Source organism: Arvicola amphibius, chromosome 5 (assembly GCF_903992535.2).
Source record: "Arvicola amphibius chromosome 5, mArvAmp1.2, whole genome shotgun sequence".
NCBI classification, from domain to species: domain Eukaryota; kingdom Metazoa; phylum Chordata; class Mammalia; order Rodentia; family Cricetidae; genus Arvicola; species Arvicola amphibius.
Genome location: NC_052051.1, coordinates 63022689 through 63094517, shown reverse-complemented (window position 1 = coordinate 63094517; position 71829 = coordinate 63022689). Strand labels below are relative to the sequence as shown.

At 42.2% G+C, this 71829-nt stretch overlaps 3 protein-coding genes and 2 non-coding genes across 5 annotated transcripts in view; 4 read left to right on the top strand and 1 right to left on the bottom strand.

The window, feature by feature from the left end:
* The first annotated feature begins 13856 nt into the window (after positions 1 to 13856).
* On the top strand, positions 13857 to 26081 carry Emc7 (ER membrane protein complex subunit 7). Its single transcript, XM_038332165.2, has 5 exons — positions 13857 to 14159; positions 19736 to 19855; positions 22652 to 22790; positions 24841 to 24921; positions 25655 to 26081. Exons 1-5 carry the CDS (start codon positions 13927 to 13929, stop codon positions 25805 to 25807), a joined length of 726 nt encoding a protein of 241 aa, XP_038188093.1. The 5' UTR covers positions 13857 to 13926; the 3' UTR covers positions 25808 to 26081.
* LOC119815971 lies at positions 16095 to 16232 on the top strand. The gene has a single exon (XR_005285641.1).
* Positions 26082 to 39049: 12968 nt separating the features above from the next.
* On the bottom strand, positions 39050 to 40644 carry Chrm5 (cholinergic receptor muscarinic 5). The gene is given in 2 exon segments (XM_038331770.1): positions 39050 to 40161; positions 40164 to 40644. Coding segments are annotated over 2 exon segments (1593 nt in total).
* Positions 40645 to 54427: 13783 nt separating this feature from the next.
* Positions 54428 to 71829, top strand: part of Aven (apoptosis and caspase activation inhibitor) — a 146052-nt gene continuing 128650 nt past the window's right edge. The window contains exon 1 of the mRNA XM_038331391.2: positions 54428 to 54670. Coding sequence (XP_038187319.2) covers positions 54428 to 54670 — 243 coding nt within the window. The remainder of the gene's footprint in view (positions 54671 to 71829) is intronic.
* Positions 62191 to 62318, top strand: LOC119815974. Its single transcript, XR_005285644.1, has one exon. It is a non-coding gene; the product is annotated as a small nucleolar RNA SNORA11 (small nucleolar RNA).

The following is a 71829-nucleotide window of genomic DNA, read 5'->3' as shown; positions in this document are numbered from 1 at the left end:
GTGCCTGTTCTTACCAGACATCCATAATTCTTAGCTGCTGCCGCCAATTAAAATCCCATTTTTCTATCAAAAGAAGAGCTCCTTTATCAAGACGTTGCCACACCATCAATGAGGTTCTTTTACTGCCACTAGGGTTCACTACCATATATACACAGGTCATTAACTGTAAGACTTCATAATTTGTTACACAATCCATATTAGATAAATTGGGTACTCTCAGTACCCAGCATACCTTTTATAGTCCATCATTTGATAGATGTGTGTTGATAATTACAATAGCATCCATGGTACCTGCAACAGCTCATCAGGAACCCCCCCCCCATTCGAGTGATCAGAGTGCAGAGGAACAGGAGTAAGGATCTGGGCAACTCTACCCGCTGCACTGTTAACCTCTTTCAGAGACTTCACTCTTCATCACTTTTTCTGTCCTCAGATCGCCCTACTCTTATCTACTAGGAATCATGAAGTATGAAATAGAAAATTGTTTTTTTTTTTGAGACAGTTGAGTCTAGGATAGAAACATTGGGTTTCGCTATTGGAAATAGTTTCTAAAGACTGCCTGCAATTTTTTTTTTACTTAAATTGTAGGGTTCTAGTCATAAAGAACCGACTGAAGCTGGTTACTGAGTATTACTATTGCTTTTTCTGTCTGATATTAAGACATGCTTTCACCACCATGAAATTGCTTATTTAAAGTATGTGTATGTGCACATTGTGTGTGTGTGTGTACATGCACCACAGTGGATGGATGGAGGTCAGAAGACAAGTTTTGGGGAGTTGGCTCTCCTTCCCTTTTGTTTTGAGGCAGGATCTCTATTGTCTTTGTTGCTTTGCTAGCTGAGTTATAAGCTTCTGCCCAATTCTCCTGTCTCTACTTCCCATTTCTCAGTAGGTGAGTGGGGGTTACTGCTGGGTGCCACTGCATCCATCCAGTTTTTAGGTGAATTCCAGTGGTTGGGCTCAGGTTGTCAGGCTGTGCAGTTCTTATTGTTGAGCCATCCCTGGGGCTCCAAAGTATTTTAGAAAATATCTCTCTCTCCCTCTCCCTCCCTCCCTCCCTCTCCCTCCTTCCCTCCCTCCCTCCCTCCCCCCCCCCTCTCTCTCTCTCTCTCTCTCTCTCTCTCTCTCTCTGTGTGTGTGTGTGTGTGTGTGTGTGTGTAGGAGGGCTCTCCTGTGTGCTCACATAGAGACCAAAGGTGGGTTATGTCTATCACTCTCTGCCTACTTTTATAGATTTTTTTTTTCTGGTGTGGAGGATAGGCATTCTCTTACCTCTGACATCAACAGTGCTGGGTTACAGGCCCTGATGAGACCTCACCCAGTTTATTATGTGACTTCTAGGATCTAAGCTTAGGCTACCATGGCTGTGTGGCATGTACTTTTGACTACTGGGCAATCCTCAAGCCCCAACAATCTGGTCTTGAGGGAGAAATTTGGTCAGGGTTATAAGATTTGGTCTTTTAAACCTTAGACTCTCTTATGACTATTATGTTTTCTCAATTATGAGAGTTATGAGAGAGATATCTAACCACTGAAGAAATTTTTTAAAATGTGAGACAGGGACTTATGTAGCCTAGTGATGCTTTTCCTCACTATATAATAGAGAAAGATGGCCTTGTAACTAGTTTTTCTGTAAAATAAACTTATGATTATGAGAGTTCATTTCTGAATGGCATCAACTAATGAACAGATTAATTCCTAGGTGAAATAGATGAAAAAATTGGTGGTACTTTGCATAATAGAGAACTTGGATGTTTCACCCATCCCTGGATAAATATATGGTCACATTAAGGCTTATTAAATCGATCCTGTTTGCAATTTTGTGTCACACTGAAACCATTACTTGCGACTAGTCACGACAATGGTAACCGTATTTCCATTATTATTTTCTGCCTGCTGTGTCCTTTACATCATCTTATTTGATGCTCACAATGACCCCCCTATGGCATAAATGATCAGTCTCGTTCCTGTTCCAGACGAGGAAACTGCTGGTAAGCCAAGGGAAGCCCTTTAGCCAAGATTTCATCAACTCAGTTGCAATTTCACACTCATTTGACCTGTGTGTACTCTAAACCAGTATATTGTTTTAAATTAAGTCACAGCTGGACATAAATTAGTTATTACCTTTATAATGGACACTATTTCTACTTCTGGAACTTTGCTACTGTCTGATAACCACAAAGGCAGCATTACGTTTAAAAATAAAGCTTGAGGCCGGGCGGCGGTGGCGCACGCCTTTAATCCCAGCACTCGGGAGGCAGAGGCAGGCGGATCTCTGTGAGTTCGAGACCAGCCTGGTCTACAAGAGCTAGTTCCAGGACAGGCTCCAAAGCTACAGAGAAACCCTGTCTCAAAAAACCAAAAAAAAAATAAAAAATAAATGAATAAAAAATAAAGCTTGGGGCTTAGATAAATGTCTCAGTGGTTAAGAGCCCTGGCTGCTCTTCCCAAGGATCCACATTCAATTCCCAGCACTCATGTGGAGGCTTAAAATGATCTGTAACTCTATTTCCAGGGGATTTTTGTTCTCTGTGGGCACTCAACACAAAGGTGGTGCACAGATATGCAAAGAGGCAAAAAACACCTCCATACATAAATGTCCAAAAGTAATATAAAACTAAAGCTCAACATTTATGTGTAGTTCTCTAGGAATAATTTTGCTAGATTTCTTATTATGCAATGCAAATATTATTCTTCAGAGATAGATCACCAGCTCGCAAACTTGAAGCAGATCAGAATCACTGGTGGGAGCATCTTATAAATAGGGAAGTGTACAGGGCAGGTGTCAGCCAAACTGAGTCAGTCCCGGGCGTGGAGGAGGCAGCTGATGCTGAATAACCTCCCAGAGTGGCTCTGATGCTCACACAAGTCTGAAAGCCACAGCCATCTCTCTGCAGGGGAAGGTTTCCTTTTAGGAATGATAATTCTCAGGGCTGTATATTTACTTGGAGCTTCACAGGAAGCTTGGGAATGGCTTCATTGTAATTCATAATTCTGAATCATTCTGTCTGTACTACAACTGTAAGTCAGCAAATCTGTGGCATGACTTATTGTAATGGAATGAACTGTCACCTAATTTTCATTTTTATGTTGGAAAATTGTGTATTAATAATAATAGCTCACACTTGTTTTTAGTCATGTTCACTTGGCATGTGAAAAAATGATGGTGGCTTTTCCAGTAACCACTATTAATAAATCTGGAGCAGGTGAACAACAGCTGTTAATATTCCAAATAAAGAATCACAAAATCCCAAGATTAAAGTCAGAATGTCCAGCCATATGCTACTTGAATTTTTTACAGCCTCTTTACCAAGCAGCTAAATATTCTATTCCTGTTAAATAGCCATTCATCCCTTGGGTACAATTTCTTATTTAACTTAGAAAATTCCTCGTTGGTCAATGAGATGGCTCAGTGGGTAATAGCACTTGTCACCAAACCTGACAATCCCAGAACCCATGATAGAAGTAGAGAAGCAACTCCTGCAAGTTGCACCACGTGCATACATACATACACACTAACAAGCACACAAACAATAAATACATGTAATTTTTTAAAAAGAAAGTTCATCCTTGTAGAAAGGCAAAGGGAATTTCTCTGGTCTCCCATGTATTAGTCCTTTTCCCAACCTTATCTGAACTTCTCAAATCAACCAATACCTTTCCGTTGCTGTTTCTGCTAGTTGTCAGGAAGCCTCACTATCTGATGCAGGGAAAGAAAGCTTCTGTGCCATTAAATTAAGGAATCTTATATTTTATTCATGAGCTTTTGTAATCCCAAATAAAGATATTATGAAACGTTTAAATATTGTAGGGGCAGAATGGCAGAAAAAGGAAGGTGATCATGAATTTGAACTATAAATATTGAACTATATAATTTTGTTAAGTGCTTAACTGTACTAAGATCAGTGGCTTGATATGTTGAGTTTAGTAACCATATTAAAATTAAAGAGGTTGTTTTGCCTTCTTTGTGAGTTTTTCAGAATCTTCTCACCCCTCTGGAGTGGTTAATAGTTCTTTCTAAATGAAAACATACCATATGACAGGTTCCACTTGAATATATGTGTCCCCACTACCTAAGAGTTTCCCTGTGAACATCCATCTCACAGACTGAAACTTAACTGGTGGCCCAGGATGATGGCTAAGCCATCAGGAGCTAGTGTTGAAACATCTTCTACCGATGTGAACTTTCAAACCTCTGGATCCAGTAAGATTAAAATGTAGGCAACAACTTCACAAACAAATTGGGTTAATATCAGATAGAGACATTTTCTCAATAAGTTTTTCTTGACATAGATACTTTTGCATTTAACATCTAACATCAGGAAATAGGAAAACCTATTTCAACATTTGTTATTAATGTGATCATTCAGGTAGACCAGCCAGGGTGATATATAATATTCTAATCACAGAAAGAAACAGTATTATATCCTGGCATAAAAGATAATTAGCATTTCCATTATAAGTTATTGTTAAGTTTGGTTATAAATGTAGGAGACAGTCCCTTTGATGCGTACTTTTTCCTGGGGTATAATGAAGGTTCAGCATTCAACTCTATTATGAAGCTTCCAAAATTTTGCTTAGTCATGGGTATTCTTTTCCAAATGTATGCATAATCTCTCAGTCTTCTCTCTCTCTCTTCTCATAAACAGTCTATGAAGGTATTTTGCCACACCTCCTTCATCCCTGGTTCTAATTAGTCTACTGCAGTAATGACATCTTCAGCAGTCAAATTAACTCTTCAGAGTTCAAAAAAGTGCAAAAAAAGAAATATGTGAGTCATTTGAGTATGCTTTATAAAAGAAGACTGAATTATTATATTCATTCTCTGACAACCAACATGGAGGAATATCTATCTATCTATTGAATCTACCTATTAATATGCTTTAAATGCATACACTTTATTAATAAGGGGCTGGATAGTTGATGTTTGAACTGCAGTAGTGTCTGTCTTAAAATATGATAATTGTAATATGGAGAAATACATATCTAGTATCATTATGCTTTCTAGGGTTAATCCCATTGTAACTGCAGATAAACTATACCAAAAGTATTTTGTAATTCAAAGGCAGGAAAACAATTATTAAAAATGAGCAACTCACCACAAACTGTGGGTGCTGTGTTTAGAGAGAATCCTGTCCGAGCACTGGAGGAATTCTAACTATTTGCTTCTGCTCATTAATTGTGGGAGCTCAACAACCTGCCAGGCATTGTATGTCTGCCAGTCTACTTGTGGAATTCTAAATTAGTCCTCAATAAGCCACAGCCAACTTATTGTTAAGCATTATAAGTACATGCCTAGGCTTATGACACATTTAAGAGGTCACAAAATGTCATTCTTAGCAAGTAAGAAGGAAATAAAATAAATGAATATAAAATAACGAATCTACCTATATTATGTGCAACTTTGTGCTAACACAGTCATGAAATATAATGGTTTGGGGGTTTTGGTTTAAGGAAGAGGGGCCTCCAAGGAAGGGTAGCCTGTGATAAACTCTAGGTAGTAGAACTCATGGAGAGCCTTTGTGGTGGTTTGACTAGCGATGGTTCTCAAAGGCTTATATACTTCAGTGCTTAGTCCCTAGCTGGTGGTACTGTTTTGGGAAGGATTAGGAGGTGTGGCCTTGTTGGAGGATTGTGTACTTGCCTACCTGCTTTTATGCTTCCTGCCATGATGGTCAGCCTTGAAATCATATACTCACAAACAACAAACACAGGCTTATTAGCATTCATGTATTTGTGTATGTATTTCAGGCACACACACATGTGAGCACACACACATAGCAATAATCATCAAAGAAAAAGAAGCTACCAATTTGAGAATGAGGTAAGGGACAAGGTAGGAGTTGAAGGAAGGGAACATAGAAGAGTCTGGAAAGAAGAAAGGGAAACTGATGTAACTGTATTTAAATATAAAATACCAGTTCATAGCAGCATTGTTTGTCATAGCCAGAACCTGGAAACAACCTAAATGCCCCTTGAAAGAGGAATGGATAAGGAAAATGTGGTACATTTACACAATGGAGTACTACACAGCAGAAAAAATAATGACATCTTGAAATCTGCAGGCAAATGGATAGAGCTAGAAAACATCATATTGAGTGAAGTTACCCAGACCCAGAAATATCATATGTACTCACTCATACATGGTTTTTAAACATAAAGTTTTAAAAAGCTTACAAATTACAATCCCAGAGAACCTAGACAACAATGAGGACCCTAATACATGGATCTAATCTACATGGGAAGTAGAAAAAGACAAGATCTCCTGAGTAAATTTGGAACATGGAGACCATGGGAGAGGGTTGAAGGGCAGGGGAGAGGTAGGGAGTGGAGCAGAGAATGTATAGCTCAACAAAATCAATTTAAAAAAAGAAAAGAAGAAATAATAAAATACTAGCATTTAAAAAAATGGGTAGTAGCTCTACATAGGCACTTTTCAAAAGACATACAAGTAACCAACATATACATGAAAAAATATGGAACATCATTAATTATCAGAGAAATGCAAATCAAAACCATAGGGAGTATTACCTCATTCTAATCAGTATTATCAAACAGATCAAAGAAGGCCTGACAAAATGACTTAGTGGGTAAAGAAGCTTGGTGCTAAACTTGACGACCTGAGTTCAATCCCTGGGCCCCAGATGTTAGAAGGGGAGAACCAACTCTGTGACCATCACACATGTACTGTGGCTGTGGGTGCACACACAATGCAAATAAATAAATGCAAATTTTTTCCAAAAAGATCAAAGAAGGCCTCAGAGTGATGGTGGATGTCTATGTTACCACTAAGGATGCCGAGGCAGGGGATTTTACAGTGCTGTCAATCAAGAATATAGCGAAAAGAGAACCGCTATCCACTGTTGGTGAAAAAATAGTAAAGTCAGTATGGAAAACAGTATGGGGGTCTATTTAAAAAATTAAAAATGGAACTATGATACAACAGAGCAATACCACTACTGGGTATTTGTCCAAAGGAAATTAAGTCAGTATGTCAAAGAGAAATTATTCACAGTAACCAAGAACTAGAGACAGCTGAAGTATTCATCAATCAATGAATGGACAATGTGTGGTATATGCACACAACGCATAGCTATAAAGAGAATGACACTAATAAAAAGAATGACACTATGCCATTTGTAGTTCCATGAACAGACTAGAAATCATTATGTTACATGAAATAAGTCAGATGAGAATCACAGGATCTTACTTGTGTGAAATCTGAAACGCCTGAGCTCACAGAAGTTGAGAGTAGAATGATGATCATGAGAGGCCGGTAAGAGTGGAGAGGAAAACCACTTATGGAGCCTTACAAAGGCTGGCATGTGAAAGAACCCAAGCTCAAGTTTCCTGTGTGAAGCTCAAGTTCAACTAGTGTGCTGCTGTACTTGGCGTGTTCTGTGGCTGCTCTTTGAGTTCATCCTTTAAACAAGGCTCCTAGGGTATCATGAGCATTCCTATACTGCAGTGCTAGCCAATGAAAGCTTGTGTCCACTAAAGCAGTAAGGGCTTAGAGTACAAGCTAGTTAGTGTACCGTGACTCCTTCCACCTTCTCAGCCACTCTTACAGTATTTACATCCTAATATTTACAAAGCACTTGGTCTAGAATATGCCAGGAGACTTAGACTATCATTTAATTCCCCAATGTGATGGTTTCCTCTTCACGTTTGTAAGTTATTTACTGTACTTCATATGTCTTCAATTTGTTTTGCTTTTATTTTTCATAGAATTTGATGGAAGGGAAAAGAACTTCAAGTGAAATGAATAAAGTGAAGTGTTCCCATTACAGTTTATTTCTGCAAGACACAGAGCTGTGTTGCCTTCTCTACCTGAAAGACAGATGACTGGTTTCATTGGAGAGGACTTTAGAGATAGCTTTGAGAGTTAAACCTGGAGTGCTAGTGGGCAATAGACATTAAAAAATACCAAGAGAATTGACTACAATTCATTTGAATGAAAGAGAGTAGCTTAACTATTTGAAGTAAATGAGATTTGAAAACTCAGGGCAAAAACCATGCCCAAATAAATAACAGTGTTTAGGGGATTAGCTTAGCTGAAGTTTCCTAGAATTCTAGTGGTTGCTCTATTAAAAAAGAAAGCACTGACTTCCTTTATAACCTAACATCTCTCCTATTTAGAGAGCCAGTGTGTGGCTTGAGAATCACCATGACACCACAGAAATACTAACAAGAAGAACACTGAAACAGAGGGGGGTGGCCATCCCCATCCCCAAAGATGTCTCTAAATGATTAGGAAATCTGGAGGATAACTGGTTTTGGAGAGGAGGCTGATTCAGACTTTAAGGGTTTCAAGTAAATTCTGCCATATATAAATGCCTAAATATATAAGGGATTTCCGCTTCTTCAATTAAAAAAAAACTTTAAGTACAACATATGCAAAAGTATGAGAAACACAAAGAATGCTTCTGATGGTGTAATCCAACATTTCTAAAAATGTGTCAATCCTGGATGTCGTTTTGTTTTTTCCTGTTCCTGTTCTCCCCCTGGTGGTTATGACAAGAAAAGACTGAGGGCCCTGGTAGAAAAAGGAGGAGGGAAAGAGAGAAGGGAGGATGGGAAGGGAGGAGGCCTGGGTGGTGAACTGATCACCAAGGTAAGTAGGCTTGTCTGGTCTCCATGGTTCGGGATCTTGGCAGGAAATACATGGGAAGTTGGGAAGGAGTAATTGTAAATTATCCCATCATTAAATTTTCTGTGGCATTGGTAAAGGAAATTGAAAGGGCAGTTACATGCATGTCTTTGGCTAAACCAAGTGGAAGACAGAAGAAAAGACAACAGAATTTTTGCAATCCTTGAAGGGTCAACCTTCTGGGATGTGATGCAGGAAGGTTAGTCTGTTTAGGCAAGCAAAGTACATCTAGCATATAGGGTCTTCCTAAAGGAGCTCACTGTACTCATTTCCTGTAGCAGACACAAGTCCAAGGTGGATGGTATATTGTGCCTCTCCTATAATTTGGAGTTGGATTATCTATGCAAGCCATGTCCTACTTAGAAAACAGCAGAGATAACAGACTTCTGCCATGCCTCACATGAGCATCCGTACTTGTCTCCTTCAGTGAATGTGTGAATTCTGTGCTTGACGGCTGAGGGGTTCAAAACACTAGATGGTGACAGTAGACAGGGAATAAGGCAGAACTGGGGAGGCAGAGATCCCGTGGGTGTTTGCAGCTGTCCTCTCCCACTCTTACTCCTATAGAAAAAGTAACTTCCAGGTTCCTATCTGCATTATCAGAACCGTTACTGATCATTTATTAGACACCTGCTCTAAGATATCAGCAGAGAAGTGTTCCAAACATACACTTGAAGAAAATTAAAACTTAGTTTGTAGTTACTTTTATTTTGTATATTTGTAATTTTTCTTCATTTTATAAGTGTAATAGTTTTTTATGTTTCAGAGAGTGGTTACTAGTGAGGCAACTTCTGCATATTCTCTCTCTCTCTCTCTCTCTCTCTCTCTCTCTCTCTCTTTCTCTTTTTTCTTTTTTTTTCGAGACAGGGTTTCTCTGTAGCTTTTTTAGAGCCTGTCCTGGAACTAGCTCTTGTAGACCAGGCTGGCCTCGAACTCACAGAGATCTGCCTGCCTCTGCCTCCCGAGTGCTGGGATTAAAGGCGTGCGCCACCACCGCCCGGCTCTCTCTCTCTCTCTTTTAACGATGGTTTAATAATACTTATGCCGTCCCTGGTTGGATCTGAAACAGTCTGAGGGCCCAGCTCCTCCTGTCCTGAAAGATGAACACCATGAGCAGAACATTGCAGGTTAAAACTGCCATTTTGGGGCTTTTACCTTTGATGAAATGTTTCCTTGGACATGGATTTTCCCCTAAGTCTGCAACACAACTTGGATCCCATTCATGATGTGGCAAAGGATGGAGACCCTGGTTGCTGCACACAGCAGAATGTCAGGGAAGAGAGGTCACAGACACCATTGTTATTAATCTGCTAGCCGTTCGCTAGCTTGACCTGTTAACACCAACAATTTATTACTTCACAGTTCTAGCAGGTGGAAATCCCAGGTGAAGATGCTGACAGGGTTGTTTTCTCCTGCGCTCTCTTCTCCACGTGGCCTTTGCTCATCTCCATGTTTCTCTCTCCTTATTAGAAACCAGGCCTGTTATAGAAGGATTTGCCCTTCTAAGATTTATCTTTAATTATTTCACTAGAAGCCCAATATGCAAATGCATTCTTACAGGGATTTAGAGCTTCAGCATATGACTTTGCTGAGACATTATCTCAAGGGACAAGATTATTTTTAAAGATTAAAAAATGTCTTCAACTACTACTTTTCATTCTCTATGTACTCATAGAGATAGCTCCTCCTTCTCCAGCTTCGGTTAGTTTTTATTCCTATACTATTACTATAATAACTTTTAGCCAAGTAAATTGCTGGAATTGTTTTATTAATCATTGTTACTCTCTTACTGTGCTTAATTTATAAATTAAACTTTTTGTAGGTAGTGTATACAGGAGATGGAGTTCATATAGGGCTATCCAGTGTTTAATGTTCCCTTTGAGAATACATTCCCATTGATAAAAAAGGAATTCGGCACCAATCTTTTATAATTTTTAGTCTTTTTTGTTTGTTTTTTGAGACAGGGTTTCTCTGCATAGTTTGGAGCCTGTCCTGGAGCTCACTTTGTACACCATGTTGGCCTCGAACTTACAGAGATCTGCCTGCCTCTGCCTGCTGAGTACTGGGATTAAAGCCCTGCTTAAAAAAAAGGAATTCTGGATATACATATGAAAATCACATGATGACGGAAATTCACCTCAGCAAATCAGTAAGATTAGAACAATTTTAAAGTCTCTCAGCAGGGAATCAGTAGATACATACACTGGAATGCTTGGTAGTCATAAGAAGACAAGGAAGCTCATTTATATAGAGTCAGGATGAGTTACAGTGGAGAGCTGTGGTTCATATCTGTACTTCTAGAAGTAGGGAGGCTGAGGCACGGAAACTGCCACAAATTTGAGGTTGGCCTGGGTTGCAGAGTGAGTCCAGGACAATCTGAGCTGTGGTATAAGGCCCTGCCTATGAAAAAACAGACCAAAAAAAGAAAAAAGAAAGTATTTTCTTTCAAGTTACATTAGGTTAATAAAAAGGGCAAAGTGCAGAACTGTATTCACAGCTTGCTATTAGATAAATAGTGTGGAAATATATACATGTAAAATATATGTGCATTATAGCTGCATACATTTTTATATTCATGTGGTATAATGCACTCGATTTTCACCAAATAACATATTGAGTTGGCGGTGATGGCTCACCATTCATGTCAATCTTCCCAGCACTTCGGTGGCTGAAGAACTGATGAGTTTAAGGCCAGTCTGGGCTCACAACACTAATATATATATAAAACAAACACTACTTATATCCTGTATGTTAAATGTCATATAAATATACATTATGCCTCATGAGTATGTGCTATTTTCATTTTATATATGAATGTCTGCTCACATGTATGTATATAAACCACATGTGTGCCTTGCCCAGAGACCAGCTTTGGCGGGAGCGTGCGTGGGGCAGTGGTCAGGTCCCAAAGAGGATGTGTGGTGTGGGGGTGGGGAGGGTGGAGAAGACAGACACTATCTGTGGATGAATTGGGATGGCTGCCAGCAGATTTAGATTAAAAACAGGCTACATCTTTTACTGCACATAGGATTAAAGGGAGAAAAGGGGCATGTGAACTGGGATGTGACTGGAAATCGGGCTTGACCTTGACAAAAGACACTAGTCATATTATGTTCATGAAAGGGGCCTAGGTTTTATGTCAGAAATAAGGAGAATGAGTGCTTTATCAAGCAGCAACTTTCCTCAAACCCCTGAGTGAAATGTTCATCCAAATGCCTGACCTTGGAAAAGAACTTCTGAGGAGCAGACACAATACTACAATTTCATCTTACTGTTCCCCTCCCAAAAGGGAAGGTCCTGATGTCTTACTCTTTCTTCTCCCATTATACCACAGCATTCTGATTTATCTGTATTTATTAACTGAACTCTTGCCCTTAATAGCCTCAGGCTCTGGATCTGAATTGTAGGCAGTTCCTCTTTGGGATCAGGTGTGTCTAGTAAATCTCTAACTTTCCTGTTCTTGGTGTAATTAGGGAGGCACAATGGGATTCCTGGTTCTGAGGTGGTGGGGATTTTTTTTCCAAAGAATTATTTTGTATAGAGAAGCTACCATTGTACACATTTTTATCCTTTACCAAAGCTGCACAAAATTTTCCAAAAGGAAAGGCATTAATATTGAGAATCATTAAAGATGAAAGTAAAAAGGTGCTGGAGAAGCGTGGTCTGCAATGTGGAAAGCTGGAACACTGTCAAGCAGCAATGGTGGTTGTCATGCGGTCCACGCCAGTGCTTGGTGCCTGTGGGGGTGAGGGCATCAGATCACCTGAAACAGAAATTACAAAGCCATAGTGTGGGTTCTGGAAACTGAACCCAGGTCTTCTGCAAGAGTAGCAAATGCTCTTAACTGCTAACCCATCTTCCTACCCACATGTGTGTATTTTTTTTTTTTTTTTTGGTTTTTCGAGACAGGGTTTCTCTGCAGCTTTTTTAGAGCCTGTCCTGGAACTAGCTCTTGTAGACCAGGCTGGCCTCGAACTCACAGAGATCCGCCTGCCTCTGCCTCCCGAGTGCTGGGATTAAAGGCGTGCGCCACCACCGCCCGGCTTGTGTGTATTTTTAATATACATATTTGCTTGTAGATTATCTCTGGACAAATAGTTACGGAAATGACAACAAGAGACGGAGAAGTAGACAGGAGTCTATTCTGCATACTTAAACCTTTTGAATATTGCACCATGTGATAATGTCCAACGGATAGAGACCATTAGAAACATGCATGTAGGCAAACACTGTTAGGAGAAAACTCCATACCAGAGAATCGGTGATTAGTTAAAGAGAATACAGGTGGAATTTTTTTATAACAGCATTTAGACTTCTGCTCATTGACCGAGGTGTTTCGGGGAAGTGAGTATCAATGCTGAAAAGAATGTTAGCAAACCGCGCAGAAGACAATGAGAATAAAAAAAAGCAGAGCTGGGGCACTCATGGTAAATAAGCATTAAGGAAAAAAAAGGCTGTTCGATTCCGCATGGTCTTAGGAAAATACTGTTTCTGATGCTCTTGGCATTTGCACTCTATGCGTATTAGGTATATCACAGACCAATTATAGTGACAACCTCACTTTCTCGGTCTTCGAGCTGTGTATGTTAAAAAAAATCAATGCAAATTTTAAAATGGAATGAAAATAAACGTTCTCCACGTATTTCTTAAACACAGACCACCAATTCCTTTGTAAATAAAAAGTCTTTTTTTTCCCTCTTCAGCCCAAATTTCTGCATTTCCACTCTCCGTTGGAAGCTTAGAGCTTTTGCATGTGTTTCAATTTCTCTAACTTTTCTGTGGAGACCGAGTACACAGGGGAAAAAGCACACCCTGTCCTAAATCTTTTACAGAGATCTGTGGTACAAATGAGAATATCTGGAGCTAGAAAGAACTTCAAGAAAATGATAGAGTAGACGTCTGACATGTTAGCTACAGATTCAGCACTCAACTCTTCAGATCCTAGTCCGTCACCGTCTCATAACCCTTTACTTCCCTGAGGGCTCGTGCCTCCGCAGATGCCACAACACACACTCCGCCACCGACAGTCCTGGGCGGCCGTAGACGCGCTTCACCGCCCTTTAAGGCGGAGCCCTGGGGGCGACCCTCGCGTGGCTCTCGTTCCCTCTCCTGATTGGCGAGCGGTCTTAGCTTCTCTCCCAGGCCGGGCACAGCTCGCCGCTGGATCCGGCTCGCGGTGATGACGACATCGTCCAGCGACGGCGGCCGCCGCCGCGGAGCCCGTACGGCGGGGGAGGGCTTCCGGGCCGTGGGCCTGACTCCTCAGAGCTGCTGTCATGGCGGGTGCTCTGTGGGGCTTCTTTTCCATCCTGCTGCTGTTACTCTCAGGAGATGCCCACAGCTCGGAGGTGCCTGGGGCTGCTGCCGAGGGCCCGGGAGGTGGTGGGGTCGGCCCGGGAGATCGCTTCAAGATCGAGGGACGTGCGGTCGTTCCAGGGGTGAAGCCTCAGGACTGGATCTCCGCGGCCCGAGTGCTGGTAGACGGAGAAGAGCACGTCGGCTTCCTTAAGTGAGCATCCCGAGGGCAGCAGGAAAGCGGTTGGGTGGACGCTGGAAGGGTATCCAGCTAGGACAGCACAGTGTCAGGACCGACAGCGTAGCTGTCACCAACTGAAGGTACAGGTGCCACTAACGGTCTGTGCTGGGAGTCTGTGCAGTCAGATACTTCAGCAACGAGGACGGAGGGCAGTGGCCCCAGGCCCGAAACATTGGGGTCATTTATTTGTAGCCCCATTTTGCCCCCTTGTGTGGGCTCATTTTGTCCCCTGTGGGGCGGATGACACTTGAGCCCAAGGGACTGGTGCGCCCTGGTTTGTTTGTTGCATATTTTGCACCTTTGCATCTTGTCTAGTTTCTCTGGGACCTAGTTGCTTTCTCCTTGTCGGCCTTCTGGTAGCTTGGTGTTGTGTTGAAAGATGTTAAACAAGTGGGAATTTTCAAAGCCCAAAGGGCTCCCGACGGTGACATAAGCCTGGAAGGCTGATGTTCCTGCTTCTAAAATTAATGGGCCCTGAAGTCCCTAATCAAAGAGCTTTTTCCCCCTTGGCCCGAGGTTGCGATTATTGTTCTTTTTACATTTGACTACGTCTAGGGATTTGCGATAGCGCGGTCGTCTTCTGTGTCAGACTAGGGTTTTTCAAAATTCCTTACACATACCTCTTCTTGTTCTTAGGAGAAATGGGATTTTATGGGAAGGTGGGGTGAATTTATTAGTGATTTGGCGTGTCAGCAGTCTGTTTTCATTCCTATAGGCATGAATATGATGTTTTAAATTTTGCCACCAGTATTGGGGTTGAAATTATGACTGAGAGAAGATATTTCTTTACTGGCTTTGTATATTAACTTGTGATATCTGAAAACCGTACATCTTAAATGTGGACATTTAAGTTTGAATTGCAAGTTTCTACAGATTGTTGAAGTTCCCTCGTGGGAAATTCAACCTCACATTAATAAATAACTACAAATTGACAGCCATTTTTTTAGTTTTTTTTGTGTGTGTGTGTATGCGTGTGTGTGTGTATGTGTGTTGTGTTTGTTTGGTTGGTTTTTTTGAGACAAGGTTTCTCTGTTGCTTTGGAGCCTGTCCTGGAACTAGCTCTTATGTGAGGCAAGCGCCACCACCGCCCGGCTGTTGCTTTTTGAGACAGGATTTCTCTGTAACATTGGAGCCTGTCCTGGAACTCGCTTTGTAGACCATGCTGGCCTCGAACTCACAGAAATCCGCCTGTCTCTGCCTCCCGAGTGCCGAGTCTAAAGGAGAGCACCACCACCTTCCAGTGACAACCAGTATTTTAATTCCATCTGGCACTAGGGTATTGTTTAGAGTTTATCCTAATTAATGATGCATTAATAATAAAATCCCCCCCCTCCGGCGGTAGTGGTGCATGCCTTTAATCCCAGTGCTTGGGAGGCAGAGGCAGGTGAATCTGAGTTCTAGGACAGCCAAGGCTACACAAAGAGGCCCTATCTTGAACCCCTCCTAAAAAAATCCAACAAAACAAACAAACAAATAATCATAGTAATAATAAAATCTCATTAAGTTTTGTAAGATAAGGCTAAATTGAGAATTTAACTTCTGCAGTGTATATCATTTTTGAAAACCCCTTATTTTTATTTTTAAATTATTTTTAAAATTAATATATGTTGTCATATATTATTAGTCTTGCCTGGTGACACATGCCTATCGTCCCGGCTACTCCAGAAGCAGATGCAGAAGGATATAAGTTGAAGGACATGAGCAACGTAGTTGAAACCCTATCTCAAAAAAGAAAAGCAAAAAAGCTGGCTGGCGATAGTTTTGTGGTGGAGCCGGAGTCACTCCCAAGTGTAAATAATCAATGTTTATTGTGAAAAATATAAACAAGACATTTTCTTTTAAAAGGTTGCAATGAACGATAACAACCCTTAAAGTTTTGTGACTTGTATTTAAGGTTAAAGCACATCCAGGCTCGATTTCCCGGGATGTGGGTTCAGCCTACCCCACTTCCTCTCAGCAGAGCCTAGAATAAAGGGGCCAGGCTTCTCCTTCGTGGGAGGGGTGTTTGAGAAGGAGCCTCACCCAGGCTAGCCTGGCCTCACATTTACTTGGCCATGATAACTTGGCAGGAGGAGCTGGCGAACAGGATGAAAAACCGACTGATGGGGGAGGTGGGGGAATTAAAGCACATAAGACATTGTAATTTTTTTTTCATTTAACATTTATTTTAAAATGTTACACTACTTTGTTTTGTTGTTGTTGTTGTTTGTTTTTGCTTTTTGACACAGGGTTTCTCTGTGTATCCCTGGCTCCCCTAAAATTTACTCTGTAGACCAGGCTGTCTTCAAACTCGGAGATCTGAATTCCTCTGCCACCCTAATGCTGGGGTTAAAGGAGTGCACCACCACCACCTGGCTTCTACTCTATGCTCTTATATTCATATAGAAGGGTTGAGAGTTTATGTGATTTTTATGGTAATAGTCTTGTAAATAGGATAGGTGATTTGTCTGACAGCTGTTTTGACTAGCCAGCATACAAGTTTGACTATATTTTTGGCTTGTGGGGAAGTGGGTTGGGACTTTGCTAATGGAGATGAGAGGAGCTGGGGTTGAAGAGCATGCAAGCCTGTTTCTTTTTTTCTTTTTTTGGGGGGGGGGGTTTGAGACAGCGTTTCTCTGTGGCTTTGGAGCCTGTCCTGGAACTAGCTCTTGTAGACCAGGCTGGTCTCGAACTCACAGAGATCTGCCTGCCTCTGCCTCCCGAGTGCTGGGATTAAAGGCGTGCGCCACCACCGCCCGGCTGCAAGCCTGTTTTTATATCATAAATGTGTATATAAACCACAACTCACTTATCCAGTCTTCTAATTTTGAACAATTAGGTAGGTGTCCGTGTAATGATTGTTCTGTCTCTTTAAGAGACAAGCCATGCCTCCTCCCTCCCCCATCCACTGAGGCAAGCTGATCTTCAGCTTCCAGCCTCTTTTCTGGCTCCCTTTTGGAGAGGTAGCTCCAGTCTCCCCCCCCTTTCCCTCCCTTCCTTCCTCCCTTCCTCCCTCCTTCCCTCTCTTCCTTCCTCTCTTTCTCCTCTCCCTCCCTCTCTCTCTCTGCTCTTCTCCCCTTCTCCCCTCCCTTCCATAACCACTAAATAAATATCCAACCTCACTCTGCATGGTGTGCCTATCCATCTGTCTCTCACTTGCTGCTGCCACATGGCTTGCCGCCCCGGGGACCAGCCACCTTCGCAGACCTGCTGTGTGGTCTCCTACACCGTCCCTGCCTGGGACTGGTTGTTCTCAGGACCCGCTGCCCCCTGCCTGCCACCACTTGGGGACCTGCAGAGTTTATGCTGCCTGCTGCCACCAGGGATCTGCAGCAATTTTTATTACTCCAGTCAGTTTTTGTTTTTTGTTTTGTTTTGATATTATGAGATTATATACTCCTTATTTTTGAATCTTTTTATTGTGTAGTTTCATTGTGTGGTTCATACTGTCTTCACACTCACAGCCTCCTGGATTCCCACCTGATTACAGGTGTTGGCTATCACGCCTAGCTTAGCTTTTTCTTTGGATGATCCTGATACTGTTTGTGTTGAACAGCCATCACTCATTTTTTCCTCTTTGCTCAAAAAAAAAAAAAAAACATGTTTTGAAATTGATTCTGCAGGGTCCATCAAGAAGCAGAAGATGACTAGATGTGATGCTTATGCTTATGTCCTAGCTCTTGGAAGAGTGGGACACTAGCATTGTGAGTCTGAGGCCATTCCGCGTTGTATGGCAAGACTTTGCCTCCAAAAACAAAAGAGCAGAATATGCATTAAAGTTAGAATAGTTCACATAGAGTTCAGTCATCAAGGTATAGAGGAACAGTCCGGAATGTACACTACCTGGAGCTTCCAGCCTCAACACTGTTTACCCAGTAGTACAATGAAAGCAAAACATAACTGTTGCCACCTCTAAGCTGGAGCCAAGTGGGGAGGGGAAGAGGCTACTGGAGACTTGGAAGTGTGTGTAGGGTGAGGCAACTCATGTGTAGCCGTGATCCTGAGCAGAGACAGAGATGGTCTGTCCGTGAAAAAGCTGTGGAAAACATACACTAAAGTAATTTTCTTCCCTTCCCATAGACGTGAAAAGAAAAGTAGAGAGAGGGTCTGGGGGCCGTGAGGGTGATATGGCCGTGACGGCTGTCACCTCATTGATTGTCAGGGTTGATCTGGCTAGACAAATGTCTCCTAATTCCAACCACAACACGTGCGTCCTTCCTGAAGCTGCTAGACTCTCCAAAAACCTTTCCAGGTACATTTGAAAGTGGGTCTGGAGGTTAGACAGGTGTCCTGCTGAGGAATAAGGCATTTCGATGCTTATACTTCAGTTCTGCTTTACCTTGGTATATTCTTTCAATGACAAGAAACACTTTTCATCTTAATTTTCTATGTCTTTTTTCCTTGAAAAAGCAGTTTTTCACTTTCTAGACAGGTTAATTTTGACTTGCAAAAAGAAATTGCCAGCTTTTGGTTGGGTAATTTTTTTTTAACAAGTAGGATTAGAGGAAATAAAGGAAGAAAAGATGGATGGTTTTAACACTAAATGGCAGGTTTCTGCATAACCAGCTAAAAAGTAAAGTAAATGGGACTGTTTATAATAAACGGAAGTTACTATTGAAATATGTTTGTATGAAAAAGAAAGCCAACAAATACAAATTAAAACTAAAACAGAATGCTTTTTTTTAAATAAGCAGAATGTATTGAAGGAATTTAATAAAGCTGGGACCCTCCTACTGTAATAATGTGCACTGACAGCTTGTCTTCAGTGAAGTCAAGGCTGCAGAATAGTAGACTTGTCGCTGTCCTCCTGCCTGCCGCAGGAGTCTAATACTCTGGCTTAGGCTCGTCCGTGCCTAGAAACTCTATAAATACTAGAATGTAAATTGCAGGACCAACTTTTGTCATTTTCTGTTTATTTAGGAAGAGGGGCAGAAACTATGTAGGCCAAGCTGGCCATGATCCTCCTGCCTCAGTTTTCTGTGTTTTATGATTACAGGCGTAGGTCATTGTACCTGTATTTTCTGTTTGCCTCTAATTGCTTATATATTTGTTTGAGACAGGATTTTCCATTGCATGTAGTCCAAGATATCGTGAAACTTACTCTGTAGCCCAGGCTGGCCTTGAACCCATGATGATCCTTCTGCTTAAGTCTCCCAGGTGCAAGAATCTGCTTTTCTTCTGATGTTTTTCGAGAACTATTTGGGAAATGAACAAGTACTTTCAAACGGGAGAGACTGCCAGGTGGTGGTGGCCCACACCTTTATTTTATTTTATTTTATTTTATTTTATTTTATTTTATTTTATCTGAGACAGTATTTCCCTGTAGCTTGTTTATTGTAGACCAGGCTGGCCTTGAACTCATGGAGATCTGCTTGCCTCTGCCTCAGGTAGGCGGATCTCTGTGAGTTTGAGACCAGCCTGGCCTACAGAATGAATTCCAGGACAACTAGGGCTGTTACACAGAGAAACCCTGTCTCAAAACAAAACAAAACAAAAAACAAACAAACAAAAAACAGGAAGAGACTAAGGTGCTCATGAGTAGTGACTAAGTGTGACTTTCCTTTTTCCAGGACAGATGGGAGCTTTGTGGTTCATGACATTCCCTCTGGCTCTTACGTAGTGGAAGTTATCTCTCCAGCTTACAAGTTTGATCCTGTGCGAGTTGATATCACTTCAAAAGGAAAAATGAGGTGAGGATACATGATTTATTTTTATTAAAGTCTAGTCTACTTGTTATGTATTACTTTTGGAATTTACAGTGAAGGTTGAGCGTTTCTTATTTAAACCATAGCTGCTTCTTAAAATGTTTATGTTGAGACTATGAAGTTGGATTTTTTACCCCTCTGAATGAATGCTTCTAATATGGTAAACCCCTTCTATAATGTATAGAGTAAAGGTAAAATTATTTGCTGTAGGAAGAAAGTACTGTGAAAAATATAATTGAAATTTGACTTTTAAATTTGAGAATTACTTTTTTTTTAAATTTGAAATGCTACTCCTGACATGTCATTGAAATATTTTGATAATCCTATTTACTACAAAGTTGATCTAGGAGTTTCTATAGCTTCTACTTTATATACTACAAATTTCAGTAAAGAGATTATCAAATATAGTTGTGGTGTTTATGTGAAAGTGGGGATCTTGATAAAAATGGAAAGAAGGGCCCGTGAGGTGGCACAGTGGGTCAGAGCACAAGCCATGAAGCCTCACAACCAGAGTTTGATCTCTAGGACCCACATGATGGAAGGAGAGGACCAGCTCCTGCAAGTTGTCCTCTGATCTCTACAAGTGCACTGTGGCACCTATGTGCCCCCCCCCCACTCAACACACACTAAATAGGTAAAAAATGTGTTACCTGGGGTATGAATTTATTTCTTCTCACAAAATCTAGGAGCTTCTAAGCTGAAGATTGAAGATGACGCTTGGTTGGTCTAACTAGAACAGTAACATATATAAATGCTTGACTTCTTGGAAGGGGATGCCCTGTTATGTGTTTATGTTCAGAGAAATATTTCTATTTGCTGAAACTAATCTAAAAATTCAGAGTAAAGAAAGTCTGCTTTTCTTACAAAATACCCACGGAAACAGTGTTTCTTGAGCCAGCCCGTGAAACAGGCCTCTAGAAAGTTAAGATAGTATAGGTACTAGATATAGGCTAAAATAGTTTAAAAGTATATTTAAAGTGATTAAAGAAAAGAAAGACTTGCTATCTGTTGTTCTCATTGTAAAAGTTACTGTGTATAAATTTGTAACTTTGTCTTAATTAAAATGCTAGTCTTTATAGGATTAAAAAAAGAAATAGAAGATTTCCCGTTAACACAAGTGATGTATCAAAGTAGGCAATAGATATTTGAAAAAAAGATAAGATAGGATTTCTACAATAAATACAGGCATTGAGGTGGAAAGATCAATGGATGTGTAAAACAACAGAAGAGATGTCTGATGAACTGGAAAACATAGTAAAATAAATGATCCAAACTCCAGCACAGATAAAGAAATGAACAATAAGTTGGGCAGTGGTGGTGCACACCTTTAATCCCAGCACATGTGAGGCAGAGGCAGGCGGATCTCTGTAAGTTTGAAGTCAGCCCGGTCTACAAGAGCTAGTTTCCAGGACAGGCTCCAAAGCTACAGAGAAACCCTGTCTCGGAAAAAAAACAAAAAAACCAAACCAAACCAAACCAAAACAGCAACAACAAAACAACAAAAAATGAACAATAGCCATAAGGTAGTTGCCCCATCCCCCAGTATATCTCTGGTAAAAATAAAATATTACCAATGTGTTTTTTATGACTTTCTTGAATTATATATTTTCCCTGTAAAATAACCTTAAACATTGGGTATATCCATAACATAAGTGTATATCTTAGACCATCAAAAAAATATGTAAGCCAATACTTTTGCGTGTCTGATACAGGCCTTTAATCCCAGCACTCAGGAGGCAGAGGAGGCTGGATATCTGAGTTCAAGACCAGCCTGGTCTATTGAGTGAGTTCTAGGACAGCCAGGGATGCACAGAGACACCCTGCCTTCTTAAATAAATTTCTTACTATGTGTATAAAAGGTCTTTAAAGTGGGAAAGATTCTAAAATAATTGGGGGCGAGGAGCATTTCTTTTATTTTTTTCTGTCTTTTTTTTCCATTGGAGACAAAGTCTCTTAAAGCCCAGGCAGACTTCCAGCTCCCTGTGTAGCTGAATTTGGCCTTGAACTCCTGACCCTTCTACTTCCCAGTCCTAGGATTATGTAGATTTGATACCACACTCAGATTTAAAATAACTAACTTGATATAAAAAGTAGGTAAGGAGTTACATGGACCTTAAGAGTAAGAAGTGATGTAGCTAGAAGACCCCAAATCTAGTTCCTGTGTACCTTACTTTAGACACACACTCTTTTTTTCGGGGGGAGGGGTTTCTAGACAGGGTTTCACAGTAGCTATGGAGCCTGTCTTGGAACTAGCTCTTGTGGACCAGGTTGGCCTCAAACTCACAGAGATCCACCTGCCTCTGTCTCCTGTGTGCTGAGATTAAAGGTGTGTGCTAACACCACCTGGCTAGATGGACACTTTGATCGGACTTTCACGATCAAAAGTTTACATGTGGAGCTGGAGAGATGACTCAGCAGTTAAGAGCCCTGGCTGTTCTTGCTAAGGACCCAGCTTCAGTTCTCAACACCAACATGGCAGCTCACAGCCATCTCTAACTCCAGTTCCAGGGTGTCCAAGCCCTCTTCTAGCATGCTTGGATCCTGCATACACATGATGTACAGACATATAAAAATAAGTAGGTAATTTTTAAAAAATTAAAAAAAAATGTTTAGATCTTTGGAAAAGCTGAAGGTAAGTATAAGGCATTGTTAACATAAGCAGTTGTTTTTTGTTTGTTTTGCTTCATTTATGTGTATATTTTCTTTTGCAGTAGCTTGGGACTGCACATGCTAGATAAATGTCATGTTTTTCATAGAATTCATGTTTTCCTGTTTCCTTAGAGCAAGATATGTGAATTACATCAAAACATCAGAAGTGGTCAGATTACCCTATCCTCTCCAAATGAAATCTTCAGGTCCACCTTCTTACTTTATTAAGAGGGAATCGTGGGGCTGGACAGACTTTCTGATGAACCCAATGGTATGTGTAGAGCATTGTACTAATTCCTGGTTAAACTCCTGTGAAAGGGAAGGGTGAAATTGGGAAAATATAGTCCTTAGAAACAGATAAGGAAAGGAATATGAGAATTTTACTATGTATTTCATAATAAATGTGCAACTGAAATAAATATTGAGGAAGATATCATTATAATGGATTAATTAAAAATGCTGTGGATCCCCAAGTGGCTGCAGCAGCAGAAACACTGCAGGTCAAGAGGCAGCAGTGGGTAGCGGGTCCCGAGAGCAACCAGTCCTAGGCAGGGACTGCGCATGAGACCATGTGACAGGTCTGGTCTGCAAAGGCAGCTGGTCCCAGGCAGTGAGCCACATGACGGTGGCTGGCAAGAGACAGATGGATAGGCATGCTATGCAGAGTGAGTTGGATATTTATTTAGTGGGTTATGGAAGTATGGAAGGGAAGGAGAGAAGGAGAAGAGGAGAGAGAGAGAGAAGGGAGAGTTGGGAGAGGGAGAAGCTGTCTTTGAGAGGGAGATGGAAAAAGGAAGAGACTCAGGCTGTAAGCAGGAAGGAAGATCTGCCTGCCTCAGCAGACAGGAGAGGGAGTGGGTGTGGCTTCTCTCTTAAAGAGACAGGACAGACCATTACATTCATGAGATCAGCTAGAATGAGAATATTACTAACTTGTATATGGAGTTAACCTATCCATTCTACCTATTTGCCCATTGCTAAATGTGCAGTCACTTATTAACCAGCTCATGTTGATGGCACATGTAATGTTTTATTATTGTTTGAGGCAGAGTCTAGTGGATCCCAGGCTGGCCTTGAGTTTGCTATGTAGCTGAGGATGACAGTGAACTTCAGATTCTCCTGCCTCTACTTCTCAAGGGCTAGTGTTACAGGGGTGCACTACATGACTGGTTGTTTTATGAAGTGCTGGGCATCAAAGGCAAGGGCCTCCTGAATGCTAGGCAAGCATTCTACCAACCAAACTGTGTCTCCAGAAAGGAAGTAGGGCTTTCTTTCTTTTTCCTTTTAAAAACTAGGGTAGTAAACAGAGAAATTATCTTGGAGTTTTTTTTTTTTGTGGTTTGTTTTGTTTTTTGGTTTTTCGAGACAGGGTTTCTCTGTAGCTTTGGAGCCTGTCCTGGAACTAGCTCTTGTAGACCGGGCTGACAGAGATCCGCCTGCCTCTGCCTCACATGTGCTGGGATTAAAGGTGTATGCCACCACTGCCCACCCCTATCTTGGAGTATTTTAAGTAGTTATTAATCCTGAAACAACAACCTACAACTCACGTTGTGATCCTACTAGTAAAATACTAATAAATTCTTTAGAAACAAATTGACCTTTTTAAATGTTTTTGAAAATTGTTTTATCTTAGGATTCTCTAAATTTGGATTAGATTCCTTGCTGATAACTGTTTAGATCATAAACAGTGCTGTTTGGGGCCTATACATCTAGTGAAGGTATATTAATACCTGGGGTTTATTACCAGAGACAAAAGGGCAGGAGAGCAGCTGAGAAGAGAAACCTCAGCAATGAAATGCCACCATTTTCATCTTTGGTGTTCTTGTTTCTGAAATTGCACAGAAATGTGTCAAGTGCTGGAGGATTCTAGGCCGTCTTCAGAGTGAATGTGCTCAAGTCATTGCCTTCCACTGCGCTGCAGGCTCTAGGGATGTAATTAATCAGAGCAGTGACACAGCACTCAGGAAGCAGCACCGTTGTCTGTAAGGAGCAGCCCTGTGGCCATTGGAATCACCAGTGCCAGTTTGCACTGGAAGAGAAAGAATGAGCAGACAGATCACTTAGAAATGTTTGTATTCAAACTGAACTCTTTACAAGGATAGAAAGAGAAGTTTGGTATCAGTACCTGCATAAGCAAGACTCCTTCAGTCTCAGATGCTCCACGGCAATCACACAGCAGCCCACCACCCAGCTGGTCGGCAATTTTGATACATTTTGTTCTATGTACTTACTTGAATATTGTCACTAGTTATTAAAAACAGGTTTTGTTTCACAAGCTAAAGTGGAAGAAAAGGTTTCTGATTTTTTTTTTTATTCTGCAGGTTATGATGATGGTTCTTCCATTATTGATATTTGTGCTTCTGCCTAAAGTGGTCAACACAAGTGATCCTGACATGAGACGGGTAAGCTGACTGCCCAGCAATGGACTTTTGAGTCATACCGTGCCTTTTTTTTTAAAATGACATTTTGAAGTTGTGTATATATGTACCCACATGGTGTGTGTGTGTGTGTGTGTGTGTGTGTGTGCGCGTGTGCGTGTGCTCTCACAGGCACTGGGGAGGAAACCCATGGCCTTGCGCATTTTGCCAAGTGCTCTACCACTGAAGCAGAGCAACATTCTTAGTACCAGTTTCTAAATCTAGCTTGAGGAAGAATCTCAGCAAGTTATCGAAGGTGGCCTTGAGCTGTCCATCTTCTGCCTCAGCTTTGCGGGCTGTCATGTGGTCATGTTCTGGTTCTTGTTTCCCTGCAGGTGGGAACTGCATGGAACTGCATGGGAACTTATCTTAGTTCTCATGGCAAATTTATACAAGAGTTTGTATAAATGCAGCATTATGTTTTCTTGCGTTCCGCTAGCTGTTTCCACTGGATAAGATAAACTCAGTTGGTTGTCTTAGTGAATGGTAATGTCTTTTCATATAGCTAAAACATTGTGCTTATCTTGGTCTTTTTGTGTGCCTTGCTTGTTACACAGTTGAAATGCATAATAACTTTGATATGCCTAATTGAGATATTTTGATCCTTTAGCCTATTTTTGCTTAGTAACACTCTTTTGTGAGTGTGTTCATACATACGAATGATTCAGGTAGATCCAGGGAGGATGCCTCTCATATCTGGTACTTTCTCTTCCTGCAGGAGATGGAGCAGTCAATGAACATGTTGAATTCCAACCACGAGTTGCCTGATGTCTCAGAGTTCATGACAAGACTCTTCTCTTCAAAATCCTCTGGCAAATCCAGTAGTGGCAGCAGTAAAACAGGCAAAAGTGGGGCTGGCAAAAGGAGGTAGTCAGGCCGCAGCTGCCGTCGCACAAACTTGCCTACACCAGGGGGCGTCCGGTCCTGAGGAAACCCGTGTGAAGCGACTACTGTAAACTGAGTCATCCTGAAAGTTGATCTCGTACAACTGTTGTCTATGTTGATTTCTTAACACATGTTTTGTACTTGGTACACAAGAAAACCCAGCTTTCATCCTTTGTCTGTATGAGGTCAATATTAATGTCACTGAATTAATTACAGTGTCCTATAGAGAATGACATTAATAAATTATATGAAGTACTATACATTATGTATATTAAAGAAGTCTTAATCCAGAGATAAAAAAATTATCTTCTGTCATTCTTTACTACTTTCCTTTTTCTGGACAGTTTTCTCCTTTAATTATCTGAGCTTCGCTTTTAAAAAGAAGTGCTTAGTACATACACCGTGTTTTTTATGTATGTGCCCATATGTTTCAAAATTTCCACCCTAAGACAGGCATGGTGGCTCACACTTAGAATCCTAGCACTGAAATGCTGATGCAGGAGGATTGCCTTGAAATTGGGGCCACCCTGGGCTACAGAGTAAGACTGCTTTTCAAAAATAAAAATCCCAAGACCTTCATTCACAGTGAACATTCCCTGGTTATGAAGTGGTGTGGCATGTTCCTGATGTAGTTATCATTTATTATTTTTAATTTGATTGTGGACATGTGGGTCAGTATAGAGCCTGCCATTAATTCTACATTCTAGTTTCTGTCCTTGGCATTCACTTCACAAGTTTTGTTTATCAGCTGTGTGCTGTGGTCTGTAGTAGAATACAGAGATGGATAATAACCCAGCACCTGTCTCAGAGTGAGACAGAGCCTATCAGAGTGGCCAGGAGAAAGCAGTCCTGCCAGAAGCAGTGCCTGCTGGCCTGAAGATGGAAAACCAACCTTAGTGTCATAGGGACACAGATCAAGTATTCTTAAGTTGCTCTTGTTTGCAGTCTTAGAGTTCCATTTAGAGTGTTAGAGCATGACAGCTTCACAATGTTTTAGTTTGGAGAACTAGATTGACTTCAACTTTTGCTTATGGGTTATTTAATTAAAGATAAGCCCTTGAGTATCAGACGAGAACTGGGATAAAGGACTCTGTATTACTTTCTTAATATTAATCAGAAAACACATAGAAGGGTTTGTTCCGGAGGCAGAGGCAGGTGGATCTCTGTGAGTTCGAGACCAGCCTGGTCTACAGAGCTAGTTCCAGGACAGGCTCCAAAGCCACAGAGAAACCCTGTCTCAAAAAAACCAAAAAAAAAAAAAAAAAAAGGGTTGGTTCCAAGCTCTACTTTCTCTTTTGCTTATTTGTTTTTGAGACAAGGTCCTATGAACCCCAATCTAGCCTGGAACTCATTATGTAGACCAGGCTTGCCTCAAATATGTGCTAATCCTGCCTCAGACTTGCAAATACTGGGGTTTCAAACATGTGCCGCCATGAGTTTTAATAAATGCTTAAGAAAGAGGCCAAGTCCTAATAAAGTTAAGTGGGGACCTGCATGGGTGGGTGGAGTACAGTTTAGGAAAAAGTGCCATGCAAGGGTAACATTGAAAGACGATAAAGGTTAACCAGGTTGTCCCAGAGAACCTAGACAACAATGAGGACCCTAAGAAAGACAGACATGAATCCAATCTACATGGGAAGTAGAAAAAGACAAGATCTCCCGAGTAAATTGGGAGCATGGGAACCATGGGGGGAGGATTGAAGGGGAGGGGGAGGAAGAGAGGGGAGTAGAGAAAAATGTATAGCTCAATAAAATAAAAAAGAAAGATTAACTAGGTTGAAGCAGAGAAGCGGCTAGAGTGGATAACTCCTGAATTGAAGTGTGTGGTGGGGGTAGAGAGTGGGGTGGCTCATGGAGGAACTGAACAAGTATAGCTAAAAGAAAGCACTCCCAGACTGGGGCTGATAACTGTAGATTGCTGCCCCGACGCACTGCAAGCCTGAAATCACTTTGTCTTCTGGAGGGTACCTTGTCTTTGTAAGCAAAATCATAAAAGAGCAACCTAGGTTGGGGCTGGTGGTGTGGGTCAGTAATCTAGCTGCTGAGGAGGCTACGACAGGAGGATCACAAGTTCAAGTCTTTCCTAGGCTACACTGAGGATCATAGTGAGGGCAAGGCGGGGTTGGGCATCTTAATGAGACCCTGTCTTAAAACATTGAAAAAGGTTGGGGGTGTAGCTCAGTGGTGGAATGCTTGCCTAGCAAGTGAGAGGTCCTGGATTTAAACCCCAATACTGGAGGGAGGGAGAGTTAGTGGGTCAGCCTGTAGATCAAGCTCCATGATGCTCGAGGAAGAAGTTGGAACTGAATACCGACTGGGGTCAGGCCAGCTTGTGTTGGAGACAGCAGCTGCAGCTAATAATAATGAGTAGCAAGGCAAGGTGGGTCTGAAGCTGTTGCTCAGTAGGAGAGTACATCTATAGCATGTGCCAGGCCATAGTCTCAGGCTCCAGTGTCCAAATGACAATAAACAAGGAGAAAAGAAAAACTTTGAGATGTATGAAGGAACATAGGCCTCCCCTTCCTTCTTAGGTCTTCCTGTCTTACTCCTTGCCCACCTCTGGCTCAGACTCAAAAGGTCCCATCCAAGAACCGAGACCCTGTGTAGCTTTCCAAGATCAAATGAAGCCAGGAACATCCAGGGTGGTATGGCTAATGGTCCAGCTTCAAATCTTTGATGAGGTCCAGCAGGGCCGGTAGCATAGAGACAGCTTTTCTTTATCTGCATCCTCTTTGGAATCGGTTGGAAAGAACATGCCTGCCCTTGTGCAAGGCCTCCTAGAGATTGTCCTTGTTCCTGGTAGATGGGTAGCCTTCTTACCCTGACACAGCAGCTCCCATCCTGACGGGTTTTCCTGTTCGCATGCTGAAATGTATAGACCTGTAACAGCATAGGTGACTATGCACTTGCCTTTGAAGGTATGCTGGCTGAATTCTACAGACAACTCTTCATCTCTGTAATGCTGCCTGACTTCTGTGAGGAGCTGTGTGGGGTCTCTGCAGACACTGGGGCCAGCAATGTGTTGATACTTGTGAGACAAGAAGGAAATATGGTTCAACACGACTCAGTAGCTGGTGTTGGTTCAACCTTTTAGAGTCTGACACCAGGCGGTTTATTTTAGATATATTTAAGTATGCTACAGTTTGGAAGAAAAGTTTCCTAGTGTAACACAATCCTGTGTGCACCAGAAGCCATAATTATGCCGAAACTCTTCTCAAAATACATGTCACTTCTTTCATGAAAGTTGGTTTTAGAGACATGTGTTATTTTAAGGGCCTAGGGGAGGGTCTGGTGTGGTCTCCATTATACAGATAGCACAAGTTAGCCACGTCTGGTCCTAGTTGTGGGAGCTTGGATAATCCCCCGCTCACCCCTGCTGGCCATACAGATAATGCGAAGGTCTTCTAGTTTATTAGTTACCTCAGGCCATTCTTAGGGGAGCCAAGTATATATAGCCTGACTTTATAGATAGTACAGGGATGACCTAAGCTTTTAGCTACCTCCATTCCCAGCCTTCTGGGTAGAAAACAGGTTGTATATCTTTTTCCTTAAAAAAAACAACTTTATGTATTTAACATTCCTGGCTTCTCTAATGCTATCTGTGAGCACAAGGACCTTTGTGCTCCCCACAGAATCTGGTTATCAAATACACAGGTTAGATATATCCAAAATATAGAAGCCTTTTGACATGTCTTGACATGTAGTATATGAACTAGGAACCATATGTGGGGAAAGGAAGGGCTGCTCTCAGGCCGGGGAAGTAGCTCAGTTAGTAGGGTGCTTGTGTGGCAAGCACAAACCCCTGTCTGTGTTTGATCCTTGGTACCACATAAAACGAGTGTGATGATGTGCACAGGTAATTCTACCAGTTGAGGAGAGTAGAGGGGCAGGAGGAGCAGATGTTCAAAGTCATCCTCAGCTACGGAGAGTTCGAGGCTAACCTGAGCTAGAGATGCTGTTTTGCTTGTGTGCCAGGCTGTTGCTGAGAACTTGGTGAATACTGCAGTCCACACGCATCTCAGTCTCCACTCACCCTTTCTTCCACCCTTTGCTCACAGACCCAGCCTCTGACGGTTTTCTCTCTGTGCCAAAGAACAGTGCAAAGGCGGCTTAGAGCAGGGAAACATTTGTATTTGGGGAAGAGCAGGGCAGCCAGACACCACTGGAGTGATTTCCTTTTTACTGGAGTGGTGAACGGTTGTTCCATTCATCATCCAGTTTGTCTATATCTCTGAAGCAGGGGAGCGGTGTCCATTCTCTTCTGAGCCCCAAACTCATTGCATAGATCAATAATTATTTGTTGGACAAATGAGCAACCGAGCATAGGATAATCAGGTTGCCTGAATGGCCACTCTTGGGTCTAAAAATATGATAAAAGAAAGATGAATTCTCAAGGGCAGTAATCTTCTTATCTTCTAAGCTGTTCTGGTTGCATTTAACAGAGATAGAAAATGACAGATGCAGCCTCTTTCTGATCTATATTTAGTCAGGAGTGGGAGCTTTCTGTGTCACTCGAAGCCTTATGATTTCTTCTTTGAAGAGTCTAAGTGGCCAGATACTGTTTGTTCAAGGACCGCCAAATGGTACTTAATAGCACTGTAAGTTCAGATGAAACATGTTTATAGATGCTGGTGTGGGGGCAGGGGAAACCAAACTTTATAGACTGCTAATGGGAGCGTCAATTAATTCAGGCATTGTGCACGTCAGTGTGGCGGTTCCTCAAAAGACTAAAAATAAAGCTAGCATACGATTCAGCTACTTCTTCAGCATATAACTGAAGGGCTCAAAGGGCATCCAATGGAGATACCCACACCCCCATGTTTACTGCAGCACTATGAAGGTCGGTTAAGGTTTCGAAGCAGCAGATGTGTCTGTCGCTGGATGAATGGATGAAGACAATGTGCTGTACATTCACAGTGGTATTGAATTCACCATAAAGATGAGCAAAATCATTTGGTAGGTGGGAAAATAAAGCAAACTAGGGATTATCATGTTAAGAAAAATAAACCAGACACAAAAAAACAAAATGCTCGTGTCTTCTCTAATATGCAGAATATACATTAAAATAGAAAGATCGTCAAGGGAGAAGTAGGACTTTGACAGGCAAAGAGGGACCCGAGGAGGGGGACAAAAGAGGCTTTTGGAGTAGATGTGATTAAAATATATTATATGCTTGTATGAAAATATTACAAAACATGCTGTTTTATACAATTAATATATGATAATTTTTTGTTTCTTGGTTTTTTTGAGACAGGGTTTCTCTGTAGCTTTGGAGCCTGTTCTGGAACTAGCTCTTGTAGAGCAGGCTGATCTTGAGATCTGCCTGCCTCTGCCTCCCGAGTGCTGGGATTAGAGGCGTGTGCCACCACCGCCCAGCTGATAATAATTTTAAAGCATGTGTGTGTACACAATAAGATTTCAAGAGTAGATGCTAAGATATTTTGCTGGCAGAATTACTGGTAATTTTTCGTTTGTTTGTTTTCTAAGAAAATTTGTATTGATATATTAATTATTGTCTTATAAAGTATAGTGAATATAAAACAAAACAATATAATTTTGTGTGTGTTCATGTATGTGTGAGTATGTGATGCTCAGGCCAGAGACTGACATGGAGTTGTTTTCTCAATTGCTCTCCCCTTATTTTTTGAGTCAGGGTTTCTCACTGAATTTGTTTGGCTAGACTGGCTGCCAACAAGCCCTAGGGATCCTCCTGCTTTCAACTCCTCAGTTCTGGGTTATGGGTGCGCACTGGCTTTTAAGTGGATGCTGGGTGTCTAAATTTAGGTCCCCAATTTTACCACCTGAACCTTGCCTGGTCCTCTAGGTTGGTTGTTTGCTTGTTTGCTTTTCCAATGAGTATTTTGCCCACCTGTATATCTGTGCACCTCTTGTGTGCTTAACACCTCAAGAGGCCGGAAGAGGGCATCAGATCTCCTGAAACTGGGTTTACAGATAGTAATAAGCCACGATGTGGGTGCTGGGAATTGAACCTGGATCCTTTGGAGGAACAGCCAGTGCTCTTAATGGCTGAGCCATCTCTCCAGTCATGTAGCATCATTTCTTTTCCTGTTCTTCTCCATAGGCCCTACTTCCTGGGTATCAAAGGTCCCACCCATCTGAAGACTGTCTGGCCATGGCAGATTGGGTTTCCAGGGAGGAGAGTTGTACTCAAGATACCAGAGGAAATCTAATTAGTATTTCCCACTGCTATCTTTCAGCATGTGGTGTTTTCAACTACAATCTACTGGACTTTTCAGTTGGTAATCTGGCCTATTGTTAGTATATCATCATCAGTAACTTGGTGGATTTTGACCAGAGGTAACTTTGTCTATCTATCTTTGAATACATGAGGACCACTAAAAATAAGTACCAATTCCCATCTTGGGATATTTGAAATACATGAATGCATTTGCAACATTCTGTTAGAGGTGAGGTTGCTTCTTCTTTTTATTAGGATGTCAATGCAGATACATTTATACAAGATAATCACATTTCTAAAAGCTCTGCCAAGGACTGGGAAAAGACACTCTTGGGACGGCCATTCTTAGAAGGAACATAATGAACATCCTTGTGGATATCTAGTGGTTAGAGACTTGTTGAGGGTTAATATTAAAAAAAGGCATTAGGATTTTTTGGTAGATTTCCGTGACGTATAGTGATGCTAACTAAATAGGTATGGATGATTGTTGGACACAATAAGCAAAAACGAAGCTCATTTTACTTTGGTTTTCTTTCCCTAATTTTGGATTGCAGATGGATTTAAGGTTGTATTCCCCACCCCCACACATAACTCCTGAATTACTAAAGGAGATGAGGGCAGTTCCTTGGAGGATTATAATGACTGTTGCCTCTCTGAGTTTGACATGAACATATGAGTTGTGGTTTTTTTTGTCTGTTATCACTTACTCTCTCCATAACTTGTGGTGGTTTGAAGGAAAATGGCCCCCAAATGGAGTGGCACTGTAAGGAGCTGTGACCTTATTGAAATAGGTGTGGTCTTGTTGGAGGAAGTGTGTCACTGTGGGGGCGGGCTTTTAGGTCTCTTTTCTCAAGCTTCACTCAGTGGGATAGTCAGTCAATTTCCTGTTGCTTCTGAGTCTAAATACAGGACTCGCAGCTCCAGCACCACATCTGCCTGCATGCCACCATGTTCCCTATCCTGATGATAATGGATTGAATCTCTGAAACTGTACGTGAGCCACCTCATGTTTTTATTTATAAGAGTTGCCGTGGCCATGGTGTCTCTTCACAGCAATAGAAACCCTAGGACATAACTCAACTAGTTCTACTGGAGGTTTCCATAGCTCTCAGTAATAGTAGCTGCTACAGGCGGGCACAGCATGTGTCTTCCCTAGGACCCATGTGTTTAGCTTTATGGAGAGCTCTAGAACATAATACCCAACGAAAAATTGCTTGATAGAGACATCCATGTCCATACAGCTCTTTTGTAAATTGAGGGCCCTAAGGATGGTGAGTTTTTGGGAAATAATCTCTGTGGAAAAGTCGGAGCTTTATTTTTCACAAAAAAGAAAAAGAGATACTTTCTTAAAACATCAAAATATGGCCGGGTGGTGGTGGCGCATGCCTTTAATCCCAGCACTCGGGAGGCAGAGGCAGGCAGATCTCTGTGAGTTCGAGACCAGCCTGGTCTACAAGAGCTAGTTCCAGGACAGGCTCCAAAGTCACAGAGAAACCCTGTCTCGAAAAACCAAAAAAAAGAAAAAAGAAAAAAAAAAATCAAAATATGCAGAATTTTAAAATGGATGCAAACACTGAAAAAATGGCTACAAGAGTTTTAAAAAAGCTTTTTATATTTATTTATTTTGTGTGTGTGCCATCAGAGGACAATTTGCAGGAACTGGTTCTCTCTTTTCACCTCGTGGGTCCCAGAGATTGAACTTGGGTTTAGAGGCAAGCAACTTTATCTGTGGAGCCTTTTTGCTGGCCTTTGTTTTTGGTTGTTTGTTTTGTTAAAGACAAAGGGGGAGAAACAGAGACTGTTAACTAGACAATGATGAAATAGGATAAAAGAAATAGAGGACAGGGGGCACTTCTCTGAGTAAACCTTAGTTTTGACTTTTACAAACATTAATATTCTACTTATTAAAAAGAAGTTAAATCAGTGTGGGGAGCAGCTAATGCTTAAAATTCCCGCACTGGGGACACTAAGGCTGGAGAATCTTGAGTTCCAAAACAGCCGGGTCATGGCTCATAGTAGAAGGAAGGAAAGTGCAGGGCCATTGTGGGACCGAGTCTGTAGATCAGCAGAGGAGTGCTTGCTTAGCGTGCAGAAGGGCCTGAAAAATGTACACGCTAAGAAAGGCCAAGAAAAGCTGAGACCCTTCTCCAGATGCAAGGTTCTAAACAAGCCGTGGTAGAGCATTCTGTTTGGTCCTAGATTAGATCCTGGACTGAAAAGAAATTCTTACAACAAACATTTGTTCAAGTAGTGAAATTAGAGCAGTTTACAAACTGCAAAACAACATTGTAGCAATGTCAATTTTCTTGATTTTCTTTTTGTTTGTTTTTTTTGTGGAGTAGTTACATAAAAGTAACATTGTTCTTAAGAAACAAACATGTAGCCGGGTGGTGGTGGCGCACGCCTTTAATCCCAGCACTCGGGAGGCAGAGGCAGGCGGATCTCTGTGAGTTCGAGACCAGCCTGGTCTACAAGAGCTAGTTCCAGGACAGGCTCTAAAGCTGCAGAGAAACCCTGTCTCGAAAAACCAAAAAAAAAAAAAAAAAAAAAAAAAAAAAACCAAACAAACAAACATGTAGACATTCCAAGGTAAATAGACACATGGAGAAAATCTACTCTAAGAGAGGTGAGACAAAAATAGTGGGCCAGCACACACAGCTGTGCGCACTGAGAGAGAGAGAGAGAGAGAGAGAGAGAGAGAGAGAGAGAGAGAGAGAGAGAGCGAGCACACTAATAGGACAAAACTTTAATGTGTAGTGTGAAGCGGCGGGGCTGTGTCCCGCCAACCCGCCGCCGGCTAGCTTTACACCCGAAATAATTACACGGAAACTGTATTCTTTTAAAACACTGCCTGGCCCATAGTTTCAGCCTCTTATTGGTTAATTCTCACATCTTCCTTTAACCCATATTTAGTAATCTGGGTAGCACCACGAGGTGTGGCTTACCAGGAGAGATCTTAACCTGCGTCCATCTCGGAGAGGAGCAGCATGGAGACTCCCTATGGCGACTGCCTGAAGCGTCTCCCCAACTCTACTTCCTTGTTCCCACAATTCTGTTCTGTCTACTCCACCTACCTAATTTTCTGTTCTCTTAAAGGGCCAAGGCAGTTTTCTTTATTAGTAATGAAAGTAACACATAGACACTCCTCCATCATTAATGGGTTTGTAAAGCAGATGAAGGATAAAAGAGTTGCTTCTAGTATTTATTCAGCTTTTATATAAGTTCAGAATTCAAAAGAATTTGTTCTTTTTAAAATGTGCTTCTGGCTCCTTTCCTAACACATTTACCCACTCCCTGTCTAGATTTCTTAAATTAGCAAAGAGCTTGCATAATCCTGAACTTTACTGATGAGATGGCATGAAGGAGAGAGAAATTACAATCACAAAGTGCTAATGAAATGACGGGGAGAACGTGAGGCTGTTCCCGTTGGCACAGGGCCTCTGTCTGAGAAGAGCTGGGCTTCAGGTTTGTCCCTCGTCCCAGTCCTACAGGAGAAAGGAAGACTTTTAGCCATAGACTTTTTATCATCATTATTTAATCTTAATTTGATCATTGGTAACTGGAATGGCACGTCACAGAAAGTAGCAACAGGGATATGTGTTCCATATTGTGTGCCCTAGCGTAAAAGGGAAGGCCATGCAGAGCTGGGTAAAGACCCCGGTACAAATTTGGGTCTGTCATGCTAACCGGAGAAGATTCTCCAGTTTTAACACTTTTCATGGAATCACTGGGCGGTTGAATGTCTTTAATAGCCAGAACAAGACGAGTACAATATGCTTTGCTGTGATTCGGATATTTATAGTAGACGGCTAGATATCCCAACCCAGGGGTTTAGGTGCAGATTTCACAATACAAATAACCGACAGCGTCACCCTCAGAGGACACTCGCCAGAGGAGCAAAGCAGAGGAACGCTGGCAAAGGTGCGTTGTTTAACCAAACAGAATGGAAAACTGGGACTTGTCACCAAGTTCACAGCCAAAGAGAAACAATCACATTATTAGCAACACATAACATCAATAGACAACTAGTTAAAGCTGAATACAGTTTTACCACAGAGCTCAGGAGACTGGGGATCTGGGATCCTAGCCCAGAAGGTGTAGACACGGTACTCACCCAGTACCTGTAGTTGACAGTTGAATCTTTGCATTCTGAAGGCCCCACTCAAGGAAACTTTGGTTTCCCCTAGTGGTTTTGGGGTATGCTTTGTCTGTGTTAATAGACATGAGTAGCCTTGTGAACCTTGCTACTTTCCAAAGTCAATAAGGATCAGTTTCACAAAAGATAAACTAAAAATGTTCATTCTGTGCGATGGTGGAGCAATACTCTCCAGCTCTGGGTTCCTTTGCTTTAACTTATCCCTCTGCTGTGACTGATGAATACCCAATATAGGATTAAAATGTCATTTTCATGGAAAGATTTCCAATTCTGCCAGCAGTCAAGGCCTTAAAGGAAGAGAATCAAGCACGGCTACAGCTGGTAGAACAGGTTTCTGAATAAAGCCACACCCTCCTGGTGTCACGTAGGCCTGGGAACTCTGTCTTAGAGATTTGAGCCAATTAGTATTTTCTACTAGTTTCTTGGCAGGTAGGAACCTGCCCTTCACAAAGACTCCACAGCTAAGGTGCATCAAACATGTTCCATCTCAACATCAGGTCTCTGCAGGATAGAATAGAGGCCTGGGTGGATTAGCCTTGTCCTGCACAAGAGTTCCCCATCCTAAAGAACTCTGTTCTTCCAGGGTCAGAGGAAGAACTCAGGTACACATCTAATTCCCAGGAAACAATTCTTCTTCTTCTTCTTCTTCTTCTTCTTCTTCTTCTTCTTCTTCTTCTTCTTCTTCTTCTTCTTCTTCTTCTTCTTCTTCTTCTTCTTCTTCTTCTCCTCCTCCTCCTCCTCCTCCTCCTTCTCCTCCTCCTCCTCCTCCTCCTCCTCTTCCTCCTCCTCCTAGTCTTCCTTCTTTTGCCATTCTCTTAGCAAGTGAGGTTGAAACAGAGCTGGCTTCCACTGAGTGAAACAAAATCCAGATTATTTTTTTTTCTTTTTGAAATAGGATCTTGCTATAGACAAAGATGCCTCCACTGCTCAAGTGCAGGGATTACAGGTATGTTCCACCACACCCAGCAGAAGTGTAGAGAATTTTTTAACACAGTGTCAAATAATAGCAGATCTAACTAGGAAGTGTCTGAGAGCATTTCTCCACCTGCCAATTCTTCATGTAGCTCTGCACTGCTTTTACTGTGGGGCTTTCATTAATTTAACTTATTTCATAGCTTTAATTTCTTGTTCATGTATTTATGTTTAGAGTCATCAAAGAAGCATCTTAGGTTCGATTTTTTTTTTCCTCTCCTGGTTCTAAAACTCAAATCTAGGGTTTTGAGCATGCTGGACAAGCACTGTCCAATGAGCACCACTCCATTTCCAGTTTATATAAAAATACTTCAGTTAAATAGTTCCATTAAACTCAGTTTTTAAATAATTCCATGGTACAAATGTATGTTGATAATTTTTGTTTTTATGTCACTATAACTTACACTTAGCTTTTAAGATGAAACTTACGTTTTAAAACAATGTTGCTTTGGTGCTGAGGGTCAAATCCGGTGGCCTTATGGATGTGGAGGGAAATGTATCACTGGCTCCTCCTAGCCAAAGCGTTCATGTTTAAGGACCATAAGCAACTGCACTAAACTCTCAATGGTAGTTTCTGAGCTTCTCACTTGGGGTGAAGTTGGGTAGGCACTGAGCAAGGAAGTCATTTTTTTCAAATATGAAAGACTTTATAAGAGGGGGAGAGAGAGAGAGAAGGAGACAGAGAGGAGAGAGACGAGAGAGAGAACAGAGACGAGAAGAGAGCAGACAGAGAGAGAGAGAGAAGAGAGAAGAGAGAGTAGAGAGAGAGAGAGAGAGAGAGAGAGAGAGAGAGAGAATATTCCCCTCTGTTTGCCCAAGTAACATTTCTTTCCCAGCCCAATCTGCACAGGTCTGGGTGTGTTAGGGGTTGAATGGGGTGGGGGGGATTGGGAGCTTCAAAGACTCTTAAAGAAATGTCAAAGCATGGAAGGAATCATATTTGTTTTTCATGTTTTGTGTCTGAATTGTCCTGAGAAGAGATTAGAAAGCAATTCCCCTGAAAACAACATAAAAGACCCAACATTCAATATCCTGGAGAGGATCCTTACTGCACAGGGCTGCTATACAATCAGTTTCTCCTGGGAACACAGCATATTTAGTAAATGACTCCAAATGGGCACCAAACATGATACACAATATTTGTTTAGAGAAATAATTACCTCATTGGTAAAACACAAGAATAACTAACTGTACGGAAACTTGATCATCATTAGTCGCAGAATAGAAGAAGCCCCTTTAGGAGACCAAATGTGCAAGTGTGCCAACATCAGCACCCTTCTTGACTCAGGATTCTGAGAACTGATGGTCTGTGGGGATCACCGTGGTTTCACTGGGTACGGGTGTTGTCATAGCTATGAAAGGGGGAGTGAGAGCATCGTTCTGCATATGAACAGAAAAACATGCCACAGTACAAAACACGTGAGAGCTGCATAATAAGTGCTGATTAAATTACAGCGAGTGATATTCTTAGAAGCCAGTTGAATATCATTCTTATCCAGAGGCGACGGTGGCCTACATTCTCCTGATTCTCACTGGTATAAGACAATTTCACACAGACACATACACATTCCACAGTAGTCTATGACAGAATGCCACAGGGGAAGATTTCCATCTGGGGAACAGATCAGTTCCCCAAATCATTGTCCACTATGACTCAAATGTACTTCCAGAGCAGGGCCCTGAGTCTGTCTCTCTGCTCCACAGAGAGACTCTAGTGGCATCAGGTGGCCTTGGTAATAGACAAGACTCACTTCATGTGGCAGTCGTTGATGTGTGTGTGACTCTTCATTTGACCACAGACCTTGACAAGTCTTCAGGGACTCAGAATGGCAGATGGTGTCCTTGAGAGCAAGCTAACCAGACCATGGTTATGATTCTTGCGAGGGGAGTTGGCTGACTTTTCAGGGTAGTTTGCTGTTCCCTTGCCAGTACAGTTTCTCGTCTGCTTTTTTCTTTTTCCACCGGCAGAGGAGCAGCATCTTGAAGGTCTTCCTGAAGGTTCTGTTGCAAAGAGCATAGCAAATGGGGTTGACAGTGCTGTTGACGTAGCACAACCAGTAACCCAAGTGCCACAAGGTGACAGGGACACACTTGTCACAGAAGGTGGAAACCAGGACCATGATGTTGTAAGGGGTCCACGTGATGATGAAGGCCAGGAGAATGGCACTCAAGGTCTGGGCTGCTTTCCTCTCTTTGACTAGGACCATTCTCTTTCGTTTGGTCATTTGATGGCTGAGGTTGGGATCCAGGCCTTTTGTGGAAGGGTCTTTGGACACCGGGAAGGTACAGGGCATGATTTTCACCTTGCGACAGCCATTGTTAGTTTCCTGGGTCCCATCAGCTTTTACCACCAATCGGAACTTATAGGCAACACACTTCTGACTCTTGAGTCTCTGAGCAGTAGCCGGGGACAGGAAGTACTTGGGAGTGTCATAGTCATTGTTTTCAGTCTGAGCATTCCCAAAAGTTTCCTTGTTCTCTTCAGTGCTGAATTCCTTCCTCGGGCTTTCCTTGGTCTGGTTCTTGTAGACCACTTGGAAGACAGGGTCAACGGTGGTCTTGGCCTCATCCTCTGAGGAGGCATAGCTGCTACAGGTAGTGACTTGTTCAGCCTTGTCCCAGTCAGCACTTAGGCCTGTGGCCTGGGTTGGCTTTCCTGTGGCTGAGGTTCTTCTGCGGGAGGATGACCAGTTATTCCTTTCCCTCTGGGCCAGGCTGGGTCTAGGGCAGCTAAAGAAAGATCTGAGCAGGGTCCTGTGAGCCGGCTTTCTCTTCTTGGCTTCTGCCACAGAATCAGAACCCTGGAGGTCAGCCAGGTCCTTGGTTCGCTTCTCGGTTTCCCTGTAGATCCGGCAGTAGAGTATGGTCATGACGGAGACAGGGATGTAGAAGGCAGCGATGGCAGTGCCGAAGTAATGGTGGGCTCGGGAGAGGAACTGGATCTGGCACTCAATCGGGTGGTACTGGTGCGCGTTCCCCACCAAGTATTGCCAGCAGAGGATGGCTGGCGCCCGAGGATGAAGGAGACAAACCAGGCCAAGCCGATCATGATGCCCGCCCTCTTTGGGGTACGCTTGGCCCGGTATGTCAGTGGTCTTGTGATGGAAAAGTAACGGTCAAAGCTAATCACCAGAAGGTTCATGACAGAAGCATTGCTGGCAACATAGTCCAGGGCAAGCCAAAGGTCACAAGCCAGACTCCCGAGAACCCAGCGACCCATGAGGATGTAGGTCGTGTAGAGGTTCATGGAGAAGACCCCAATGATGAGGTCCGCGCAGGCCAAGCTGAGCAGGTAATAGTTGTTAACCGTCTTGAGCTGACTGTTGACTTTGAAGGAGATCATGACCAAGACATTGCCCACAATGGTCATCAGGCTAACCACAGCCGTCACCGCTGCAATAGTGATGACTTCCCAAAGCCCATGGCGTTCCAAAGCCTGGTGATTTACTGGGGTGTCATTGACCGTGGTTTCATTGTGGTAAGATTCCCCCTCCATCCTGGTTCAGGAAGTCGCTTTCGGATTAGTCTGAGGTTTGGAGCTGCTCTGTTCTGCCTCCCCTCTTCTCCACCAGCATCTGGAAGAGACATAAACAGGTCAGCGCCACTCATCACAGTTCTGCCTGATTTTCTTTTCCATTCGAGATTCATCATTACTTCCAGAGTATGAAATGTATGTAGAGTAAGATTATGAATTGTTGAACTTTTTTTTCTTAGAAAATGACTTAATTTATTATAACACTATTGTTAGAATTGTTAGTATTGAGATAGTTAAGGTAAGTATAAGTTAAAAGGCAATATATATATATTATACTTACCTTATACACACACACACACATCATCATTGCATTGGGAAACAGTAGAGTAATGTATGTATATATATTATCATTGCAAAAATTATTCTGCCTAGTGAATAAGTATTTTTTAAACTTTATTTTCTTTATTTAGTATACAATATTCTGCTTACATGTATGCCCACAGGCCAGAAGAGGGCACCAGATCTTATTACAGATGGTTGTGAGCCACCATATGGTCGTGGGAATTGAACTCAGGACCTCTAGAAGAGCAGTCAGTGCTCTTAACCGCTGAGCCATCTCTTCAGCCCAAGTGTTGGGTTTTAATTACAAAAATTTTCAATTAAAAATATTTTCAATGAAAAATTCCCTTCCATTTTTATACATGTAAAAAATGAATTGTGGTCATCTTCATGCCCCAATGCCCTCTCTCTTTCCTCTCCTTCTCCCCTTGAAACCGTTTTCTTCCACAGAAATCTCTGGACATTCAGTAGCATTTTTTATCAGGGTATCATTATTACTAGTTCTTTGAGAATTTCGTATGCTGTGTTGTGAGTATATTCACTCCCTCCCACAACTGCTGCCAGCTCCATTCCCTTCTCTACCCACCCAGCTTTGTGTCCTTCTAATTTCTTGGTGAATTATCGTTTGCATTTTAATGCGCCTCGGGGCCTGAGTACCATTCATATGTGTGAATCTGCTGCCCTCTTGTGGCAATTTTTTTTAAAAAGGGGGTTGAGAAGATGAAGGAGAGAAAAGGATGCTTAAGACTGGGTGGGTGGTGGGGGTGAGGGATAGTAGGGTGGAAATGAAGGGTGTGGTTGCGGGTGGGGGTTGGGGGGAATGGTGGAGGCGGCCTGTGGGTGTGATAGACTTGAATGCTGGGGGTAGGAAACGGAAATGGACATTGTGGGGAAGCGGCAGGCCTAAAACACGACCGCTCACAATGGGTTCAAAGTCAAGGAGAATTCCTACTGAAGGAATGTGTGAAGAAACAAAGTTTGTGCATGTCTTTTTTAAGGTGGCTCTTTTAAAGTAACAAACATCTAACTTCTGACTCAGAGAGAAGAGGAGCATGCAGTCTAAAGTTCATTTCAGTTAAGAGATGGCTTCTTGGAGTGGGTAGGGATGAGAAGAGGGACTTGGGGAGAGAGGAGGGAGGAGAAACTGATTGAGCTGGAAAAAATTAATTATTTTTTAAAAATCGGTGGGAAAAGATGGCTTCTCATTGTCTATGAAGTTATAATATCTGGGGCACAATTTTAACCAATGCTTTAAAAACACTGTTTACTAGTGCTAGATGCCTGGGAGCATAAAAGAGGCTTGGGTGCATGAATTGAGAGACATAATCTTGTTCAGCCCTAAACAGCATCCAGGAAGACAGTGAGGCTTTTGGGTCAAATTCTTGGGACAAAAGGGTCATTCTCGAGGATACTAAATAGTTGCACTGTCGCTGCAGAACAGGAAAGCTGGTGAGACAGCTTATACTTGAGGACTAAACTGGAGCCCCTAGATTCATGTGTGAAGCTTGTCTGATACTCCTGGGGTGTGGTGGTGGTGGAGAACTCCCTTCCTTCCTGTCTTGTGCGGTATCCCCAGACTTTGGGGAATCTATTATTTTTCTATGTGTGCCACGTCATAAAAAGCCTTGGAAGTACTGCTGCAGTTAGGTTTACGGGAAAATCTGAAAGCCCAGAATTCCTTGGCAGTTAGCAAACCCTTCCCAATGGAAGCAAAAACAAGATTATGCATTTATCTTTGCATTCCTAACGGAAGTATATTTTTCCATAAGCAACAGGGACACACTGCATGCATCAAACAAAGCTGAAAAATCTAGTAAGATGAGGATTGACACATGAGCCTGGGTTTAGTTCCAAGGAGATAAGATGCATCTCGGAGAGCTTCGTGACATATGGGAAAGAGGGACCAGGAGGAGCAGAGTGGGAGGGAGCTATGTATGCTACTGACTGCTTGCTTGTCTGTGGACCAACTTCACGCCTGTATGCAATACCAACTGAAGGCCAGAAGAGGGAGTCTCTTAGGACTGGAGTTACAGACAGTTATCCACTGGGTGGAGGCTGGGAATCAAACCCTGGTTTTCGGGAAGAGTTGTCAATGCTTTTAAACATTAAGCCTTCTCCCTAACTGGCCTTTTCTTATTTTTAAAGAAAGGTGGAAATAATCTACTTTTTCATGTTCATGAGAATGGCGGCACATTTAGAAGGTAAAAACCGACACATGGGAGAGACTGAGAGAGATTCTGGAGTGAGCTGGTTAGTGAACTGGCATAGGACCTAATGTGGTAATATGTAGGGCCCAGGTCTACCCTTGTTCCTGGGGCTCATCTTGAGGACAGTTTCTGGTCAGCTAACTAAGCATCCTGTTTGTTCCTGTGCTCCCTCTGCCCCACCTGGTGATTAGCTGTAGGGCATTGTTGACTCCATCATTGGTATGGTAATTTCCCACCTGCCTGGGCGGAAATCCTTGTGCAGCAGCTAGGTATGGTAATTTCCCACCTGCCTGGGTGGAAATCCTTGTGCAGTAGTGAGGCATATAAGGATTTCCCCAAAATTAAATAAACGGCATTCGGCTGATCTCCTTTCGAATGACCCAGGTCTCTTTGTGTGTTTTTTCAATCTCCAGGCCCTTGCCCGACTCACATACGGTACAGTGGCACACGAACTGTACCGAGGGGGTAACACAGAATCGGGTGTTACAGTAATAGAAGTAACCCTGCCACTAGAGCAGAGGCCCCACAATGGTACCCTGAGGGAAGGGGAGTATATGGCCCAGACACCAGATGCAGGTTTGGAAGAGGTGGAAATTATCTTCTGGTCACATCAGCCTTTAAGAAATAGAAAGCCTAATCTTATACCTTTAGGAATGGCCAAGATCAAAAACACTGATGACAGCCTATGCTGGAGAGGTTGTGGGGGAAAGGGAACACCCCTGCATTGCTGGTGGGAGTGCAAGCTGGTATAGTCCCTTTGGATGTCAGTGTGGCAATTTCTCAGAAAATTAGGAAACAACCTTCCACAAGACCCAGTAATACCACTTTTGGGTATATATCCAAAGGATGATCAATTGTGCCACAAGGACACTTGCTCAACTATGTTCATAGCAGCTTTGTTTGTCATAGCCAGAACCCGGAAACAACCTAAATGCCCCTTTACCAAAGAATGGATAAGGAAAATGTGGTACATTTACACAATGGAGTACTATACAGCAGGAAAAAATAATGACATCTTGAATTTTGCAGGAAAATGGATGGAGCTAGAAAATATTATTTTGAGTGAGGTAACCCAGACACAGAAAGACAATTATCACATGTACTCACTTATAGGTGGTTTTTAAACATAAATCAAAGAAAACCAGCCTACAAACAACAATTCCAGAGAACTTAGACAACAACGAGGACACTAAGAGAGATTTACACAGATCTAATCTAATCTAATGGGAAGTAGAAAAAGACAAGATATCCTGAGAAAATTAGAAGCATGGGGTTGAAAAGGGAAGGGGAGAGGCAGGGAGGGGAGCAGAGAAAAATGTAGAGCTCAATAAAAATCAATTTAAAAAAAGAAATAGAAAGCCTAGCCAACAGCTTAGAGTGGGGAGGGAAGGCAGTAGAAGCCTGTACTGTGTATTTTAGGGATTGGTTCCATCCATTTTGAGGAGTTGCCTAGCCCTGAGACAAGCCCTCGAACCCCCTAAACATATCATCATTACCTGACAGGTTTTGCCTTTCCTTCATCTCCAGCACAGTGTGGACAGACCTTGGGGGCTCAAAGAGTAGCTCTTGTCAGCTCCCCTTCATCTGTAACCTGTGAGCACCCCTCAGCAGCAGATGGAGATGTTTAAAATACACAACAAATGAAAAACCAGGCTTTGTAGTGCAGGCCTGTAACACCAGCTACGTTGCAGGCTTAGACAGAAGGGTGGACCATTCAAGGGCCTGCCTGGGCTATGGGGTCAGTAGAAGGCTCTCCATGCAAATGACTGAGGTACTGTTTCAAAAGAAAAAGTAAGGGTGGCCTTCTTTCTGGGAAAACCTACCGATGCCTCTCCATTTTCTTTGTCATGCACTCGGCATAGGAGGCAGCTAAACTATTTAAAAGTCTGCCTGTTTTCAGAGGGAGAATCAGGAAGTTGTGCTTGTTCTATGAGATTTGTATTTGCAAGGGGTCCATGATTTGTTTTAGAACTATCCCAAACAGCCAGGAGGTGGTGGTGCACGACTTTAACCCCAGCACTTGAGACACAGAGGCAGGTGGATCTCTGTGAGTTCAAGGCCAGCCTGGTCTATATAGTGAGCTCCAGGCCAGCCAGGGCTACATAATGAGACCCATTTAAATTAAAGAAAGGAAGGAAGAAGGAAAGAAAGAACTATCATAATATTTTCTTTTCCAAGTAGCGAGAAACTTTAAGTTCCATGGTCTTTGGTTAGTATAGTGATGTTTTATTTATGTTTTAATAAATAATGCTTGAAAGACCAGAAGGGCAAAGCTAAGGCCCTAGAGGTCAGGCAGTGGTGGCACACACCTTTAATCCCAGGATTTGGGAGACAGAGGCAGATGGATCTCTTTTTGAGTTCAGGGCCACCGTGGACTACACAAGATCAATGTAGAAACCAATCCAGGTGGTGGTGGTTTATACCTTTAATCCCAGTACTAGGGTGTCAGTTACACGCCTTTAATCCCAGCACTAGAGGGAATATAAAATGAAAGGAGAGAGAGGCCTAGGTTTTAGTTTGCGGTCGCCAGCCTTGGTACAGGTAAGACTTCTCTCATGGTTTGGCTGCTTTGCTTTTCTGGTTTTTGGGTTGAACCCCAATTTCTGTCTCTGGGTTTTTATTACTGTGCTACAGGCTAGGATTTATGAAACCTTCTTGGGAGGTTTAAATGTAAGCCTTGATATTACATGATGATAGTGATTTTCCAACCTGAATATGTATCACAGTTGCCAGCAAGTTGACTGAAACAGGTCACTGGACTTCATCCTTAGCCTTGTGGCTGCAGGAATGTTGAGGAGTTTGTATTTCAACAAGTGACACTACACAGTTTGGAAACAACTACAAAACAAATGGATATTTTAGGCAGAGGCTGCTTGCTCATTTTCCAGCCAGACCTGAAATAATTACACAGAAATTGTATTAATCAAAACACTGGCCTAGGATTCTTATTAACTTATTATTCTTATTATTAATTGTTATTAATTATTCTTGTTAAGATTAGGATTCTTATTAACTAACTCTTACATATTAAACTAACCCATTTCTATCATTGTGTATTTTACCACAAAGTTCATGGTTTATCAGTAAGGTTCCAGGGCGTCTTTCTCCTTTGGCAGCTACATGGCATCTCCTTGACTCTGCCTTCTTTTCTCCTCTATATTTGCTTGGATTTCCCATCTTTATCTATTCTGCACTGTCATAGGCCCAAGTAGCTTACAAATAATGCTGCTATGAACATAGTTAAACAGATGTCCTTATAGTATGATTGAACATCCTTTGGGTATATGCCCAAGAGTGGTATTTCTGGGTCTTGAGACAGGTTGATTCCCAATATTCAGAGAAATTTGCATTCCCACCAGGGTGGTTGGCTCTTGTCTCCCTTGACTCCACCCTTCTTTCTCCCTATTTTCAGTTTGGCTTTCTTGCCTAACTATATTCGGCTTTGCCACAGGCCAAAGTAGCTTTTATTATCAACCAATAAGAGCAACACAAATTCACAGTGTATAGAAAGGTTATCCCACAGTAGTTGTTGGCTGGTTATTCCCAGAAGCTGTGAGCCATCATGGCATTAGCATATCTTGCAGGCAGGACACCGTTGTAGATCAGAGGCTGTGACTAGGTTGGTATTTACATTTTTCCTTTGGTAGCGTGCAGAATACCTTCTTTGTACCAAAGGCACGAGCATGTTTGGGTGAAGGCTCTAAGTAGGCACCAGCTCAACTTCACCATGTTCAAAGAATTGTGTAGTTATTGTCCTCAACAACAGGGCCTTCCCATCAGTTTGTAGAGTGCAACCTATTGTTGGCGATAGCCTAGGTCGTTTGGGGGTTTTTAATGAAACCCCTTTGTCTAACAATTCAATTAGATTCAACCCATTCCAGGTACTAGAAGTTTCATTTAGTGACAAAAGATGTCTTGTTGGGGTTCTGTCTTCCCCTTTATTTGGCAATTCCATGTAGAATGCTTTCATGTATGTATACGTTTTAGGAAGTTTCTACTGTATTACTTTTCTATACTACCATGCAAATGGCCCTGAATTTTAGCTGTTTCTTTTCACAGTCCCTCCCTCATCCTCCACCCCCTCCCTACTTGATCCTCCTATTACAGTCCCTCCCACACCAATCCATCCATAGCTATCTATCCTATTTCCCTTTTCTAGGTAGATCTGTCCTTCCCCACCCCAGACCCTTACTCTATACCTAACCTCTGTGCTTCTATGAGTAGTTTGGTTTGATGTGGGAGGGTCTTCTGTTTTGTGTTGATTTCATTGGTTAATAAAGAAACTGTCTTGGTCATTTGATAGGCCAGCCCTTAGGTGAGTGGGGTAGACAGAACAGAATGCTGGGAGGAAGAGGGAAGTGAGGCAATTGTCATGCCTCTTCTCTCTGGGTCAGTCGCCATGAAGCCAGCCACCAGGTCAGACATGCTGAAACTTTCCTGGTAAGCCACCATCTTGTGGTGCTACACAGATTATTAGAAATGGGTTAATCAAGATGTGAGTTAGCCAATAAGAGGCTGAAACTAATGGGCCAGGCAGTGTTTAAATGAATACAGTTTGTGTGTTGTTATTTCTGGGGCTAAGCTAGCTATGCAGGAGCTGGGCGGGATGAAAAGCAGGCCTGCCCGCAGCTCCTTCTACAAATGTTGCTTGTCTCATCGCTACATTGGTTTTTATTGACTTAACAGCCAATGTGCACATATAAGCAAATGCATACCATATTTGTCTTTTTGGGTCTGGGTTACCTCACTCAGGATGATTTTTTTTCTGTCTCTGCCCATTTACCTGTGAATTTCATGATTTCATTTTTAATGGCAGAGTAATACTCCACTGTGTAAATGTAACACATTTTCTTTATCCATTGATGTGTCGAGGGATATCTAGGTTGTTTCTAATTTCTGACTATTATACATAGGACAGTGGTCAGGCAGTAGTTGTGCACCTCTTTAATCCCAGCACTTAGGAGGCAGAGGCAGGTAGATCTCTGTGAGTATGAGGCCAGCCTGGTCTACAGAGTGAGTTCCAGGACAACCAAGAATATCTGGAAAAACCCTGTCTTGAAAAAACAAAAAAAAAAAACAGAGCAGCAATGAACATGACTGAGCGAGTGTCTCTGTGGTAGGATGAAGCATGGTTTAGGTATATGCTCAAGAGTTATATAGCTGGATCCTGAGGTAGACTGATTCCTATCTTCCCAAGGAACCACCAGACTGATTTCCATTATGGCTGTGCAAGTGTGAAGTCCTACTGCAATAAGTGCATGTTTCCCTTACTACACTAGCACTAGCTGTCATTTGTTTTATTGATCTTTGTCATTCTGATGGGTGTAGGATGAAATCTCAAAGTACTTTCAATTTGCATTTCCCCAATGGCTAAGGATGCTGAACATTTCTTTAAGTGTTTCTCAGTCCTTTGAGTTCCCGCTTTTGAGAATTCTCTGTTTAAATCTGTATCCCATTTAGAGACCCACAATCAGACAATATGCTGGGAGTGGGAGATCTTAGAACACTAAGCCCTAAATGGGATGTCTCTATCAAATTCCTCCCCTCAGGGCAGAAGAGGCCTGGAGAGATCAACAGGATTGATGACATATGAACTCATGGAGACTGCAGCAGCACAGAGAGGGCCTGCACAGATCTGCACCAGATGGGGTCTTAGAGCTGAAAGAAGTGAAAACATGTCCCCGTTTCTAACCCACAAGTTACCTCCGATTGATAACCACTTGCAAATGAAAGTTTAGTTTCCTCAAAGGGAAACAAACTACTCCTAAGTGTAGACTGCTCAGCAGTAGATGGCCAGCAGAAGGTGAACTCAATGGCATCTTTGGAGGTTGTCTGACATTTTTTTATTATTATGTTATTTTTTATTTGATGTATAATTATTTTCAATTTTTCCTCTCTTTTTATCTTTTTAAAAAAAGATTTATTTATTTATTACATATACAGTGTTCTGCTTGCATGTATACTTACAGACCAGAAGAGGGCACCAGATCTCACTACAGATGGTTGTGAACCACCATGTGGTTGCTGGGAATTGAACTCAGGACCTCTGGAAGAGCAGTCAGTGCTCTTAAACTCTGAGCCATCTCTCCAGCCCCCATCTCTCTCTTTTTATCTTATAGGTCCGTTACATTATAATTTCCAGTTTAGTGTTTTTGTGGTATTCCCGAGTGTGCAAATGAGTGAGTCTCTGCATCTATTTTCTGTGCCTTATCTTGGACTCTTTCCTTTCTATTTGTCTGTTTTGTCCTATTCTGATGTGTTAGTCTTTGTTCTATCTGATGTTATTATTCCTGGATGCCTATTTTCTAATAAGAGACAGAAAGAGGATGGATCCAGATGGGAGGGGAAGTGGGAGGAACTGAATGAAGTAGAGGAAGAATATATTACATAAGAAAAAAAAATCTATTTTCAATAAAAGGGAAACACATATTTAGATTGCTTTGAGTTAAAAAAATGTAAGGCCACAGTGACCATTTTGAGATAAGCCTTCATATACATTCTTCTTAATTTTCTTAAAAAAGTTTCTAAAAGTATATTTACTCGAAGAAAGGTTATGAAAATTATGAAGGCATTTTATAGACATTTAAAGAAATAAGTAAAAGCAAGGAAATCTCCATTTCTTTCTAAAGCATTTATTTAAATAAAATGTGCTTATTATACTTCCTCAGATAATGGTTATTGTTAGGACATTTTGTTCAATTGTTGTATGGCATGCTTGTTGAAATATAAAAATCAAGTCTTAGCTAATAAAAATGCTATATTATGTGTTTTTGTTAGCTAGAGGTAGGAATCAAACATATCTGCTTATTCGTAATTTCCTGACATCAGTTCTCACTGATGAAAAATGAAAACAGTAACAACAACAAAATCGAAGGTACAACTGGAACTTTAGAGAAAGTGAGCCAGAGGAAGACAGGGAAGACAGCCATCAAATTACTGCCTTTCACCATGTGAGGAGACAACAAACACATGAACCCTCACCGGACAGCACACTTTCCCATACCCTGCTCTTGGACTTGACAGCTTCAGATCTGTGGGAACCAGATTTGTTTGTGAGCTACCCAGTTCACGGTGTTTTGCAGTACTAGGCCAAAAGAATCAGATTGCTTACTCCTCTGTGTGTAAGCCTTGCTTTGAAGAAATTTGACAATTTCTGTTGTGTAAAAACCTCCATAACGCCTTGGTAGTTGGCTCCCATAGGGGAGTGGCACTATTAGAAGGTATGGCTTTGTTGGATTAGATATGCCCTTGTTGGAGGAAGTAAGTCACTATTGGGGGCAGGATTCAAGGTCTCCAGTGCTCAAGTGACCTCAGTGTGTGACACAGCAGACTTCTTCTGCTGCCTGGGGATCAAAATGTAGAACTCCCAAGTCCTTCTCCAGCACCATGTCTGCTGGCCTGCGCCATGTTCCACTGTGATCAGACTGGACCACACCTCTGAAACTGCAGGCTAGAGTTATGTGGTCACAGTGTCTCTTCACAGCAATAGAAACCCTAACTGAGACAATGCTTTATTTCAACCTACCAGCTTTGTCACTCAACACAGAATCTTAAAGAGGTAATGTACCAAACCATTATTGACCTGGTCACACAGAGAATGGAGTCTAGACTGTCCGGTGTGTTCCTAAAAATGGCGTTTATATCTAAGTCTTCCTGGTTTCTTTGTGGTATAAGAATATGACTCTCCTTACTATTGTTATGGTCCTGTGCTTGGTGTTTCTGGAGAGATGGGACTACTGAATTTGAGAGCTCAGAATAGGGAAGAACACATTAACCCTGAGTGCCACTGGCATTCTGAATTTCACAGGTAGATACAAAGTATCTACCTCAATATCTATCTATCTACCTATCTATCTATCTTACCAAATAGAAAGTATAAAAATATAGTGTGAATAAATAAAAGGAAAATGTAGAAATGATGTTTTTAAAAAAATAAATGCACATGTCAGAAATAATAGTATTATTTGTACCATTACACTAACCAACAAAATGTTAACTGTTATGGCAAAGAGATAATAACTAACATGTGGAATGAAATGTTAAAACTGCTATTATTATTGGGGTACATGAAAGGGCAATGAGGGTGAAGCTTTTTATGTGTGTTAAAATTTTGTGATTTAGATTGGCCTACCCTGTTACATTCTCCTCCCTAACTCTTGATTCTCTATTAATGGCACAATTAACTAACTGTCTATACAAGTAATAAGAGTGGGTACCACCACTATTTCTCAGATCCTGACTTCCCCATTTAGATGTAGAATTCTAAATTTCCCACTTCTCAGCTGTCTCTTGGCTCTCATCTGCAGTCACACCCTGACGACTATGGCCTGGACTTTCCTAATGACCTCATGCCTCTGACTGGAATGTCAATCTCTTTTACAGACTGATTTCTCAAGACTTTGAAGCCAGACAACCCTGGGCTTGAACCATTCCACTAATTACCAGCTGTATGACCATAAAACTATTTAATATTTGTGTTTTCTTTTGTGTGTGTGGTATAGCACATGTATGTTTGAGCATGCATGTTTATGTGGCCTAAGTATGGGGGTCAGCAGTTGATTTTGGGGTGTCTTCCTCATCACTGATCACTTTCCACCTTTTTGTTTTTTGAAAGAACATTTTGAAAAAAATATTGTAAAGAAATGATTACAAACTTATTTGCATATATAGGAAATCTTACTAAATTGCAGTTTGTAATTTTAAATTGTAGAGGAATTAAGCTTTTTTTTATCAGGAGAATGCAGATAAATTTGACAGCACACACTTGATGAAATCACTAATGTAAAATTATTAAAATTCTACAAAATATTAAAATGTGTTTGCAAGCAAGTATGGTCACAATAAAGGCTAATGTCAGTTACAAAGACAACGTTGACCTGAACTCACTTTGTTTCTTGGTCTCTAGAGATTTATCTAGAAGGCTTATGCATTAAACAATTAGGGAAGATCATTTTGTTCATAGATTTTAGACAGGGTCTCTTACTGTGATAGTTAATCTCGGTTGTTATCACACCACCGCAGGGGAACCTCAACTGAAGAATGACCTTCATCATGTTGGCATTAGGGCCCGTTTGTGGGGTATTTTCTAGATTGCTGGTGGGTGTGGGAGGGTCCAGCCCAGCTCAGTCCACTGTGAGCAGTACAATCCTTAGGCTGGGCGGCATAGAAACAGAAGGGAACTGAGGGGCTAGAGAGATGGCTCAGTGGTTAAGAGCACTTGTTGCTCTTGCAGTGGGCTAATATTTGGTTATCATCACCCACGTGATGACTCACACGACTCTATGTATGTATGTATGTATGCATGCATGCATGCATGCATGTATGAATCAATCAATCAATCAATCAATCAATCAATCCATTCCTATCTCTAGATTCCAGGAAATCCAAAGTGGTCTTCTGGTGTCTGTGGGTACCAGGTACTCATGTGGTACATGTAATATGTGCAGGCAAAACACTCATACACATAAAATAGTTTTTAAAAAGGCAGCCGAAATTAAACAAACAAATCAGAAAGCAGGATTTCTGTGGTTTCTACTTCAAGTTCCTGTTTTGAATTCCTGCTGTGACTTCCCATAATGATGGATTTTAAATTGGAAGAAGAAATAAACCTTTTCCTTCCCAAGCTGCATTTGTGCATTTGCTCATGGTGTTTGTGACAGCAACAGAAAACTATGTAGGACACTCACAGAACCAGGATCTCATAGATTTGGCTAGGAGGGCTGACCAATGAACACCAGGTATTTGCACATGGGGCACATAGTCAGGCTTTTCATGTTGGTGCTGTGGATTTGGGCTCAGCACTTTCCCAATGGAGCGGTTTCTCCAGCCTAATGTTTGTGTTTTCAATGTGGGTTCCAAACCTGAGTTTAGTAGTTCAGGTCATAGGCCTGCTGAGTTCAGAGGAAGGGATCTACTGTGCACAGAGACAACTGGTGGGTTTTAAGGAATAGCTGTTTCAAAGACTGTATATCTCTCAAGTTGACAAACCTTTAGGGGTCCCCTCATCTTTGTAGATTCTCCCACTCCCTCCCACCTATTAGCTGGGCCAGCTCCTGTTTAGTCAGCAGGCTGTGGCTGGGGTGTCCACGAATCATGAAAAGCTACTTCTAGCTTTGGTGGTGAACCTCTTCCTGCATTTAGCTCATGATAGCAGAAATCATCTTTCTATATGACTGTCTTCCTTGTGAGTTCAGGACTTTAAGGTGGGGTTGATCTCTCTTTTCAATTTTGGACATAGTACTGCCTGTGTGGTTTGGTGCACAATTAAAGCAATATATGGCAATGAGGAAGGGCCAGGAAAGGCCGGGGATGAAAGAGACACTTCTTTTGCCAGGCTGATTTCTCTCTTTTGCTTTCATTATTTTTTATTTTTCGGTCTTTTGAGATAGGGGTTCTGTGTAGCCTTGACTGTCCTGGAACTCACTCTGTAGACCAGACTGGTCTTGAACTCAGAGATCTGCCTGCCTTTCACTCGAATGTTGGGATTAAAGGCACACGTACCACCACTGGCTTGTTTTCATTTTTTCATGTAGCTTCCCTAAGATAAAATAAAACTTGGCCTCTGTGGTTTCTTCTTATTCTTGCTTTAAAAAATTTTTTTTTAAAAATTATTTATTTACTTATTTATTTTTTACCCGTGCCAAAGACGAATTCAGCACTCTGCCACTGAGTTACATCCCCAACCCTCTCACGCCTTTCTATAATTTTCCTGCTACCCTTGTCTTTGGACACTGTCTGGTCAAGTCCTGCTGAGTTAACTTCTCTAGGGCTGTTTGTTACCTCATTGCAGAATAAGGGCAACACAAGAACCGATGAGAATCAAGAGCTCAGTAAATGTAACAGCAATTAGGTTTACAAATTCTTTTTCTTTTCAAGATTTTTCAAGCACCCTTTCTACTTTCCCACCCTCCTCTCCACCCACTTGAGCTGCTGTCCCACCTGTCACGCGGAACTCACCCTAGACCCATAACTCCTTCCTAAATCCTGATTTTAAAATGGCATATCCTCTTTAAATTAGGAAGTTAGCTAACAAACTAATCGTACATCTCGGGCTTAGTGTTCTGCAAATACTCGTATGAATTAAGAGCGATCACACAAAGTGACTCTAGAGCGTCCTTTCATTACAGAGCACTCCTGCGGTCCCCGCCCCGGCCGGCCCGCACCCGGATCACCGGGGCCCGTGCTCGCCCGGCCGCTTCCGGTGGGGCCTTCGCTCTCGGCAGCCGCTCGCTCGCGAGCTGCTCTCGGCGGGCGGCCTCATGCAGGCGGAGCGCGGGGCTCGGGGCGGCCGCGGGCGGCGGGGAGGCCGGGAGCGGCCCGGAGGGGACCGAGAGTCGGCCGGAACCGCGGCGGCGCTGGCGAGAGGAGGCTGCGGGGACGGAGGCGGCCGGCGGGGCCGAGGCCGGGGCTTCCGCGGAGGCCGAGGAGGCGGCGCCCCGCGTGGCGGTCGCCGGGAGCCGGGAGGCCGCGGTCGCGGCGGCGGCGGTGGAGCCTGCACGCGGGTAAGCGGCGCGGGAGGATGCGGCAGGCAGCCGGCGTACGGCGCCTGCGCGGGACGGAGCCGGGGGACGCGCGTGGACGGTGCACGCGCAGCCCCTGGCTGCTTGCGGCCCAAGGACTGGGCTACCAGCCTCCCAGTTTTGCTATAGCCGGGGTCCCAAAGTCTGATGGTGTCCCTGCAATTACCCGCTACAGCGCGGGCCTGGGTACATGAACCCAAACAGATTCACTCAGAGAAATGTTTGTTCCTCTATCCTGTGTTTCCTTTATCCATCCCAACATTGCCTAGGTAACACTCTCTGTTGTCACATCTGGATGGAGGGACATGGGGAAGATCATGTCTTCATTTTGGTCCTTCCCACTCTTCAGATTGATATTTCGTCTTATCGAGGGTACCTAAAGATTGACGGACCTTCCCGAGGTCTCTCTGTTCTCATGTCTCACGGTGGGCACATTGGTGTCTTAAATCAGGATTAACTGCAGAGCTCTGAAAGCCAAACAATAGAGTTCTGCCTGTGTAGGGACCGTTGTTCAGCTGCAGGATTCCACAGAGTGTACATCCTCTGGATGCAAATGGAAACAACTTCTAGCTATGTACCAAAGTAGCTTCTTCGGGAGCCCAGATGTTTACTGACTTTGATAACCAAATCCTCAGGCCAATCACCTTCACTGAATACCTAACTGAAGCGTGACACTATCCTTGATGCAATCATTAACTTCATAAAATGCAAGAATTTGTTTAGTGTTTATTTTTTAGAAATATATTTGTGTGTGTGTGTGGGGGGGGCATGACCTCCTGTATATGTGTTGCTTTTATTGGCTAATGAATAAAGCTATTTTGGCCTATGGCAGGGCAGAATATAGCCAGGCTGGAATATATATATATATATATATATATATATATATATATATATATATATATAGAGAGAGAGAGAGAGAGAGAGAGAGAGAGAGAGAGTAGGCTGAGTCAGAAAGATGCCATGTAGTTGCCAAGGACACGTCAGAACCTTACCAATAGGCCACAGCTTCATGGTAAAACACAGACGAATATAAATGGGTTAATTTAAGAGGTAAGAGCTAGCTAGAAAGACTGTTGAGCCATTGGCCAAATAGTGTTGTAATTAATATGGTTTCTCTGTGATTGTTTGGGTCTGGGCAGCCGGAATATGAACAAGCAGTCTCCGCTTACAAGGATAGAACCCTCATCATTAGACTTGCACAAGTGCTTTTACCCATTGAGCTGTATTACCTGCCCCAAAGTATATATTAAAATTTAAATGACACACAGTAACTATACATTTATGGGGCATTAAGTAGCATTTCTATACATGGATACAGTGTGTAATGATGGGATCAGAAGGATTTGATATACCTATCATGTTAGAAATACGTTACTTCTTTGTGTTGGTGTGAGGCCTAGTCTTGACACACTTGGCAACTTGACACACAAGCTAGAGTTTTCTGAAAGGAGGGAACCTCAACTGAGAAAATGTCTCCATAAGATCCAGATGTAAGGGATTTTCTTAATTAGTGATTCATGCCCAACCCATTGTGGGTGGTTTGGGTTCTGTAAGAAAATAGGCTGAGAAAGCCAGCAGGGAGCAAGTCAGTAAGCGGCACCCCTCTATGGCCTGTGCACCAGCTCCTGACTCTAGATTCCTGCCCTGCTTGAGTTCCTGTCTTGACTTCCTTTGGTGAATAGCAATATGGAAGTGTGAACTGAATAAATTCTTTCCTCCCCAAGTTGCTTTGGTCATGATGTTTAATCACAGCAATAGAAGCCCTAATTATGACAGTTGACAGCATTAAAAATCCTCCAGGCTAGTGTAGTAAGGAGGGTCACTTGTTGGTTCTCAGCCACCTGGCTAGCTTAGACCCGAAACAATCACACAGAAACTGTGTTAATTAAATCACTGCTTGGCCCATTAGCTCTAGCTTCTTACTGGCTAACTCTTATACTGATTTAACCTATTTCTATTAATCTGTATATCGCCACGTGGCAGTGGCTTACTGGCAAAGTTTCAGCATGTCTGACTCTAGTGGCGGCTCCATCACTTCTCCTGACTCCGCCCTTCTCCCAGCATTCAGCCTAGCTTTTCCTGCCTAGTTCTGTTCTGCCCTTGCCATAGGCTCAAAGCAGTTCTTTATTCATTAACCAATAAAAGCAACACACAGACAGAAGGACCTCCCACACCAGGTTGGCTGTTTTCTAATAATTGATTTTTCAACCATAGTTTTCCTACTTTGCTTTTGATCTTTAGAAATGATTCCTTCTATCTAAGTGAACTCCTGTACTCATTGACCGTCTCCGCCATCTCTCTTTCCTACACGTTTCCTAGTCTCTCATCACCACTATTCTAGGTTTAAGATCAACTTTTTAGTTTCCACATATAAATGAGAAAGTAATAGTATTGGTCTTTGCGTACCCAACTTGTTTAACTTAGCATAATATCCTTTAGTTCCATTCATTTTTCTGCTGGTGACCATTTCATTCTGATGTTCTGAAGGCTGACTGAATAATCCTTTGTGTCTATATATTCTCTTCTTTTGAAAAAGAGATTTTTAAAAAAAAGTTATGTATATGTTTATGCACGTAAGTGCAAAGCCAGCAGAGACCAGACGAGGGCATCAGGTCCTTGGAGCCCGAGTTAAAGGCGGTTGTGTCCTCCAGAACAAGTACTCTTAACTGCCTCTGAGGGCACCTGCACACACAGCACATGCTTACGGGCACACAAACGTGTAATAAATAAATAAACAAACATGGGAATGCTACTGTTTCTTAAGCATACTGACTCCAGTTTCTTTGGATATGTACCTAGTAGTTAGATTGTGGAATAGTTACTGTTTTTCTTTTTCTTTTTTTGTTTTTTTTGAAGAACATCCATACTGCTTTCTGTAATGCTGTACTAACTGATGTTCCCACAGCATATGAAGAGAGTTCCTGTCTCTGCATCTTTTCTAGCTCTTGTTATTTTTCAGATTCCTCTTCCTCTTCCTCCTCCTTTAGACAGGATTTTACTATGTACCCATGCTGCCCCAACTCAGGTTCTTCCTGCCTTTATTTCTAAGGTATGGGATCACACATGTACCTCAACACATCTGACTTTATTTAGTTAACTATTTGTTTGTTGAGACATAATCTTATTGTGTAGCTCAGCCTGTGTCCAGTTCTCAGTTACTGGTATCACAGGAGTGCCCCAGTTTTATTTTAATTGCCTTTTTTTGTTTATTTATTTATTTATTTATTTATTTTTGCAGATAGGGTCTCACTATGTAGACTTGGCTGTCCTGGAACTCACTATGTAGAGCAGGCAGGCCTTGAACTCAGAGATCTGCTTGCTTCTGCCTCAAGAGTGCTGGGATTAAAGAGGATCTCTCACAGGAGATTTCTTATTTTTCTTTTTTTTTTTTTTTTTGCATTTACTGAGAAGTTTCTAGATACTCGTATGCAAGCAGTTTGTTCTCATATTTTGTACATTTGAACGGTTTGAGGTTGGTCCATTTTACAGAGCCACCTCTTGCTGGGTGATCAGTTGTAAACATTTTCTCCCCTGTCGGCTGTTCTCAACTCTTTTGGTTGTCTCCATTGCTGTGCATCTCTTTTGATGTGATCCCATTCGTCAAGGTTGCTGCTGTTGTTTGGGCTTTGAGGTCAAATTCAAAGAAAGCTTGGCCCAGAGCAATGTTCTGAAGTGTCTTTCCTGATAGTTTCAAAGGTTCAGGTTTTATATTTAATTCTTGTTTATTTTGAGTTGGTTTTGTATATAGTTTATGTCTTCTGAGTATGGATATGTACATGTATTCCTGGGTTTTCTGTTCTGTCTCGTTGGCTCCCCACTCCCTTCCTTTTTAGTGGTGGGACTGAACTTGGGATGGAGTGCATGTTACCAAACCACATTTAAACCACCAGGTTTGTGTACCAGGACCATACAGGTTGGCCTGTTACTCTTTGCAGTGTGTTTTGAGGTCTTATATTGTAACGCTTAACTTTTATTCCGCTGTTCAAGACATTCAAGGTCTTTTACAGCTTTGTGCAAATTTTAGGAGTGGTTGTTCTGTTTCTGTGAAGAATGTCGGGCTATCTCAGGGGGCATTGCATTGAATCTGTAGATCACTTTGGGTATTACAGGCATGCGAAAAGTAGTGCATAGTTCCATCCATGCACCCAGGAAGGCTGTGAAACCTTGTAACTTAGTGTCGTCTCCAGTTGCTCCCATTAACATTGCAGATATCACTCACTTCTTTGGCTAAATTTATTTATATATGTTTTATTTAAAGTTTTTGTTGATATTGATTATTTATTTAGATTTATTTTTCACTTCCACCAATTTTGATACTGTTATATTAAAAAACCAACTACATTTTACATGGTAATTTTGCATTCTGTAAACTTTCTAAATTTGTCAGTTTTAATGTTTTTGGTAGTATTGTTTTATGTATAATTTATATAATTATATAAAATATAATATATAAAATATATAATTATATAAAATATACATAATTAATGTCTTCTGCAAGTACTGGTTGCTTAACTCCCTCCTTTTCTGTTTGGATGCCCTTCTTTTGTGTTCTTACTCTGGCTGAGACTTTTGGAGACAGGATCGTACTATGTAACCCTGGCTGGCCTGGAACTCACTATAACAACCAAGTTGGCCTCGAACTCATAGAGACCTGCCTTCCTCTGCTTCCCGAGTGCTGGGACTAAAAGTGAATTGTCTTGATGAGTTATTAACAGGGAGGAAGTTAAGGCCTATTAGCCGTCCTTGGGATTTTTTACCCTTTTTTTTTTCTGCAGATAAAAGTAAGTAATTAACATTTATTGAACACTTGTACATCGAGTCATAGCTAAGTCACTCACAGTATTGGTTAAATTCCTAATTCACAATTAATCTGAAGATTACTGAGCCTGGATTCAACATCTGTTTCCTCCAAAGCCCACTCTTCTGGTTACTCCTCTGAGCTTCTGGTACAGTTTGAAAAGAGGTAGCTCCGTGGTAAGATCTCTTGTTGCACAAGCACGAGGACCTGAGTTCAGATTCCCAACACCATGTTAAAAACTTGCATTGTAGCTTGTACTTGTAACCCCAGCGCTGTGTGGTTGGGGTAGAGACAGGAGGATTGCTAGAGCTTGCTGGCTGCCAGCCTGGCTGAGCTCCAGGCTCAGTGAGAGACAGTGTCTGAAGTAAATAAGGCAGAAAGCAGTGGAGGAAGATTCTTAATGTCTTCTGACCTCTACAGCATAAATTAAGGCATACACACTTAGATAGACTACACACACACACACTCACACACACACACACACACACACACACACACAGGGTCGGGGGATAACTGTGTTTTCACATACCCCCCCATGTTTAAATATAATTATAAAGCCATATAGTGACACTGGTAACATATTTAGTTCTTTGAATGTTAGCAGATCTTTGTGCTCCTTATCCACACTTATATGGCAGATGTATTCACTTAAAAAAGTAAGACAAAGTCTCACTGTGTAGCCCAGGCTGGCCTTCATCTGTGCTACCATCCCTAGGCTGGCCACTTTTTAGTTACTTATATGCAGTAAAAAGCCACTGCGCTGAGGAAAGTGGAACCTTGAAGGCATATGCATTTGTTTATATTTATTTTGCCATTTTGTTTTCTTTGTGACTACTGCCTGGCTGGAGCAGTAATCAAGGCACTAGTGCTGAGTCTCTTACACTTTGTCTGGCTCAGATGCTCAGCCGCAGAGCCCCATTTGGTGTCGCATTGGGTCTTGGCAGGTGTCTAAGTCTTGTTCTGTCCCCGAGACCTCATGCCAGCCAGTAGTGCCTGTGAGTTTCTTAAACTCAGACTACAACAACAGTCTCCAGGAATGGTTTTCCCTTTTCCGGAAGACTGAAGCTGTCTTGGCTAGAAGCTGAATGTGGTTAAGTATCCCAACAGAAAATTGCTTTAGGGTTATATTTTTGAGCCAGGTTACATGGTGAGTTCCAGGACAGTCTGTGCTACATTGTGAGGAAATGGCATTTGCCATTTTTTCTTGTCACTGCGGGCCACTGTGTAGGTTTTAGTGTCTTGTTAACAGTGTGCTGTTTAGAGGTATGCTTTTTTTCCACCAGCCATATTTCCATAATCCACACGGATAATTCATCCTCAAACTGTTTTACTTATTCGGAGGAAGCCATGCATAATGCCACATCTGTACATCTACATCTACTATCTTTTAAAATCAAATGGTTCAGATAATTTTAAAATATCTAATTCCCAGGATATTCTGTGCATTTGTTAATTAGAACATGGAGCAGGAAAGCATTTTAAGGGCTGAGAATGTGGCTCTGTTGATAATGTTTCATAGCTTGAGTACGGCCCTGGCTTTGGTTTCCAGCACCACATAAACCCTATGTATGGGGTTGCATACCTTCCTAGAGCTCAGAACAGGAGGCAGACTTTCACAAGTTACACAATAGTTAGATGCCTGCATGGCATCTCAACAGCGGCCATAGAAACAGTTAAAATAAAACAGCATCACTATTTTTATGAATGAATGGTCTTAAATACTGTAGTGACTTGGTATTGGCTTCATACATTTAAAAAATCACATCAATACAGATTTTAGCAGTAAAATTCCAACTGTTTCTTTTACTTTTAAACTCATAATTTCTTCTCATGTTTTCTTCATATATTTATCAGGGGTAATATATTTTATTCTAGGAATTTGTTTAGTAGCTGCCTTGCACTTTCTATGTAATCATTTTTTGTTTTATTTTGTTTCTGTTTTGAGACAGGGTCTCACGTAGGGCAGACTCGCCTTGAACTTTAGATTCTCCTGTCTCCATCCCCCCGTGCTAGGATTTCCAAGTGGTAGAGGCATTTTATTAATATAAAGTGTAATTAGGATGACAAGACTTCGTATCAAATTCATATATTATTTTAGCTTATCAGTTCTCTAATTTTATTTTTGTATTATGAGACTGAGTTACTAACACTGAGAGACTTTGTTAACTGATGTGTGTTTTGTGAGAAAGTCACTGTGTATAGAGACCTATGTGTTGTTCAGTGTGAATGGATCGTTATCATTTGTGACTAGGAACAATTAAAACTGTTCAGCTAGTGAATACTTAAAATGTGCTGTGTGACTTTCATATATGTGTGTTTGAAATTCCTTGGGCAACTAGAATTGTGCTGGTATTGTTCATGTCTGTTCATTTAACCTTGCGTTCTTTGCGAGATTAAGTGTTGGATCCAGACTGTTCTTCCCACACTCTGGAGTGTGGGTTACTTAGAAGGGCACATGACAGCACTTCACCAGCATAAGTTCTGATGAAAAGATTTACTTTTCTCTTCAATTGTATGAGGCGAGGTCTCTTGTTCTACAGCCCAGGCTGTCCTGGAACATGATATTGTAGCTTGAGATAGCCTTGAACTCTTGGTCCTCTTGCCTTACGTGTTGGCTGGAATTATAGGCACATGCCATCAGATCTAGCAGGACACCAATTCCCCAAAGAAACAAATACCAGAGTTGAGAGCCAATCTGTGAATTGGGGTGTGCTCAGAGCAGGGGGCCTGAAGAATGGCTTCTCTGTTTATACCACACCCAAAAGGAAGTTGGTCATGTGTGAGGAGGCTTACAGAACGTTTCGCCTTCCTCTGAGCAAATGCCCTACACATCGAAAAACAAACAGAACAAAACCAAGAAAAATAAAATTGTGTCTTTTAAGCTGGGCGGTGGTGGCGCACGCCTTTAATCCCAGCACTCGGGAGGCAGAGGCAGGCGGATCTCTGTGAGTTCGAGGCCAGCCTGGTCTACAAGAGCTAGCTCCAGGACAGGCTCTAAAGCTGCAGAGAAACCCTGTCTCGAAAAACCAAAAAAAAAAAAAAAAAAAAAAAATTGTGTCTTTTAACCAAATTAAATAAATGAAGAGCAGTTGACTTCTCTGTCAAATGAAAGTTGTATTAACTCCCTAGCTCTAAAACAAGGACGAGAGAACACGAGGCCCAGGGCAGGAGGTGTAGCTAGGTGTGAGAACATGTGCCCGGGTCCTGTCCTTAGCGTGGGGAAGACATTCCAGTCCTAGATACCAGCCCCACCTTGAACTGTGCTCAGCTGGGTGAAACTGGCAATCAAAGCTCAATTTTAGCTGTGACCAGCAGGTGGGGCAAGGAGCACGTTCACGGAGCAAACACGCCTGGCTTAGAGCAGGCAAACAGCCACAGGGAAAGCTCCTCATTGACTCGATCTTTACTACTCTATTGAATGCTTCCCGGTGTTTACCCCTGGCTCTTCGAGACCTGAGAAATAGCATGTTCTCATCATCATGCTCTGTTTTAGAGAAAATTCCGTTCTTCTTAAAGAGTTTCCATTGTGTGTAGTATTTGTCCCCTGTCCTACGTTACTAGAGAACCTTTTCCTACAAGTACATAAATCTAAGCTTCTCCCCACCCCTTCTCCCTGCTTCTCGCTCTTGTTGGTTCCCTTTGTTCCTCAATTTCCCTTCTTCCATACAGTTTCACAGACATATACATAATTTTATATGTCTATAAAATCTAGGAACCGCCGGGCGGTGGTGGCGCACGCCTTTAATCCCAGCACTCGGGAGGCAGAGGCAGGCGGATCTCTGTGAGTTAGAGACCAGCCTGGTCTACAAGAGCTAGCTCCAGGACAGGCTCTACAAACTGCAGGGAAACCCTGTCTCGAAAAACAAAAAAACAACAAAAAAACAACAAAACAAAACAAAACAAAAATCTAGGAACCACAAATGAGAGAAAACATGATAATTTTTTTTCTGAGACTAGCTAGATTTGCTCTTATTACCCCCAGTTGTGCCCATCTTCTTGCAATTGCTGTGACTTTCTCCTTCCTTATGGTTGAAATAATTCTGTTGAGTATATAGGTTGGATTTGCTTTATTGATCCCTGCAGAGGAAACTTTTGATGGTAGAGTGTCTTGCTTTTGAGACATGTCAGACATTTACCGTGCCTGATCAGCAGCATGCATGCCTAGACCAAGACCAGTTGATAAATGTATGTGTGTAATGTGGCTGTGGGTATTTTGTTCTTAACATGGCATTTCCAGATGGAAATGTTTCCTGAAACTGGCTTGTAAGCCTGGGGTATTGCCATGTTTCTAAGTGTTAGTGTAACTTTATGTATCCATGTATATTGGGGCCCAGAATCAAAGTAGAAGTTATATCCACAGAATACACATGAAGTAGCAAACTTGGGAGTTGTTAATTTCATTTGGATTTTTAGGATCTTCTGATAAGTTGATTTTTATTTAGTGTGCAGTCTTCTGGATGGTAGACATAGAATTTACACGTGTAGTAACTTTTTTGGTGCCACAGCCACCTATAACTCGCATTTCACCCAACTTAAAAACACATCTATTTCATTATTATTTTTTATTTATTTGTCTGTGTTTGAGTATATGGCAAGTGTGTGCTGATGCCCATGGGGACCAGAAGAGGGTATTGGATCCCCTAGGGCTAGAGTTATGGGCAGATGTGAGCTTCCTGACTTGTGTGCTGGGAGCCAAACTCAGGTACTCTGCAAAAACCTTACACACTCTAAACCCTCTTTACTGCTGAGCCATCTCTCCAGTCCTCCATTCATGTTAAAGAACAAGTCTATCCGGGTGTGACGGGTGGCAAATGCCTGTAATCCTGGTGCTCAGAGGGCTGAAGCAGGAGAACCATTAGTTTTTGTTCTGCCGAAACTTAACTCCTCTTGACTTTTTCAGCTTTTTTCCTTGTGCTCTTTTTCTTTCACCTAACTTGACACAAGCGGGAGTCACCAGGGAAGAGGGAGCCTCAGTTGAGAAATTGCTTCCATTAGATTGGCCTGTAGGCAAGTCTGTGGTACATGTTCTTTTCTTTTCTTTTTTTTTCAAGTTTATATTCATTCATTCATTCATTTATTTTATGTGCATTGGTGTTTTGCCATGGATATTGGACATGTGGGTGCTGGGAATTGAACCCTGGTTCTCTGGGAGAAGAGTCAGTGCTCTTAACTACCGGGCCACCTCTCCAGCTCCACATTTTCTTAATTAATGACTGATGTGGGAGGGTCCAGCCCGCTGTGTGTCACCACTCTAGGTGGGTGGCCCTGGACTGTATAAAAAAGTAGACTGTGCAAGCCAGGGCCATGGAAAGTCAGCAAGTCAGTAAGCAGGGCTCGCCCCTGCCCTCTTTGGCTCCTGCCTCAGCCTCCTTTAGTGACAGACAGTGATCAGGATGTGTAAACCAAGCAAGTTCTTTCCTCCTCTAGTTGCTTTTGGTCGTGGTCTTTATCATAGCCATAGATAGAGCAAATTAGGACATTTCTCTTGAGAGTTTAGGATGCAATTTAAGTCCAGCGGCTTCATCGTTATAAAGAAGAAAACAACATCAGAATTTAATTTGTACTTTCTCCCTAAAGAGTATTTAGACATTTTCAGTGGGGATCTAGAGATTGTGGAATTAAATGTTACTTTGGATTTCTGTGAAGCAGAGGTCAATAATCTGCCAAAAATAAGGCCGCCGTGCTGGCTGGCACCGCTGACTCCCACACTGAGCTACCAAGCCGTACTGTACTGTGGCGCAGCTTCCAGGCATTTGGCTTGCCTTACCTCCCCACCACACTGATCCTGGGATTTGCATTTTGGCCTGCTGGATCAGGAGCTTTGAGAAAATCCACCTTTCTCTAATGTAAGGTGAAAGCTTTCTCCTTTCCTCAGCATCTTTGCTGCCCTTTGTTTTAATTAAAAGATTTCCCTTCCTAATGTTGGAAGAGCTTCCTAAAGGTCACACTTAGAAAGAGCGGCAGAAGAGGGAGATAGATGGCAGGACTCTGTCCTGCTGTAGGAGAAATGGCCTCCTGAAATTCACAGAAATATGCCTTTTCTTATTTTATTTTATTTGTAGTTTTTGCTCCAGTAGGGACAGGAAGGGAAGGAGGTTTTCTAATGTATTGCCATGGTACCATGCAGTTAAGGATCAGTTTAATCAGAGGGGTGTGTCAGGCAGGCACCTACCAAATGCCATGCACTGTGTAGCAAAAGAGGTTGAAGAATCCCTTGTGCATTTGCCTTTACACACACAGTGCCTTTCCTTCTACTTACAAAGTACTTGTGATTGAGCTCGCTATATAATTGTGCAGCAGTTGCTGCTTGATTTCTCCGGACCTCGGGAACCACTTCTAAGAGCTCTGTGAGCTCTTTCTTTCCTCCTCTCATTAGTGCCATGTGTAAATGCTCTCGAGGAAGAAATGATTTTGACATGAAACAAACGCAGCTAGCCCCCAAAACAGAACAGACATGTGTTTCCTACTCCAGCCACCAAAGGAGAATGAAAAGGAGGGCAAATTCAAGAGGAACTTCACAGGCTGGGAAGAGCCCTTACAGAGACTTTTCACACAGTCGGTACAGCAGCTCCTTCTTCCTTGTGTGGTCAGTGTGGGTAAATGACTGTCACTCTTGGAAGACAAGAATTCTGCCAGATCTGCTTTTTCTTTTGTGTGAAATGGCAAATCAAACAGTCTTTGCTGGTTAGATTGGGTTTGCCCTTTGTCTAAGAAGACAGCTGAAGGGTTGTGTGGCAGGGCTCAGTAATAGCCGGCATGAGCAAGAGCAGCGGCTTAGTCCTTAGCAAGAGGAGGGGGAAATGTTATGTAGATTCTGTAGTTGAGTTTTGTGAAATTTGATGTAGTAGTTATACTTAAAGACTTTTGCCTTGAGGAGAATATGATTATAATTTGATCAAGGGTCCAAATGATGTGGTGGGACACGTTGTGAAGACACTCAGGTGTCAGGGAAGGACAGCAAGAATGGTAGCTCGCTCTGAGCCCTTAGGTGGTGTGAGGAGAGGGGACCTTAGCACAAGGTCGAGTTAAACTTTAGCAAGAATAGGCAGAGTGAAATGTAACTTACATTTGTTTTGTCTGCCCACCTATCTGTCTTCTTCCCTCCCTCCTTCTCTCTCTCTTCCTCTCTTCCCTTTCCTCCCTTCCTCTTTCCCTCCCTTCCCCCCATGCCTATAACCCAACACTCAAAAGTTTTTTTTTTTTAACAGTTGAATTTTGTTTTAGTCTGATGTGACTCGGATCTTGGCTGTCTCAGTGATTGCTGGGATGCATTTCAGTGAGTAAGTGTTTGGGTCCGAGATCTGTTCATTTGTGTGGTTGGTAAGTTTTGGAGTGGGAGTAGGATCTATTTCAAGTAGACCTTATCTGTATTCATGTAATTGATTATATTGAAGACCCTGTCTACTCTCTAAGGGCTTCACTGAAGTTAAATAAGATCATTGAATGAAAATGAGCTTGGAAAGATGTCTGATTTGGGGATGTAGCTTGCCAAGCATACATCGGACTTGAGTTCAGGCTTCCAGCATTGTTCAGTTTCTGGCTCTAGCCAGTTAAGTCTCTCTCTTCTCTATCGGTAATCATAAGAACTTTGCTAAGGACTTTAGATACTGAGATATTTTACATTCTTTTCTTTTTCATTTCAGACAGTCTCATTCTGTAGCCCCACGTTAGCCTTGAATTTACTGTGCATCCCAACTTGACCTTGAACTTGAAAGGATTCGCCTTAGCCTTTTAAGTGTTGGGGTTATAGGCATGGGTGACCACATGCAGAGAGAGTTTTTTTTCACAGTAATATTTTGCTCAGTGAAGAGACATATTTGCACTTCAAGATATTTTCATTCTGTTTCTGCCTATAAGACCTTGGAAAGTCCCTCCCTGAACCTTGTTTCATTTTTAAAGCCCAGAGAATTCAATGGAATGGATGTTCTAAAAGAAACAGTATTGTTTTAGTCTAATTTCCATTTTGCCTCCCTGGATTTATATTATAGAGGAAACTTGTAAAGCCACTAGTAGGAAAGGCTCCCTTCACAATGGAAAAGGAAGCTGGTCGTGGTGGCATACACTCATAATCCCAGCTCAGGAGACTTGCTGCTAAGTTTTGAGGCCAGCCTAGGCTACCCAGCAAGACTCTGTCTCAACTCCACCACACTACCCACTGGTAAAACTTCAATCAAATGCATTGAAAGAATTAATACACCCAAACCTGGGGATGCTGGCTGGTAATCGTACCTACTCTGGGGGCTTAGACCAGAGAATCTCAAGTTCAAGTCTTGCATGGGCATTTTAGTGAGATCATGCCTGCCTCAAAATAAAAAATAACAAAAGGTAGTAGGTACAGCTCAGTTATGGTATGTAGCTAGCATGAGGGAGACCTTAGGTTCAACCCCAGTTCTGTCAAAAAAAAAAAAAAACAAGAATCTAAACCTTGCATGGCAGTGTTTGTCTGTAACCCCAGCACCTGGGAAGCCTGGGGCAGAAGATTTGGAGTTTGAAGTCAGTCTTGGTTACCCAGTGAGGCCCTGTCTCAACAATAAAGACTGTTGAAGCTATTTTGTACATTGGCTGAAGTGTATCAACACAGGCAAGAACTGCAAGCAGACTACCTTGTTTTGCAAGTATTGCCAAGGAACTAGATTTTTAGAAGTTTTAGACATGTAGGCTTCCTGAAGCCACTTACCTTGGTAATTGGCATCTTATCAGAACTGACAGCTACATGGCACCAGGGACATTAGTGAAGAGTCTTAAGTGATAGACCCTTCAGAGGAGCTGATGAGATGACACTTCCTTTGGGAAGCTGCTCAGCTTTCTTGGATGAATGGCATTTGGCAGGGTCGCTTTGCCTTGCTTCATCTCTCTGGAGAAATGTGAGCACCCCTTTAAGGCTGCTGTGTAAGGACATGGGGAATTTTAAGAAACTTTGCTTGATCAGGAGCTGGTTAAGGACTGGGTTCAAGAAATTCGCAACATCCTGAAAACAGGAACCTCTTCAAAAGTACAAACCACGAAATGTTCCTAGCAGCTAGCCACCTGTCCACACCCAGGTCTAGACAGAAGCAGAAGTAGCTGCATACAGGGAGAAGAGGGTGTGCAGAAGTAGTCTACACCTTGTGTCTAGCAAAACCAGCCCTCTTGACCCTGAGATATATTATATGTCACCCCTAAATGAGGAGTGGGGGAGCTCTCCTCACTGCACTGCTTTGTGGATGGAGGCTTTGAGCTCCCAGCTAGCTGGTTTGAATTTTGCACGCAGAAATAAACCTTGCTTTTGCATTCTGGACTCGACTGGATTCTGGTGGTGGTCTCTCTGGGGGTCTCAACTTGGGCATAACAGCTGGTGAATTGTTAACAGATGGATTGGGTGGTGGATTTGGGAAGGAGGTGGATTTAGATAAGGAGGGAAAAGTTTAGCCAATACCTTGATTGCAAGAGACTAGAAAAGCAGTGGTTTAGAACTCTGAGTGTGGAAAAGAAACAAACCTTATACTATTTTATTATTATTGAGATGTGCGTTTTGTCTAGGTTGGCCTTGAACTCTTGGACTGGAGCACCCCTCTTGCCCTGGCCTCCTAAGTGTGTACCACCACGCCACACCGCGCCACGCCACATCAGTTTAAGAACAAACCCTTTGTTTTTTGCAAGGCACTGATACTGTTTTAAAAGGGAACTGCCATTACCAGAGGAAGGAATTCTAAATGTTTATTGCAAGCTTTATTCCTGCTGCAACCCATACAAGCCCACAAAGGCACTAGTGTTTAGCAAACAGAGTCACAGGTTTCCTCCTCCTCTCCTCTCTCTTTTCTTGGTCCTGCCCAGTATTTTACTTGGGTCTCTCACATGCTCTGTTACTAACCTACACCCTAAGCTCTTTTTCCTTTTAATTTTGAGACAGATGACAGGAGCCTACCACTAGGCCTTGCTGTTTGTTTTTGCAAGGTTTCTCACTCTGTATCCAGGACTGGCTAGCTCAGCCTCTCAAGCCCTGCTATTACAGACACGCACTACTGCCACTTGGCTTGGCTCCAAGTGGATTTTCTTCTTAAATATTTATTTATTATTTTATAAATATGTGTGTATGCTGGAGTGGATGTATGGTACCCTATAGGGTGTACCATACACACAAGTGCAGCTTCTCACAGAGGCCACAAGAGGATCTTGAATTCCCTGGAACTGGAGTTGACTGGTGGTAATGAGCTGCCTGCTGGTACTGGGGGCCAAACCTGTGTCCTAGGAACCAGATCCTCTGGAAGAGCAGCAAGTGCTCTTAATTGATGAGCCATCTCTCCAGTCTCTTCAAACAGATTTTTATTTCAGGAAGTAGGATGCTGCTGCAACAATTATCTTAAAACATAGAAGTGTCCACTGGACTGGGTAATGGGTGATGACTGGAAACATTTGGGGATGCATATTAGGGGTCTAAATTGTCTTTAGACTGTCATTGGAAACGTGAACCCTAAAGATAATTCAGGGTGGATCTTAGGTAGAAAAGAGGGGTATGCTGCCAGACGTCGGGGAACTAGTGAGCTTTGTTCCAAAGTGGCAGAGACCTTGGCCACATCCTGGTCTCCTCTTGGTGTTTGTGGTCGGTGGACAAAGAGTTGCTCACCCTACTGTTCTGAGAATAAAAGTGTTGCCACACTCTTCCCTATTAGTGGAACATTGACTCGTCCTTTCTGTTCCTGAGTTGCTGGGATTAAAGGTGTGTGCCACAGCGAGCTGATGGAGAATTTTAGATTGTCTGCTCTAAGTAGTTTTCTACTGAAGGACTTCCTTCATCTTCATCTTCAAGTCAAGTTGACTGTTGCCTATTAGAAGTAAAACAGTACTCATTTCAGTTGAGGCCCTCTGTGTGTTCCAAATTTTCTTGTGGTTTGCGGTGCCACTGGGCAGGATAATAGCTCAGCAGCACTTTGATGGTAAGTAACCTGACTGGATTTCTGTTGCTCTATGAACACTGCAACCAACGATGGGCTTTCCGGTATAAAGCATTACTGTGAAAAGTACCAGTGTGGCTTTGAAATGATGTCAACAGAAAAACAACGCCTTGTTTATGGAATACTGCATTTTTCAGTATTCCCACGTGCTGTGTCCATGTCTGTTTAATGAAGCAAATGTCTCCTATGCTTTATTTCTTTCTACTCTACTCTGGCGGGTGTTCCTCTGGCCCTCACATTTGGGTAGGAGCAATGAGATCCTAGTTTGGTGACACTTGTAATTTGAGATTAGGGAGTTTATCTGCAGGAGGCCCGCCTGCATTGAACACTCAGTGACTACTGAATGATAATTACTATCAGGGCCCTTGGTTCTCTCCAGCTCTCCCGCCTTTCATTTCCGTGTTGGTTTTCCTGCAGAAACATCCTCTCAGGTGTTTCCAGCCACAGTTGTGTCTTACGTCAGGACCATTATCTTCCCAGGCTCACAGTTTGCCATGTGCTTTAGCTGCTCGGAGATTTCAGGCTAACTGGAGAAGCTTCTCTGAACTTTACCCAGTGGGACAACAAAAGAATATTGGGTTTCCCACCGTAAAGCCTGCTAACACTTTCAGCTCTAGTTCTTGCCCCATTCTCATCAGCCCCAGGTATTAGTTGACTTACGTAGCGGAATTAATTCACTAAATAACTTTAATCAGCTAGCATCTTTGGGTCTTCAGAATTTTATGGAGATGGCAGCCTTGAGGCTTGAGGTTGTATTTGTGATCTCTAGATTTTAATATAAATGACCATTTTCTTGCTTTTGTAATGAAGCTTATGATATTTGATGACTGAAGGAGATCATGAAAGGCCAATTTAGTCCATTCTTTTAGGAAAGTTTTGCAGTTTCATTTAGGTGAGAATTATTGATTAATGTGAAATTTGTTGGATGAATGATTGATGGGAAACTCAGATTTACAGAGGGCCAGAGTAACATTAAAGTAATGTCCTGGATAGAAATAGGGACAAACCTACACCATGAATGGGCTAGGCCTGTCATTCAACCCTTCTGCAGTCATCTTGTTAGTTGTGCTGGGGTTTCCTTTTGTCTGTCAAATGATGTGATATAACACTGTCCAGGGGACCATGTATGACATATTGCAGCCAAGACATATTTGACTGTGATATAACACTGCCCAGGGACTGTGTATGGTACATTGTTGTCAAGACATATTTGACCAAGCATTTAGGTAACATTGGAAATTAAAACCAAATCTATAAGAAATTTAAGAAAAACAGAGACGAAGCCAGACAGAAGATAGACTCTTCTGCATGCTCCCTGTTCTGGCCTCGTCAATAAATGAGCACACTACAAAGAAAGCTTGTGCTGGCTTTCAGTGATGTAGGATAGTGAGCAGAAAACATTGGGGACTTGC

Coding starts and splice junctions, on each gene's coding strand:
- Emc7 (XM_038332165.2), top strand. CDS start 13,927: ATGGCGGGTGCTCTGTGGGGCTTCTTTTCCATCCTGCTGCTGTTACTC. Junction 14,160..19,735: donor GAGCACGTCGGCTTCCTTAA/GTGAGCATCCCG, acceptor TCCTTTTTCCAG/GACAGATGGGAGCTTTGTGG. Junction 19,856..22,651: donor ACTTCAAAAGGAAAAATGAG/GTGAGGATACAT, acceptor CTGTTTCCTTAG/AGCAAGATATGTGAATTACA.